This window comes from Danio aesculapii, chromosome 22 (genome assembly GCF_903798145.1).
Source record: "Danio aesculapii chromosome 22, fDanAes4.1, whole genome shotgun sequence".
NCBI lineage: Eukaryota > Metazoa > Chordata > Actinopteri > Cypriniformes > Danionidae > Danio > Danio aesculapii.
Genome location: NC_079456.1, coordinates 13,347,140 through 13,399,781, shown reverse-complemented (window position 1 = coordinate 13,399,781; position 52,642 = coordinate 13,347,140). Strand labels below are relative to the sequence as shown.

The 52,642-nt window shown below is 35.1% G+C and overlaps 1 protein-coding gene across 2 annotated transcripts; it reads left to right on the top strand.

Moving 5' to 3' along the window:
* Positions 1-15,052: 15,052 nt before the first annotated feature.
* Positions 15,053-50,860, top strand: adarb1a (adenosine deaminase RNA specific B1a). 2 transcript variants are annotated; one of them, XM_056447227.1, is made up of 11 exons: positions 15,053-15,155; positions 27,667-27,676; positions 34,786-34,847; positions 39,709-40,646; positions 42,609-42,723; positions 42,808-42,976; positions 44,493-44,644; positions 44,766-44,934; positions 47,069-47,250; positions 49,370-49,548; positions 49,655-50,860. In XM_056447227.1, exons 1-11 carry the CDS (start codon positions 15,056-15,058, stop codon positions 49,829-49,831), a joined length of 2,253 nt encoding a protein of 750 aa, XP_056303202.1. In that variant the 5' UTR covers positions 15,053-15,055; the 3' UTR covers positions 49,832-50,860. The 2 variants fall into 2 exon arrangements, with proteins under 2 accessions (XP_056303202.1, XP_056303201.1); XM_056447226.1 differs by lacking the exons at positions 15,053-15,155; positions 27,667-27,676 and adding an exon at positions 26,671-26,696 and having other exon boundaries at positions 34,776-34,847.
* The last annotated feature ends 1,782 nt before the right edge of the window (positions 50,861-52,642 follow it).

The window sequence follows — 52,642 nt, the reverse complement described above, 5'->3', positions numbered from 1 at the left end:
TATCATTTATTATTCTTATTTTAAATGTCTTTTACACATTACTTCAGATATTAAAATATCTTTTAAAATCAATCCGCAATTTCCATCACATTTATTTCTTTTTTATTCGTGCCATACTAAGCAGATAGTGCAAGTACTTAAATAAAAATTAATAAATGAAGATGTGATGTTATGTATAACAGCAAAAACTATTTTATATAACAGTACAAAATGCTCACATTATTTAAAGAACAGCCTTTATGGGCTTTTAAATATTATTTTAGCAAAGTTTCTGCCTCTCTTCTGTAGTGATGCTCAAAATGCTCTGTTTGTTTTGGATTCCACTCATGGTTTGTTTTAAGAAAGACCATGTAAAACACTTGCCTGGGCGAGTATGAATTCTGCTAAATAAATGAACCGCGCAAAGACACGAGCAAAAGAGTATGGTTTGATTAAAATTGAATAAAAATATTTAGATGTGTTTAAAAAATGATCAGAATGCAGAATCAAATTATATACATTTGTGGTTCCGATTTGCTAATACTCATAGTTTTTTAATATATATTTATGCATGTTTAAATATTTTAAAGATATTTTTTTTATCTAGAATCACCGTGTCTGACAGACTGGCGCTGAAGCTGTTTGGACATTTTAGGCATTTTACCAAAGTCTCTTGCACAGAAATTGTATATTCGAAAGCTTTGTTTCAGTGATCTCACTCAATCTGTGAACTGCAGCACATTTTACACTAAACTGTGTAGAATTAGAAAGGGAAACTTATTTTTATTATTATGATATCAGAAATTGTACTTAAGGTGCCTAAATATTGACAGATTCTGCAATAGTTTGTATGACTTTTTAAAACATAATGAAACATAAAAAATACTTATTTTATTATCACAATTTTGTTGTGGTTTTTGTTCAGATATTTAAAAGAAAAAATATAGATTTTTCAATGATTTAATGCATCTATGATGAAAATAATGGACATATATTCAGAGTTATTTTTCAAAAGCATTTCAAAATACAGTAAACATTTTTCTTCATTACATTGTTAGAATTTTGAATTATTTAGCTTTTTTAAATTTAAATAATCCTAGGAATATTTTTATTGTGTCGTACTGAATGCAGCCAGTCAAGATAATTGACAGATCATTACAGAGATATTTTATAACAGTATATTTTTTAAATGCAGTAAATATTATGACGTTAGTAAGTAACTTTATATGTCCCCGTAGGGAAATTTCATTTGCAGAGACATCTGACATTTCACATTCGGCATTTATATAAATAAATCGTTTAAAATCCGAAAGTACCATGGTACCCCAACTCTAAATAAATATCCAGTATACTGGCCATCAACTGTTACTGAGAGAGGAGGAATTTACAAACTTAATTGCTTAAGGAATAAATAATAATTGTGTCAATATTGTTTTATAAATAATAACACAATATCGACGACCTGATGGTAACAATTTGAAGGTGTATGATAAAGGATGTCTCTCATCATTGATAATCACGATAGCCTTATTTAATATTGTTTCTTTGTATATGTTACACAAAGAAATTGTATGATATCTTAATTTCATACAAAAAATGTATATGTTTTCTTAATGAAAAAGTTAATTAATTAAAATTAAGTAATTAAAAATATAATAAAACTATCCGATATTTATAGATTGTTTTAATTTTTAAAAATTCTACAATTTCAATATTTTTTTCTCATTTTAAAAGGATTTAATTTATTATTATTTTTTATTTACAAAAATAAATAATTCACTATTAATTTCTATAGCTCCTCCATGGTCAAGATAATTCATTTTATAAATTTTACTAATGACCAAGTAATTGATATTTACCGGAAGCCAAAATATCCTGCTCAAAAGTCTATATTCATCTCATATTTGACTTGGTCGAGTGCCTGGTTTGTCCTAAAGTGAACCGGTCACTGCTCTTGACTGAACTCCTTTAAGTGCTGTGAGCTCTGGTTTCCCAACATGCTTTGCACATGTGTGCTCTTCTGCACAGATTTTCTGTGTGCTGTCCACACAGACAAACAGATTAATTCTATTAATATTTTTAATGAATGTTTTATCTTGTAGAATCCTCCTAAATTAAGTTTAGCATTGAGCTATTATTTATGCAAATTATATGTACATATTATGCAAATTGTCCTTGAAGATCACTTTGGATGTTCTGACTATATCTTAGAATAAAACATGTCCGTCTTGAGTTCTGTTTCCAGCTTGGCCAATGTGATTTCATTTCTCTTTTGTGCTGTTTTTGATCATAAATAATCCATACTCCTTGCTAACTATGCTAAGTGCACTGGTTTTTCGAAACAAAGCCTTGACGCATAGCAAATTGTTTGTTCTAAAACAACAATTCGCAGTTTATCAAAAAAACTGAAACCTTTTCGTGAAGCATTTGGTTTAATTAAAGGTTTAGAAAAATACAGGGAATGTTTACCCAACAACAGTGTCCTTCAAACCAGAAATATTTTTATACGGAAAACAATGTTGTCAAATCGATCCCTGTTCATAGAGATTTGTGAAAACAGCTAAAAATGCACATTTTATTTACGTTTACTTACATTTTTAGACACAGTGTTGTCTGTTGTTTTCTGTTTTGCAGCAGATTTGTCCATCATTAGAATCGAGATTCAATGCGAAAACAACTAAAAGTGCACATTTTACTTAGATTTTGACACAATATTGTCTGCTTTTTCTGTTTTGCCTATAATACCTAACAAAGCTTGAGAAGATTTGTGCATCTTCAGAATCACGTTTCAATGATTTAATGATCCATTTATGAAGACAGTCGACAGTTTTATTAAAAGCAAACAGACAAACCAAAAAAAAAACTGGACCATTTGGACTTAATTTTATGAATTAATGATTCAGTGAATCAATTATTAATATACACTTTCATAGTTTTTATATAGTGTTTTAGTTAATTTTTTATATGAATGACTTTTTAAATTAATTATCATTGAGTGATTTAATGACTTATTAATAAAACAGTCACTTGCTTTGTTTCTTTGTTAATGAATCATTCATTTTGAATAAATTGATTGAATGATTCAGTGAATCACTCATTAAGACAATGAGTTGCTGCCGCCTACTGGTGTTTTACTAGTCAGTATTTATTTATTTTTTCTTTCTTTCTATTTTTGTCAACAAAAATAGTTTCAAACAAAGCCCAAGCAAAACTTTTATATGTCTTGGAGAAGCACTGCAATGTTTCCAGTGATGTAAAGTAACAAATTACAAATACTCAGATAACTGTAATTGAGTAGTTTTTCTCTGAAATTGTAATTTACTTCTCTGAAATTGTAAAGTACTAAGTAAAAATATATACTTTTACTTTCCCTTGAATTCATTTTTAGTGCTGTATCGGGACTTTTACTCCACTACTTTCCTTCAACCTGCAGTCACTACTTCATTACAAAAATCAAATCGCACATAGAAGGTAAATCACATCATAATGAACAACCTCAAGACATGGGCGATTTATAATTGCAGAAAACTGTTTGGCAGCATTAAAAGTGTCCCGCTGACCCAGAGACTGTTTAGATGCATGCCACTCATGAGAAGATGACAGATGTTTACTGTCTGATGACCAAAATGGCCTTAAACACCCAGCAGGCACAAGACGTCAACATGATGTCAGATTGACGTTGTGCCCCAATGTCGTGGGGGCGTAGCATTTTATTTGGAAATGAAAATCAGTAAACATCAAAAGCTAATATCAGGCTGACATTAATGTCCAACCTCCAACCTAAAACCAACCAAATATCAACATCTAATGATGTTACAGCTTGACGCCTATCAGATGTTGGATTTTGTTTGCCAAAACATGAATAAATGTCAGTATTTGATGTGACTATGACGTTGATTTAAGACAGGAGTGGGCAAACTCGGTCCTGGAGGGCCGGTGTCCTGCACAGTTTAGCTCCAGCTCTAATCAAACACACCTGCTTATAGATTTCTAGTGATCTTGAAGACACTGATTAGCATGTTCAGGTGTGTTTGATTAGTGTTGGAGCTAAACTGTGCAGGACACTGGCCCTCCAGGACCGAGTTTGCCCACCCCTGATTTAAGATGTTGGCTCAACATTGGATTTTGGTCACTTTCTAACACAACCTAAAATCAAATATCAATGTAATTAGACGTCGTTATTGGACATCAAAATAACATTGTTATTAGACGCTGGCTTGACATTGAATTTTAGTCACCTGACGTCACAACCTAAATGTTAATGTCTTATGATGTTGTGTGCCTGCTGGGCACTACAGAATGTTACGTTTACACACATCCACAAATTAGATGTAAATGCATCCGCTTTTTACAGCGTAACACTCATTACTACACTACTTTTGAAAGAGCTACTTTTCACTCATACTTCAAGTAATATTCACAACAGATACTTTTACTCTACATGCTCTACATTTTTAGGCAAGTAATAGTACTTTATGTATGATTTTTCAGTACTCTTTCCACCACTGAATGTTTCATTCCTGAATTAATCTGTATTTGAATTAATTGAGTGAGATGATTCATTAAATAAATCAGCTGTTTTAGGTGAATCTTTTGAACAAATGAATCACTCCTTAAAGGCTTACTGGTAGTTTTAATTTCATATATATTTATCCACAACATGCAGACCTGCTTAGATAATTGGGAAAAAACAGCAATGTTTTATTAATTAACATTAACAACAAAAATCCCCCAAAATATCACAATTTTTGCTCAATTTCAAACACCACAATCTGCATGCACATTTAACTTTTAAAAATAAGGGGGTTGCTAAAATTAATGTGGTTCCAGCATCTAATTAATTAGGCAATGTGATTTCAAACCACAACCTCTTGATTAATAAACTAATGCTAATTAATCAACCAGCTGCAGGCGACATAAACAATAACAACATAAAACACACATTCAGCAGCGTTTTAAAAGATGAAGTGGCTCTTCTCTTCATGATTGTTGTTTGTTTCTTTTTTTTTGGTCACGAGCCAGCTGTTGGCATCTCTATCTGAATCATCAGGTCACGAAGCATGAATCATCTTTCTTTCTTTTTTTTTTTTTTAGCTCAGTGCTCTTTATTTTAACCTGTAGTATTTTTAATGTAATGTTAATCTGGCTTTCAAGCACCAAATACGTCAAAATTTGGTGTATATTTCAAATATTTGGCAACTGATGCAAAGATTAATGACGATGCTAATGCTAACGTATGACTTTTCTTTGTTTTGTTGTTAATGTTCTCTATCTGCGAGTCGAGCTGTGTGAAACAGTCATCAGTGGTTTGATTGTTCAAGCATGACAAACTGTTTCCAATTGATCTCTCTATTGAGTGCATTACATGAATTTAATCCATGCTTTAATGATCTTCTGTCAGCCGCTTCCATCTGCGCACAATGTTATTGCCAGCAAATGAATGAGGTTTAAGATCTGAGCTGAGTAAAGACGGATTACTGAAGATTTGACTGTCTGGTGTGATCTACGATGTGGGAGTTTTAAGGAGGAAAAGAAATTATAAATGCGTCTTCTAGGTGTAGGTCTATGAACGCAAGCGCTGCTAGCACTGCTATTTTCAGCTACCGCTATTTTAAGCAACGGTTAATATAGTTTAGCTTGGGATAAAATTAGCTAAACAATAATAGCTTTAAACGGGTCATTTTAAATAGTACTTCAGTAAAGCAGCAGTCTAAAGATTATTATAGTTGTGGAGGCAACAGTTAATCAAGAATAGCTTACAAAATTAGCCAAAGCAATAATTTATGCTCATTAGGTTAGCTATAAAGAGTAATCCCTTTAAATAACTAACAGGCATATTATATAGCTAACAGTAATAGCCACAAATAGCTTATTTCTACTATTGCCGGGGTAAAGTTATGTGATAACAATGTTGTCAATAATGTCTAATTTAAACAATATAGCAAAGCAATAAGTTAAAGATAACTTAATGTTAGCAGAGTATAGGTAGCAACAGTATTAGCCACAAACGCTAACTGCTGTAGTAAACAACCATATTTTTGATATTTTTGCTGCAGAGTTTTGTTAGCAAAGTTGGCCACTGTATTGCTAATACTATAGCTAGGAAGCTAACTTCAACTATTGCCATAGTAAAGCAACAGTTTAATGACAATTTAAGGATTAAGTTGAAGTACAGCTAATAGTAATAGCCAACATTAGCCAGTTTCAACTAGTGTCAGAGTACAGCTACTGTTATAACAATGTTGCCAATATTATCTCATTTCAACATAGCAGAACAAAATAAATGAAAGATAATTTAAGTTAGCGAATTATAGCTAACAACAGTATTCACCGAAAACATGGCTAACTGCTGTAGTAAGTACCCTTTTAAAGATATTTTAGCTGCACAAGTTAGTTAGCAAATTAGCCACTGTATTGCTAATACTATAGCCAGAATGCTAACTTTAACTACTTCATGTAAAGCAACAGATTAATGATAATTAAAGGATTATGTTTAAGTACAGCTAATAGTAATAGCCAAAATTAGACAATTTCAACTACTGTAAGAGTATAGCAACTGTGATAACAATGTTGCCAATAAGATCTCATTTCAACCTAGAACAATAAAAGTAAGCAGAGTACAGCTAGCAACAGTATTAGCCAAAAAAGATAACTGCTGTATAGCAACTGTTTAAAGGTAATTTTTGCACAAGATAGTTAGCAAATTAGCCACTTTATTGCTAATGCTATAGCCAGAAGTTTAACTATTGTATAGTTAAGCAGGTTTAATGATAATTTTATGATTGAGTTGAAATACAGCTAATACTAATAGCCAAAATTAGATAATTTCAACTACTGAGTAGAGCAAATTTAATAACAGTGCAAACATATCTTGAAGTTATCTGTATTTTAAACATAGCATATAAACATAATTAAAGTTAACAGAATATAGCTAAGGAAGTAGTTAGCAAAGTAGGTACTGTATCGCTAATACCAGGGGTGTCCAAACTTGGTCCTGAATACTGATGTGCTGGTGTCCTGCAGATTTTAGCTCCAATTTGCCTCAATACACCTGCAAGGATGTTTCTAGAAAGCCTGGTAAAGCTGCGGTCACACTGGAATTTTCTCCCCAAAGACTTTCATTCAAACGCACGCGAATGCGAATGCACCTGGAAACACGAGCTCGTCGTCAAGTTTCACAGTTACACTGCACTGCAAAGTTCAAGCTTGGTGTACTCTGACCTGCGAAATCGCATTACTTGACTGCGTGAGACCAATCAAGGATCAAAACATGACCTCTCTGCACAGAAATTTAAAACATGGACCAATCGCCCGCTTTTTAAATGTCTAATCATCTTGTTTAATCCCGCCCCTTTTCGCAGCGCCGTACGACAGAATTTCTCAAGCTCAAACTCTAGTGTGACTGTGGCATAAGAGCTTGATTAGCAAGCCCAGGTGTGTGGCTGAATGGGGTTGGAACTAAAAGGTGCAGGACACCAGCACTCCTGAACCGAGTTTGGGCACCCCTGGCTAATACCGTCGAAAGCTATAATTTCATCTGCTGCTGTAGTTAAGCAACAACTAAACTTAAAAAACTAAAATTATATCTGTATTTTCAACATAGCAAAAATAAATTAAAGATAACTTAAAGTTAGCAGAATATATCTAACTGTTATACCAGGGGCGGATTTAACCAATAAGTGAGGGAAGCGGCAGATAAGGGGCCTAGGAAATCTGGGGGTCCCCAATAAATTTCTAGAAGTATAAATTATACCTATAAATTATATATAACATAATTTTCTATCATTATTTAATATACTAAAATATAATATTTTATAATAATGTAATGTTATGTAATAATAATATTATAAAATAAAGTATTCACCACCCCAATTATGGAGCAAAAAAAAAGTATATTTATATATATATACACATGCTATTTTTTTTTTATTGTAAATTCATTTTAAGAAACTAATCATTCAAAATGTAAAGACTGTGTTGAGATAAAATATAAATAAAAAATAAATAAAAGTAGAAAGGGCATCAGGACTTGGGCCCCATAGCTGGAGTTGCCCAGGGCCCCCAATTCGCTAAATCTACCCCTGTATAGTACAGAACTGTTTAAAGATGTTAGTAAGAGTTAGTTAGCAAAGTAGCTACTCTATTACTAATACTATTGCCACTATTATTATTATTATTACAACTATTTCCAAAGTAAAGCAATAGTTTAAACTATTTGAAGTTTGTAGTTAGCACAGTATAGCTAACAGTAATATCCAAGTAATACAAAGCAACAGTTTTAAAATTATTTTTGATGAGGATAGCCATAAATAGCTAATTTTCGCTATACCGCTGAACTACTGCGAAGCTATACACAGTTTAAAGTCAATTTTGCTGTGGAAGTTAAAGTTAGCAAAGTATAGCTTACAGTAATAAACCCAAAACAAAAATAGCTACAATAATTTCAACATCTTGTTTACAAAACTTAAGTGAGCCAGCTAACAATATGTCACTATACTACAAAGTTACAATTAAAATATAATTTTTCTAACAAAGGTCAATAAGTTAAGCTACAGTATAGTCATGAGTTTGCTCATTTTAACTATACTGCCATAATGAAACAATGGTTTAAACAGAATCTTGTTGAATTTGCACATCAGTCACACAGATGTCATAAGATGTTAATATTAGGTTATATCAAAGTCCCTTTAAGGCAAGTCATTTCACTCGGTGGCCATCTTTGAAACACCTCTCAGACAGTATGCTCAGGCATTCTGTCTGAATGGGGAAACATCAAATTTTCCAAAACTAGTTGCCAAGCTTACCACTGAATTTCATATAAGGAATCACTAATAATATTAAACAACAACAGTGTCTTTAGTTTCATTTCTAAACGTCTGGCCTGAGCCCCTCCCCCAGAGAATCGTCAGTCTATAGCGATTGATGAGTGGCTCCTGTACTAGTTAGGCTGGGCTTTATTCACCATATTGACCGTTACACTTTTCCCCATTCAAAAACATACGAGTGACATGTCTTGTGTATTCTATAGTCTTTGCTTATATTTAGGTTGTGATGTCGGGTGAAAAGAAATTCAGTGTCTAGCCAGCCGTCTGTCCGACATTGGACACTGACGTCAGTCTGACTTTGGGTTCTGATGTCAACCCGATTTTTATTTCCACCCAAAATGCATGTCCCATGACATTGGGGTATAATCTGTCATCATGTTGACATGCTGTGCCTGCTGAGAGTTAACTTTAGCCAACTGTAGCTAATAGAACCAAATATATAATTTCAACTACCACCTATACTTGACTAGTGAGGTTTGTTAGTGCGAAAGTAAGAAAACAAAGGCACTTTTTAACAACAGAGACGTGTTTGTGGTACAATAAGAAGTTAGATTAAACACTTTTATTGCAATAGAGTGGCAAATAAAATGTAATTATTGCTTCTTTGTTTGTAATTTATCCTTTGCAGGCTGAAATAAGAACATACTTTTTCCCCTTGCAGATACAAGCGACTCTGTAAACTTATTCATCTGGAACAGTTTAATTTGATGTTCTCAGAGCAGGTCAAACCATTCATTTCCAAGCATATTTTCAAGTTATTTGCATATAAGGATGTGCAAAAACTAATTATTTGAGTTCTTTGAGTGTTTTTTATCACCTCTGATTATTTAACACCCAGTCCTCTAATTATTCCTTAAATAATTTCTGAATATAGGTATAATAAAACAAACTTATATATATATATATATATATATATATATATATATATATATATATATATATATATATATATATATATATATATATATATATATATAAACAGTATATATATATATATATATATATATATATATATATATATATATATATATATATATATATATATATATATATAAACAGTATATATATATATATATATATATATATATATATATATAAACAGTATATATATATATATATATATATATATATATATATATATATATAAACAGTATATATAAACAGTTTATAATACATACTTTGTGTTTAAAATCTGTCCTCTGATTTCATGTGATTTGCATCTTGATGTAAAACTTTAATTTGTAAACAAAACACTTTTTTAATTGTTTTTCACTTCATATGTGGCTTTTGGCAGCTTGTTTTTATCTCGTAAAGGAGGCTTGTGTGTTTTGGTGCAGTGAAACTGTGAACTACGGTACACTTCTGTTTATTTTTAGCTTTAATTGTGAATGTTAAACTACAGGAGATCAGACGGGGAGCTGTTAAAAGTATTGCTGTGCGAGCCCGAAGACTCGTTTTTAGTGTTTTGTTTACTCCTTGTAGATGATTGAATATATTTCAGTAGAATTTCAGTTGTTGTGTTATTATTAATATTTGATATACAGAGCCAGTGTAAGTATTTGAGTTCCTGCAGGGTTGGATACGAGCGTCTAACAACGTTTAAATGCTAAATCTATAGGACTGAAGGTCTGGTCTTATGAGAGCAAATGGTAGATGAATGAACAAATTGAGGGTGACGTTAGGAATAAATGCTGAGGGTTTGCTGTGATGCTCTTTAATATTTCATAAAGGGCCCTGCAGTAGGACTGTCTGTGTGTATGTGTATGTGTGTGTGTGTGTGTGAGATAGAGATAGAGAAAGAGAGATAGCTTAAAGTAATTTCATTCATTCATTTTCTTTTCTGCTTAGTCCCTTTATTAATCTGGGGTCGCTACAGCAGAATGAACCGCAAATTTACCCAGCACATGTTTTACACAGCAGATGCCCTTCCAGCTGCAACCCATAACTGGGGAACACACATACACTACGGAAAATTTAGCTTACCCAATTCACCTATACAACATGTCTTGGACTTGTGCCATGTGACTTTGGAATTGTGCTACCCACTGCGCCACCATGCTGCCCATGTAATTTCATATAGGTAATATTTTGTGACCTTTTTTTGTTAATTTCTGAGAGATTTATTACCTAAATTTGATCCAAAAATTGGTTATATCTTTATTAATTCTATTAAATAATTAAATTTATTATTATTATTATTATAAATTCTATAATTTGGGGTGATTTTGATTATTTTGATTTTCAACCATTTTATTTATTCATTTATTAGTTTAATGAAATTGTATCATATAAACAAAGAATAAGGTGTATTTGTTAGCACTTTCTGCATGTTGTTGCAGTCTGGTGTTCTCTAATAAACAGCATGTGTTAGCTATGACAGACACATTGTCTTATCAATAGTTTTTTCCATGTCATATTGATTTCAATGTCTGGTCCACATAGCCTACAGACGCTGCACTGACTGAATGACTGAACAAAAGAGACTCTTTAGGACTTTCAGTTCCAGTTCAGGACAAGGCACAAAAATACACACGCGCGCACGCACGCACGCACGCACGCACGCACACACACACACACACACACAAAACTACCTGTTTTTATTTTAGTTCTAATGCAAAGTCTCCCTGGATCTTAATTAAAACTATATTTCATGTTTTACTTGGTTTCTTTTTTTGTAGTTATGAACTGATGGTGTACTCTGATCCATCTCAAGTTACAAAGAATCTAAAATGAGCGATTCCATGCAAATGTCAACCTTGCCATGAAAAAGTTTTCACCAAATAGCAAAACCCTCTCTATGTTTTTGTGTAAGCTTGTATTTTACAGCACTGTAAAATACTTAAAAGTCCTGTCAATGTTTTCAAACTATTATATTGGATTTATTTTCACATCCATAATGGAAAGGTGTCACATCTTTAACAAAAGTTTTTCCCCATAAAATCAAAAGCATCAAATAAAATTAAATAAATATTTTTGTTCTATCGTGAGCCAACTTATATCCTTTTGATTAGCATTATTTCTTTTGCGTTGTGCAGTTTAGTTCACTGAATTTCTACAAAGGTTGACTTTTTTGTCACATTATAACGCATGAGTATTTTCCTCATTTAAAATCTAAAAAAATTATTACAGATTGTTCTTTTTCTGATCCCATAAATCTGTGGTTAGTTATTTTGGAAAATATAAACAGATGTTTTGATACAATGTTAACATAAACTTTATGTTTAGAGATTTTTCTGCAAATTTCACATCCACAACACTGGAATTCAAATAGCAAAGTACAATTATTAGGTATATTATCAGTATTTTTCAAACCTACTTGACTAATATAACACATTTAAAAGAACAGGTCAATAAAAACTGTGTTAATTACCATTATTTTAAGAAAAATACCGCGTGACGCATTTTAAGAAATTTAATTGGGCGGAGCTTCACCGATGACTATTCAAATATAGAGTTCGGTTGATTGTGTAAGATTTTTCCTTACAGATGGCGAAGAGAACCCTATTGGTGATTATAGTTGGCTTTCTTTGCGTGTTTATCTGGTTATTGGAGTTCGTGTCCTTTGAAAGTCAGAATTGCTGCTCTGTTGACATGAGTTTGAGAATATTCAGTTTACATTACAGTTAGGTTACAGCGCCGTCCTCTGGCCGCATTTAGCTACTGCGTATAAACAAAGTATTCTGTAGTCTTTGTTATGAAGAACAGATGTTTATTTCACTGTTTATCATCAGTCTCCAAAACTACATATTAATAAATATATAATTTTAAAACTTAAATACAAAAGACGATGCTTTAATGGATTTGTTTGAATTAAAAATGTTTAATTCACTTTGAAAAAAGATTATGTGAAAATTTAAATGAACTGTGTTTAATTCATTTAATTTTAGTTCAATAAAAAAAGAATCTAAAATGCAAGCCCATTTAGCTAAAAGAGTAATATGTATATGTATTTGAATGTATATTTTTATTTGTATTTAGTTTTTTTTACTTTTTTTGTTTTTACAAATGTTACGAAGTAGGCTAAAGGCATAAATCAAATACCTACAAAAGAAAAAAGAACTATTATTTTTATGCATTATTAATATCCATATTATCACTGTATTATTTACTTTAGAATTTTTATTATTAAACTCGTTTTTCCCATACTTTATTCATTAAATTTAAAATGCAAACAATGGAAATAAACTAAAATACAAATAAAATGTATTTTAAATGTTGTGTTTTACTTTAGAATTTGTTGTAATTTTCTTGTAAATACATTATTTTTTACCTTTTTAATTTGTTAGTTGCAGGTTTGGTACTTTGTAGCATCTGCATTTTAAAATGAAGATGTTTTCATTTCTAATCTAATCTGTAAATGCTGAAGTCTCTGTTGTTTTGTTACAGGTTATATAAAACTCACTGTATAAGGCTTGAAAAGAAGAAGAAGAAGAAGAAGAAGAAGGAGAAGAGGAGCTCAAATATACAGGTAGGTTCATTTCTAGCATTCTGTTTTTGTGATAACCACATTTCACATTTGTGTGTGAGCTGGTACATGATGGTGACGATTGTGATGAAGAAGAACTGTGGTGTTGTTATATTGAGTGTCCAGCAGAGGGAGGCAGGGGGTTGAAAATCAAATTGAGGAGTAAATATGTCGCTCTTAAATGCTCTTTGTTTGCATATACAACACTGGAAAGAGAATATTGTATTGCAAGTACCTTCAGCATTTGCTCAGAGTAAGAAATCTTGCTTTTTGGTCAGAAAAATCGAAATAATCTGGAATAAACCTTAAAACATTCCATTTGAAAGGAAAATTAAATGTCTTTGATATAGAATTAATTGAAATATAAATGTATTAGAAATATTATCCTATTAATAATTGTTTATTGTTCAATTAGATATACAAATAATAATTTAGTTTATTCTTAATTTAATAGAAATTTTATTTCAGTAAAATATATATTATATAATATATAAACACACTCATAGTTGAAGTCAGAATTATTAGCCCCCCATTTATTTTTTCCCCAAGTTTTGTTTACAGAGAGAAGATTTTTTTTCCCAACACATTTCTAATCATAATAGTTTTAATAATTCATAAGAAATTTTCCTTTTATTTTATTTTAATTAAATATTCTTTAAAAACTATTAATATTAAGAACAAGTCCTTTTAACAAGTTCTGCCACACAACATGTAGTATTTACATGTTAATTGAGTTTATTCCTAATGTAATTACAAAAATCTGTAAAATAATGGAAAAGGTGGCTAAAATAAAGAAGAACCGTCAAGCAACAGGTACTAGTTTTTATTTAAATGCAATTTAAGTTTATTTAATTGAAGTTTGTTTAATTAAATTGACATTTTAATTGAATCTATACATTTTATTAAATTAAACAAATGTCACTCTTCACAATTATGTATAGTAAAATATTTATTTATTTATGAAATGACTAAACATACTACTTTACTGAAATATTAAAATATTTGTATTTTTGTTAGAGGAACTGCAATAATTAATGCATTTGTATTTATTTATTATTATTATTATTATTTACTCCTGTAAAATCTGTAAAATAATGCAAAAGGTGGCTAATATAAAGAAGAACCGTCATGCAACAGGTAGCAGTATTTATTTAAATGTAATTCAAACTGTATTAATTGAAGTTTATTTAATTAAATTGACATTTTAATTTAATGTATACATCTTATTAAATTAAACAAATGTCACTCTTCACATTTATGTATAGTAAAATACAAACAAATTTTGATTTATTTATAAAATTACTAAACGTACTACTTTATGGAAATATTAAAATATTTGTATTTTTGTTAGAGGAACTGCCATAATTAATGCATTTGTATTTATTTATTTATTTATTATTTACTTCAATTATTTATTTTACAATATCTAAAAACCAATTTTACGTAACCTCAACATATTGCAATCTTTTATTCAATTTCATTCATTCTAATTATGATTTCATTTAAAAAAATCTTTAATCCCATATTATAAACCTCAAAAGTGACAGAGCAACCTTCAAAACTAAAGAATAAAGCAAAAGCAAATCTCATAAAGTGTGTGTATCCTGGTGTGTAACGACAGTGACGTGTGTGTGTGTGTGTTAAGAGCAGGTCCGTCTTATAACAGAGCCGTCAGTTTTCTCTCTCTCTCCACTTCACATCTGCTCTCCTCCTCCTGCTCTCCATCTCTCTCTTCTGTGTGTTAGCGTTAGTGTTAGCGTCAGTGTCAGTGTTAGCGTGCGCCGCTATGGCTCAGTGTCAGAGCTGCTCTCAAAGCATGGGCTCCTTTTACTGCCTCGTTCGCAGGAGATTCAAGAGGAGACGCAAAAAACGCTCCGAACGCAAAGGTAAAACTGCTTGACTTTAAATCAGAGTTTAGATCTTAAATGTACACATCTAAGGTTCAATTTTTGGACTACTTATTTTTTTCCTGCTTTTGATAAGTATAGATTTTAGGTACTGTTTGTGCAAATTGTGCATCCATTTTAGTATTGTTTGTGAATCTTTTTTATTTGTATGTATGTATATATATATATATATAATATTAAATATGTCATAAAAACAGATTTTGTTTTGCCATTTTAAAATGATGGCTTTTTAAGGATAGAGAATTAATAACTTAAATAACGCTAAAATAGTTTTTCACTTTTAAAAAAACAATTTTGGTCCAAAAAATTATAATAAAGGGTTGTCGATCTATATAAAAGCTAAATTGCATGAAAAAAGGGGAGGAAAAAAATCTAATCATTGATGTTTAGTTTAAACATTTGTCATAAAATGTATAATCATAAGCATTTATGTTTGGAAATATTTGCTATGAAATATTTAATTACAATTGTTTACTGTAAACTTGGCCATTAGATGTTTATCCAAAAATATTTACTGTAAATCTTTGCCGTAAAATGTTTAATTGTAATAGTTTACTGTAAACTTTTGCCATAAAATGTTTAATTGTAATAGTTTACTGTAAACTTTTGCCATAAAATGTTTAATTGTAATAGTTTACAGTTATTTTTTTGCCATAAAATGTTTAATTTTAATAGTTTAGTTATTTTTTGCCATAAAATGTTTAATTTTAATAGTTTACAGTTATTTTTTGCCATAAAATATTTAATTGTAATAGTTTACTGTAAACTTTTGCCATAAAATGTTTCATTTTAATCGTTTACGGTTATTTTTTTTGCCATCAAATGTTTCATTTTAATAGTTTACAGTTATTTTTGCCATAAAATGTTTAATTGTAATAGTTTACTGTAAACTTTTGCCATAAAATGTTTCATTTTAATAGTTTACAGTTATTTTTGCCATAAAATGTTTAATTGTAATAGTTTACTGTAAACTTTTGCCATAAAATGTTTCATTTTAATAGTTTACAGTTATTTTTTTGCCATAAAATGTTTAATTTTAATAGTTTACAGTTATTTTTTTGCCATAAAATGTTTCATTTTAATAGTTTACAGTTATTTTTTTGCCATAAAATGTTTAATTTCAATAGTTTACAGTTATTTTTTTGCCATAAAATGTTTCATTTTAATAGTTTACAGTTATTTTTGCCATAAAATGTTTAATTGTAATAGTTTACAGTTATTTTTTGCCATAAAATGTTTAATTTTAATAGTTTACAGTTATTTTTTTGCCATAAAATGTTTCATTTTAATAGTTTACAGTTATTTTTGCCATACAATGTTTAATTGTAGTAGTTTACTGTAAACTTTTGCCATAAACTGTTTAAATTTCATAGTTTACTGTAAAATTTTGCCATAAAATGTTTAATTGTAATAGTTTACTGTAAACTTTTGCCATAAAATGTTTAATTGTAATAGTTTACTGTAAACTTTTGCCATAAACTGTTTAAATTTCATAGTTTACTATAAAATTTTGCCATAAAATGTTTAATTGTAATAGTTTACTGTAAACTTTTGCCATAAAATGTTTAATTGTAATAGTTTACTGTAAACTTTTGCCATAAAATGTTTAATTGTAATAGTTTACTGTAAACTTTTGCCATAAAATGTTTAATTGTAATAGTTTACTGTAAACTTTTGCCATAAAATGTTCAATTTCAATAGTTTACAGTTATTTTTTTGCCATAAAATGTTTAATTTTAATAGTTTACAGTTATTTTTTTGCCATAAAATGTTTAATTTTAATAGTTTACAGTTATTTTTTTGCCATAAAATGTTTCATTTTAATAGTTTACAGTTATTTTTGCCATAAAATGTTTAATTGTAATAGTTTACTGTAAACTTTGCCATTAAATGTTTCATTTTAATACTTTACAGTAAACTTTTTCCATTAAACGTTTAATTGTAATAGTTTACTGTAAACTTTTTCCATAAAACGTTTAATTTGAATAGTTTACTGTAAACTTTTGCCATAAATGTTTATGCGTTCACTTTTGCTAAAAAGTGACATTTATCGTGAACTTTGCCATAAAATGTGTCATAATAAATGTTTGGTGTAATCTTTTCCATCAAATGATTTCCTTTTGCAAAACGTTAACATTTTATGCCACTTTTCTTGGGTATACCGGCAGTTGTCAGTACTTTTCGATTCAAAGCATTATTCAACTTTAAATAAACAATAAAATACTAAATAGCAATCTGAAACTTTTTTACGTTTTTCATTTTAAATTTCAAATGTGATCATTGGGGTGGTGCGATGGCTCAGTGGTTAGCACTGTTGCCTCACAGCAAGAAGGTCGCTGGTTCGAGTCCCAGCTGGATCATTTGCCATTTCTCCCTGTGTTCGCGTGGGTTTCCTTCAGAGTGCTCCGACTTTCCCCACAGTCCAAACACATGCGCTAAAAGTAAATTGGATTAACTAAATTGTCAGTAGTGTATGAGTGTGTGTGAGAATGAGGGTGTATGGGTGTTTCCCAGTACTGGGTTGCAGCTGGAAGGGCATCCGCTGGGTAAAACATGTGCTGGAATAGTTGGTAGTTCATTCTGCTGTGGGGACCTCTGAAATAAAGACTAGGCCGAAGGAAAATGAATGAATGTGATCATTTTCAGTGCAAAAAGGCTCCTGCTGGTGCTCCTAAATTTTTGAAGTTGGGAGCACTAGTGCTACCAACTTAAAAAATGTTAACTTCGAGGCTTGTTCATGTTTGGCATGCCCACTAAGAATACAACCTTCCTTAACCAGATGGTTTTCAACATATTAGAGAATGTTACCTCAGTCATGTTGTGGTAATTATTTTTCAGTTGACTAGTTGCACATAAAAAAATCTAAATTGTGAATTGGTCAAACTTGAGCAAAACAATCTAGATTTTTATTTTTTGCCTTATTGCTCTGTCCTACAAAGAGCACTTACTTACTTTGTTTATATGAAGAAATTACTTTTATTTGTTAAATTTAATTGATTTAGGGTTTGAATAATGGGAGTTATTGGCAGCTGGGGTGATGATGTTAAATTACAGAAATTTACCAGAAGTTTAAATTTGGAAATTTCTGTAATATACTGCCAATTTCTGTAATTTAATGTCCGTTATTTTACAGTAAGTTTCTGTACTTTAATGTCCGTTATTTTACTGTCAATTTCTGTAATTTAACATCTATTATTTTACAGTAAGTTTCTGTAATTTAACATGTTATTTTACAATAAGTTCTATAATGTAATGTTCGTTATTTTACAGTAAGTTTCTGTAGTTTAATGTCTGTGTTTTTACTGAAAATTTCTGTAATTTAACGTCTGTTATTTAACAGTACGTTTCTGTAATTTAGCGGGTTATTTTACAGTAAGTTCTGTAATTTAATGTGCGTTATTTTACAGTAAGTTTCTGTAATTTAATGTCCGCTATTTTACTGTAAATTTCTGTAATTTAGCGTCTATTATTTTACAGTAAGTTTCTGTAATTTAACGTGTTGTTTTACAGTAAGTTCTGTAATTTAATGTTCGTTATTTTACTGTAAGTTTCTGTAATTTAAGTCTGTTATTTTACTGTAAATTTCTGTAATTTAACGTCTGTTATTTTACAGTAAGTTTCTGTAATTTAACGTCTATTATTTTACAGTAAATTTCTGTAATTTGACGTCTGTTATTTTACAGTATGTTTCTGTAATTTAATGTTCGTTATTTTACAGTAAGTTTCTGAAATTGAACATCTGTTATTTTACAGTAAGTTTCTGTAATTTAATGTTCATTATTTTACAGTAAGTTTCTGTAATTTAATGTTCATTATTTTACAGTAAGTTTCTGTAATTTAATGTCCATTATATTACAGTAAAATTCTGTAATTTAACGTCCATTATATTACAGTAAAATACTGTAATTTAACGTCTATTATTTTACAGTAAATTTCTGTAATTTGACGTCTGTTATTTTACAGTATGTTTCTGTAATTTAATGTTCATTATTTTACAGTAAGTTTCTGTAATTTAATGTTCATTATTTTACAGTAAGTTTCTGTAATTTAATGTTCGTTATTTTACAGTAAGTTTCTGTAATTTAATGTCCATTATATTACAGTAAAATTCTGTAATTTAACGTCCATTATATTACAGTAAAATACTGTAATTTAATGTCCATCATTTTACAGTAAATTTCTGTAATTTAATGTTCATTATTTTACAGTAAGTTTCTGTAATTTAATGTCCATTATATTACAGTAAAATTCTGTAATTTAACGTCCATTATATTACAGTAAAATACTGTAATTTAACGTCTATTATTTTACAGTAAATTTCTGTAATTTGACGTCTGTTATTTTACAGTATGTTTCTGTAATTTAATGTTCATTATTTTACAGTAAGTTTCTGTAATTTAATGTTCATTATTTTACAGTAAGTTTCTGTAATTTAATGTTCGTTATTTTACAGTAAGTTTCTGTAATTTAATGTCCATTATATTACAGTAAAATTCTGTAATTTAACGTCCATTATATTACAGTAAAATACTGTAATTTAATGTCCATCATTTTACAGTAAATTTCTGTAATTTAATGTTCATTATTTTACAGTAAGTTTCTGTAATTTAATGCCCGTTATTTTACAGTAAATTTCTGTAATTTAATGTTCATTATTTTACAGTAAGTTTCTGTAATTTAATGTTCATTATTTTACAGTAAGTTTCTGTAATTTAATGTCCATTATTTTACAGTAAATTTCTGTAATTTAATGTTCATTATTTTACAGTAAGTTTCTGTAATTTAATGCCCGTTATTTTACAGTAAAATTCTGTAATTTAATGTTCGTTATTTTACAGTAAATTTCTGTAATTTAATGTTTGTTATTTTACAGTAAATCTCTGTAATTTTAACGGCTGGTATTTATGTAAAATTACAGATTTTTTACAGTGTAGCCTAAAACATAGTAAACACAAGAAAATAGTTGTAGTAAAAAATAAAAAATAATAATAAATCAGAATAAACTATAGAATTAAATCTATCTCTCTTAATCGACTTAATACACAAATACACTTCATTACACATAGACATCACCTATATGATATAAAACAGCAGGTTTTATATGATAAAATTGCATGTTTATTTATAATAACTTATATTTGATTGTAACTTTAATTTAAATTGATTGTAATGTAATAAAGTCCACCTTTTATAAAGCTGCTTTTGAAACAATAATTTTTGTGTTATACAAATAAACGTGAATTGAATCTCTCTGTGTCTCTATCACTCTCTCTCTCTTTCTCTCTCTCTCTCTCTCTCTCTTTCTCTCTCTCTCTCTCTCTCTCTCTCTCTCTCTGTGTGTGTGGACTGCTGAAGGCAGCAGATAGCAGGTTCAATCCAGACAGCTCCTCAACTGTGAAGTTTAATCCGTCTCATTAGGACGGCCACTTCACGCCGCTAATCTCTCACTGTTCCAATGCCAGTCCAGTCCAGAACAGCGATCCAGCCGGAAATCAGAGAAAAGATTTGATCAAGCGCTTGTTTTCTGAACGGGATGACCTTTTAATCCCCTGACACCTTTGCAGATACGCGTTAAGGCCTTGATGGACGGAGGTTTTCCATGCTAATTTATAGCTCGTGCTTTGATGGAGATGCTGATAAGCCATTGTTGTGGTTCAACACAAAGCCTTTCCTCTTCATAGGAGCTTGTCTTTGTTTCTGTAATCCTCTTTACAACCGCCGACCTCTTGGTTAAGTGATTCGCAGTTTGGTGTATGCTGAAGGAAGGAATGGAAACCATTAACGCAATCTCACGGCAATTCGTAACTTTATTATTTAGTGGTAATTTATTTTAATTTGCATGATCTCATTGCTACATTCTAGTTTTGTTGCTAAATGGAGAACATGGATTTTATTGCGAGCTTAGCTGTGCTTTAGGAAGACTGAAAAACAGCGTTGATTCGTTCGGCGCCATGTCTGAGAGCACTACATCCTTTCTGAAGTGCACCCAGCTCTGTGAGTTCATCAACTCCTTCAGAAACTATACCTGGATGATGGAGGCTTTCAGCAGTGCTTCCGACTGAACTGAGCCCAGTTTGATGAGCTGTTGTCAGGTGTCAGCAGGATGATTTCCCCTCGGGACACGCACTACAGGCGCTATGTCATAATCACGCCCTTACGAGAGCAAGCTCATGATTAGTTAAAGACTGAATGACAATGAAGAAAAGAAAAGTTTGACGTCATCCATCCGTGACACTTTCACTATCCCACGTTTTGAAATGATTCCTTACAGCAAACATAAACAATCTGTAGCGGCGTGTCTTAATAATAAAACCAGGAAGAAAAAACTGCGAATCATGAATTGCGTCATTAAATTCGGAGCTCCTATTGGTTCTTGGATTGACGCTCATCGCAGCTGTTGTCACACTGCAGGAAAGTGTCTGAAATCTTCTGACACTGCCAGAACTTCATCAGAGGAAAAATCTGATCGCAACGGGCACTAAGCGGCTGTCTGTGAACATGTCAAACCAACGATCAAAGATCACAGATTTCAGCCTAGGATTTCAGGAATCTTTTAGGATTTCCCAAATTTGTCTTTTGATGACAAAATCGTGGCTGAAATCTCACAGTGTGTCTCACAGCTTTAATCGATTTGCGCAACTTGCGTGTTGAGCATGTCAAATGCACAAAATGTTCAGTTCGCGCCGCTTCATTCGTGCAAATCGCGTCATTAGTGCCAATTGTGCTACAGGATGTCTATTCACATCTTTGCATTGACTTGACATGTAAATCACTCGTGTTTAATGATTCATCTTCATATGGTGTGAACGCACCATTAGAAACGCATCCAAATTAAAATCTTTAACTCTCTCTCTATATATATTTGTATATGTATGTGTGTGTGTGTTTAATTATATATGTTTTTAATATTAAGATTTTTTTCTACATTAATACTGAACATGAAATATGAATGAATGCTGAAATATTTAGAATTAAAATTACCTATTATTTTAATATTCCATTTCATTTTCACACACTCAAAAAATATCTTGTTTACTCGTTCAAACTGCTTAATTAAAATGAGCTGAAACAACACAATTCTTGTGATTTTATTGAGACAACTTAATTTTTTATGTTCACATAAATATGTTAAAAGTGTTAAGTCAACTTAATGAATGAATTGTGTGGAACCCTGCATTTTTTACAGTGCATATACTTTTTTTAAGCAAGTAGTTTGCAAATTTAAGATAAATTACTTTGCTGCTTTCTAAGAATAACTCTGTAATTGTAAATAACTCTTAAGCAGCCATTGCAAACATTTTGGAATCTGCCATACAAAAAAATACACACCGAAAAAACACCCTGCAAGTTCCTTTTGGATGTCTCTTTGAAAAAAAAAATATTGAATTTTCACCAGAAATGGGCCAGAGCAAATTAGATAAACATGGTCACTTAAGCGTTTCTACACTCAGCACCGTCGTCTCACCCGCTCAAACATGGGAGATAAAAAAAACCCATTTCCTGCAGACCAACTGTAGTGGAGTGAAGTCCTGAGGGACGCAGTGCGAGTTTAATCTACCGGAGGGGGGAATAAATTCAGCATTAGCTCAAGCGCTTCAGGTTTGACCAGCCGAAAAACGGAGCGTGTCCAGCCCACCTGTCCTCTTCCTCTCACTTTCACACGTTTCTTTCTGATGGGCTCACCGATAGATCCGTCTCCGTGGCATGTGGTCTGGTCTGGGGCTTTGCAGATAAAGTGTGTTATCTGTCCCACCTGCTCTCACCCGAAACATCAGTGGCACCTGTGTTTGCTTCTTTAGACGCTCCTTCATGCGCCACGGATAATGGAGGCCTTTTCACTTTCTTAGAAGTTCTCGAGGTCTGAAAATAAATTGTGTAGTTGTTTACTTTTGTCGCCCTCATGTTGTTCCAAACCTGTCGGACTTGCTTTCGACTGCTGATGTTTTTGAACAATCGTGTGATTGCTATTGGCAATGGAATAACATCAATTTGCACCCCATTGACTTTCATTGTATGTAGGTTTTTAAAAATGTGTATATATTACAGATGTACAAATCAGTTTTTTTTGCCCTCGAGTTCAAGTCATTTGATTTTGAGTATTTTGAGTCAAAACTATAGCAGCCCAGGTGTGAGAGACATTAAAATCTATTGCCTTCCTGAGCACTGGCTGAGCCAAAGTGATGCAAATGCTAAAGGCAAGGTCCCAACAATTGTGCCTTTTTCTTTGGGTGATACTTTCAAGTTGGTTAGGGCAGGTGACCTCAGGATCTATTCAAGACCCTAAAACAAGATCTTCAACTAAAACTAGTCATGCCCATTTCCTATGTCCCCACCTACAAACTCTGCCCCCTCCTAAAACACAAAATACACAGGAAAATTCTGTCTCAAGTCAGACTTGTTACAGACTTGTAAGAGACTCCTGTAGGCTCTTGCAGACTTGTGGACTTCTTGACTGGAATCAATGTTTTCCAACACATATTAATTCACCCTAATATACATATACCTATAGATATTTTCAACAATGGCATGACAGCTTTGGGCCATATAATGGAAGTTAGTTAGCTTCAAAAAAAAACACACACAAATTTGGACTTCCACAATGAGACAAAAAGAGAGGTGTTTTTCTAAATAGTTTCACTAAAAATAAAAGTCATGCTGATTTGAATGACATAAGAGTGCATAAACTAATTTTGGGCACATTTTAGAACAAGTTTAAGCAGATATTTGCAGGTATTCAGCTTGGAAAATTTACAGCACTCACAGTGCATTTTTCTAGCTCTCTTTATCTAATATTGGTGTGTGTGTGTGTGTGTCAGGTTTACTCACCCTCATGTTTTTCTAAACGTGCATGACTTGATTTCTTCTCCATATACCCTGATCAATGGCATGACTGTTTTGTCCATATAATAGAAGTCAATTACACTAAAAAGTGAAAGTCCTGCTGGTTTGTAATGACATGAGGGTGAATAAATTATCTTTCAGGAAATTTAAGAGTGAGATTTACCAGATCTGAAAACCTCACTGCACTCGTTCTCCATGTATCTAGCATTATTTATTTATTTATTCTCTCTCTGTTTATCATGTTTATTCACCCTAATGTTTTTCCAAACCTGTATTATTTGCTTCAACAGATATTTTGAACAATGGCACAACAGCTTTTGGCCATATAATGGAAATCAGTTAGGTTCAATGAAACCCACAAATTTGGACTTCCAAAATAGAGACAAAAGGAGAGGTGCATTTCCCAAATGACGTAACTCGCGGCTGAACTATTAAAGTACGTATGTTTTTTAAAAATTATTATTATAATAATTATTATTATAATTATTTTTATTTATTTATCTATTGCTTTCACAAGCTTTAGAGATGTAACATAAATTCGGCTTATAAATAATAGGTCACCTATAGTTTTCGTTATGAGCCATGGCTGTGTTCAAAATGGCATCAATGTTTTCAAAGTGCACTACGAAGGGAACGCACATTGTCAACATTAAGATCACTAAAACTGAACTTTAAAAATACTTTGAAAGCAAATTACACCTAAGAGTGATGACTTTAATGTTTTTTTTTTTTTTTAAATCATTCCAAGTTTAAATGTTAAAACGTTCAAAAGGAATAGGGCTTAGGGGGGATAATGGTGAAAAGAACACAACCAGGAGCTATTCTTCTAACTACAGCTCCAGAGGTGTAGTTGCAAGCGTACAAGTTTGCAATGCAGTTTGCGAATGTTCGTTGAAGCGATGGATTTGGGAAACGTCAGATCAACAAACTATGTTTGTAACAATGGAATTTGCGACCTTAGTTGGCTAATGATGGTTTTCTCAAACGCACCCCTGGTTTGAAATGGCGCGAGAGTGAAAAAAGCAGATATTTGCAGGTATTCAGCTTGGAAAATTTACAGCACTCAGAGTTCATTTTTCTAGCTCTCTTTGTCTAATATTGGTGTGTGTGTGTGTGTGTGTATGTGTCAGGTTTACTCGCCCTCATGTTTTTCCAAACGTGCATGACTTGATTTCTTCTCCATAAACCCTGAACAATGGCATGACTGGTAATGGAAGTTAATGGGGTCCAAATTTGTGTCCATTGACCTCCATTGTACAGACAAAAATAAGGGTTGTTTTTCAAAATATATAATATTGTTTACACTAAAAAGTGAAAGTCCTGCTGGTTTGGAATGACATGAGGGTGAATAAATAATCTTTCAGGAAATTTAAGAGCGAGATTTACCAGATCTGAAAACCTCACTGCACACGTTCTACATGTATCTAGCATTATTTATTTATTCTCTCTCTGTCTCATGTATATTCACCCTAATGTTTTTCCAAACCTGCATGAATTGATATCACTCCATATACCTTGAACAATGGCACTACTATTTTCGTCCTTATAATGGAAGTCAATGGGGTCCAAAAATAAGGGTTGTTTTTCAAAATATATAATATTGTTTTCCAATAAAAAATGAAAGTCCTGCTGCTTTGGAGTGACATGAAGATGAATAACTATTTTATTAAGGCGATTTTTACCAAATGTTATAAATCGCAAGCTTGAAAAACTCAATTTTTTCAATCTTTCTTTATCTGTTATTTATGTGTGTGTTTGTGTGTGTCAGTGAATGTGTGTTAAATGATGAAATCGCTTGATTGGCTTTACGAATTGACACACAGCCCTGCCACTGCCCATCGAGTCCCAATGGAGTCGGCACAAAATGAATGCTGTCATAAAGATTTTACAGGTCCTGTGGTGAAGACATGGCAATTCTGGCAGACGCTAATTGTCTGGAAGAGTGCAAGCTTTATTTGATACTCGAATACCAAATCCTGTGACCTACTGGTACCTTTGTGAACTTGTAGAGTTCCTAGATGCCATGACTCAAGTCTGGTTTGTGCCTACAATAAACAAAAAAGCAATCAAAAAAATACATAAATGCTTATTTTTGTAGGTTTTTGTATTTTTTAGGGTTACATATGGTTAATATATTTTAAATGAATACAGTTGTCTTTGTAATTGCATTTTGTCTGAATGTTTGTGTTTTAAAATGTAAATTATATTCAGTTAATAGTTTAGCACTGAGCTATGATAGTTTCCTATTGATGGGTTGCAGCTGGAAGGGCATCCGCTGCCTTAAACAAATGCTGGATAAGTTGGCAGTCCATTCCGCTGTGGCGACCCCAGATTTATAAAGGGACTAAGTCGAAAAGAAAATGAATGAATGAATGAATGAATGAATGAATGAACTATGATATTTAACGTGTTTTACCATATCAAATATTTTTTTAAAAACTATTTTTTGGTATATAAACTAGCATTAATCTCAGTTTATATCTCATTCTAAGTATAAACATGTTTCCAAAAATAAAACAAAAATAAATTCAACAGGACACATTTGAATAAGGGAAAACATAAAGCTGTATTATACATATTGTTTGATGCTTGACAAATCCTTATCCGTTTTTGACTTGTATATTGATCTGTTGTCCTTTTTTGTGTCCACAGGAATCATCAGCAAGACAATGAATGAAGGTAAGCTGAACGTCTTGAGTGTCTAGTAAAATTGTGTTCAGTTAGCTGCATTTTCATTCATTTTTAAAATAAGAATATATTAAATGATTTTTTTAAAGAAGCTCTGGTCATAAGACCATACCTGTCAACATTGGGATCTAAAAATTGGGGAAGTCCTGATCAGGTTTTTTTTGCCCCCGCCTCCGAGTCATTTGATTTTAAGTATCTACCGATACCGAAAGTCGATCCGATACTTCTATAATACATAAAAAAAAATGAAGAAGAGTGAAGAAACAGATCCAGGACGTTGCTTATTTTTTTATTTAATTCACCTTATTTTAACATTCAACAATTTTGTTAACAAACAGAGCACTTCTGTGAGGTAGCTTGAACAGTCAAGTAATAAGTAACATCAATTCTTCACTTTTTGACTTTAGTGCAACAGTAAATATAAAAAATCCAATATAAAAACAAACAGCACCTCAACTTAAAATACCCGGCAGGCAATCCCAAGTTTACATATCTCACAGTTTGCTATGACCATGTTGTCATCATCAACTTTATAATATCTCCAGACCGCAGACATACTCGCGCTTTCTGCTTCAAGCTGCTTCAGTGTTCTACTGTGTCTCTGCAACAAAGTGATGTCATGCCGCGCGTGTTGCTGTTTCTGTGTAGTCAAGACAGAGGTATAACTCTCTGCCACCGCATAACTATAAATGTGTTATAAAATAATGAGAATATGTACAGTTGAAGTCAGAATTATTAGCCCCCATGTTTATTTTTTTCCCCAGTTTTTGTTAAATGGAGAGAAGATTTTTTTCAGCACATTTCTAATCATAATAGTTTTAATAACTCATTTCTAATAACTGATTTATTTTATCTTTGCCATGATGACAGTAAATAATATTTGACTAGATATTTCTCAAGGCACTTCTATACAGCTTCAAGTGACATTTAAAGGCTTAACTAGGTTAATTAGGTTAACTAGGCAGGTTAGGGTAATTAGGCAAGTTATTGTATAATGATGGTTTGTTCTGTAGACTATCGAAAAAATATAGCTTAAAGGGGCTAATCATTTTTAGCTTAAAATGGTTCATAAAATATTTCAAACTGCTTTTATTCTGGCCAAAGTAAAACAAATCAGACTTTCTCCAGAAGAAAAAATATTATCAGACATACTGTAAAAATTTCCTTGCGCTGTTAAACATCATTTTGGAAATATTTAAAAAAGAAAAAAAATTCAAGGGGGGCTTATAATTCTGATTTCAACTGTATATTATATATATTCGAGTCCTGAATGGGAGGTAACGTCTGATTCCGATCGAGTCTGAAACTGTGATCAAACCCAATCTCCGATAATGTGATCGGATCTGGACATCCCTACTAAAAATACAGGATCCGCCTGAATCTCTCATTTTCATCCACTGTTTTGTTTGATAACAGGAGTCCCTTATCTATAATGAAAGTATTCAATTACTTTCGTAACATTTTTATGCTCATTGAAGACAAAATTATTTTTGATATTATTTTGATAAAAAACACGCCAGGACGGACATGTTAACATATTATTAAGTATATTTGTCTGTTTAAAAGTGTCCACTTTCGCTCCTCTTTAAATCACGTGTACAGAAGCTGATCTGGGAACAGTGTCTTCATGCTGTGTGTGTCCGTCAGTCAGCACTGTTACATGAATAGACAGATTCAGAAGTTGCATAGGAAGGGCGACGGCCGACACAAATCTTTAATGGAAATAAAGTGATTAAGGTCATTTTTATATTAATTTCAACATGCTTTCAAACCAAAATAAAGCAAAAGCATTATTCTCTTGAACAGCATTTGTAAATATTTTACATTTGAGATCGGCTCTTTGATGCTACTTTCACTTTTCATGGAAAGATAAAAAATACGGGAGAAATACAGGAAAATACTTAAACAGGATGATACAATGGGGAAAACAGGAGGGTTGACAGGTATGCACAAGACCGCTATTTAAAATGTTCTGAATACAATTACTGATCATTACAGCTATTGTTGTAAAATGAGTAGAACTGCATATTAATTGTCCTGACAAAATACATTTGTTTATGGAATTAATAATATTAATTATTGTTTTTATTTCATTTTTGACTTAACGAACCAGAAGTTGCTGCAGACTTTTATTTCAGTATGACTATGTATTTCCAACTGAAGTGGAATATTGAGTAGGGGGTGAAGCTTTAAGCTTGATCTCCTCCTCTTATCATTCACGCTCAGCAAACTAACAGTTGAAAGGGGCGTGGCTAAGCATATTTCATCCAGGCTGTCAAATTGACATCATCAGAGAGGGACTGCTGTTTATATTGTGTTCACCTTAAGACTAACAATGTGCGCTCGCAAAATAAACCTTGTCAATTCTGATTTCAAGCACAATCTATTTAAGTCCATGGTCCAGATTACAGTTTGCATCAGTGCAAACACTCTTTTGTCATGAAAGTAGGCACGCATTTAAACATTAGTGATTAAAAAGCTCCTGTACAATTTTTCTTAATTGCATGATTATTCATTCATTCATTTTGTTTTCAGCTTAATCTGTTTATTAATCTGGAGTCATCACAGTGGAATTAACCACCAACTTGTCCAGCTTATGTTGTACGCAGCGGATGCCCTTGCAGCTGCAACCCATCACTTGGAAACATCCATACACTCTCATTCAAACACATACACTACGGACAATTTACCTCACCCAATTCACCTGTACCGCATGTCTTTGGACTTTGGAAAAACTGGTTTAGAAAACCTGTTTTCAAAACAGTCATAGTTTTTTTTTACTGGGTGATACTAGTTAAGCAGAATTATTCAACCTCATAACAAGAGTTTTTGATCTTTTTTTCTCACTGTTTTCAGATTATTTTAGGAATATATAACTGTAATTCCAAAAAAACGTCAGAATTTACAAAAATAAATGTGCAATTTTGACTTTTCTACTAATAAATTGAGAGATAAAGTCTTAAGCCTTGCGAGTCAAAAAGTCTGATTCTGAGTGGGCTATAAAGACAAAATTCTAACAACTGCAAGTTTATATTTCATAACTTTGGCTAAATAACAAACTGTTGCAAGTTTATACAATGCAATTCTGAATAACAGATACAAAATTGCTAATTAATTAGGCAATTTCAAGTTTAAAGAAAGTCAGAACTGCAATAGCTAAACACAATTTCAAAAATCTGAATTTTGATTAAAATCATTAATTAAAATTATTAATTATTATTTAGGACAAAAAATATAGAATTATATATATTTAAAAAAATGATTAACATTTTATTTATCGTTTTTTCAGTGGTGGAAACAAGCTTTCATACTAAGGTCTATGTTCCTTGACCATGACCTTTCCTCATTTCCAGGTCACACTGTGTGAAATGCTTGTGAACTTGCTTGTGGCTCTTTGGCTTGAATTTCATCGTTGTTAAAGTTTTAAAAAAGGCAACACTTTGCTTTCTTAATGGTGCATTTAGGATACCAGCTATTAGCTAAGGGCATTTTTTGGAGTTGAAACGGCATTACAGGCACTTTTAGCATGTTGTAACGGCTTTAAAACAGCACGGGACAGTGCATTAAACGCCTCTCCTGTTCAGCACCACGGAGAGCTCCGAGCTCAGAAAGATGAATTCAGGACCACGGAGAGCGGCCGGCTTAGAATGCGCAGTAGGTCTCTCTGAGTGAAGGCTAGATGTACGATCACAAGATGCAGCCTCAACGAGAGCAATAGCTCAGCTCTACAACCCTCTAGCTCTTCAGGACACACTACCAGAGTCAGGAAACCAAACATTAGAGCTCAATAAATGCAAAGAGTGAAAACTGGACAGAGAAAATGTGTTTCGGTGTGCAAACAGACTCTCTCTTTCTTTTCTTGTGTAAATGGTTTTGCCCTGATTCTCTCCAAGTGTCCGCAAAAGTGAAGAAACAAACTGTCGATGTCAGCCTGGAAGGTGTTAAGAGTCCACCAGTAATAACAGTCGAAAATATAAACTGAGATTTCTTGTGCTAAACACAGAAATTAGCTAACTCTCGCAAGTTTGGTTGTGACAAACTAGCAACGTGATTGGGTATTTTTCAAATCCAAGATATTAAACAAATATTAGCAAACAGCATTGCAAAGTTCTCGGGAACTATAGCTTGTGACTTGTGATTAGACTGGACTGACACAGCTTCAATTTACTAAAACTTCTATGTTAAGCTGCTTTGACACAATCTACATTGGAGTCCAACTTCAAAACTACTTTGGACAAAACTTCACCAACTGATAAAAGTGAAGGGGAAAACCTTGAGAGAAACCAGGCTTATCTTACAAAGCACAGATACACCAGATCAGACAAAATTCTGTACCAGGCAGAAACGAAAATCCTAAAAATAAATAATTGAGGGTGAGGAGTTTCAGGAATGTACCAACGCTGTAAAAAATGCTGGGTTCCACGCAAGTCCTTCATGTTGTCCCAACACAAACTAATTGAGTTAACTTAATTGTTTTTACAAATTTAAGTGGATTGAACATAAAACAGTTTAGTTGTCCCCAAAAAACTGAAGAATTGTGTTGATTCAGATCATTTCAATAAGTAGTTTGTACAAGCACCAAAAGGTTAGTTGGTATTTTCTCCCATTTAATACACACTGAAGCATTTACAAGCGCAGAGCTTCTTTGTCTAAACATAAATTTTTAGATTCACAACAAGTTTAAACTGACTTCATACAGCTGACTGCAACTTTCCTGAAACTGTGGTCAAGTATAAGACGACATTGATAAGATGAAAACATCCCCTTTGAGGCTGATATACGTTCATGCTCTCGTTTATAAAAACAGACGGTGAATGGTGAGTGATGGCTGCTAATTCATTGACAGCGCACGCTAATGTGCCAGGCGTCACACTGTGAGAAATGCCTCCTATTATGCCACAGGCTTTCATTTTGAGAAGGTTCGCCACAGCTAACCCTTCTTTTATGGCGTTTTACCGCCGTCAACATCAATCGGTAATCGACATCAATGAGCAGGTGCACTTATCTCTGAGTGAAATGTGGACAGATTTCGCATTCACAATATATGTGATTTTATCCAACTTCCATCATCGTCTTTTCCAGTTTTCACATGCATAATGGTTCCCAAGAGGAAGGTGTTTTGATTTTGTGTTTGTTCACCTAAAAGATTTTCCCAGCTCAGCATCAAATGGGACATTTTTTTTTTGGAAAGATTGAAAATTTGAGATGACAGGGAATAAAATGGTGTTTATGTCTCAAGTGTCGGTATATCGCTTTTAAAAAGCTTCTGTTGAAGTGCCTGTGCACGTCACTCGCTTTAATAGCTTTGGTGATTTATCGAGCTTCTCAGGCTTGTTTATCGGAAAGTCTCTTATCGACTGTATACTCGTCACTCAGCCCCTTCAAAGCCTCATCCTGACGGCCCAATCCTCATTCAAGCCCATCCGTACAAACGCTCCCATATCTCTCTGCCTTTGGATTCAGCTATTCTGTTTTGGCCAATATTTGTTTCAAAAGACTTTGTTAATACTGCTATGGAGTAGGGATGGAACGGTATGTAAATGTCATATTATAATTATAGTAGACAAAAAATACATATCATTTTCGTTAACATAAGCTGAAATAATAAAATAAAAAGTCACACACACTTCCAAGTGTTGCATCTGAAAAGGAATAAACAATACATAAATATTGTAGTTTTATGCAGTTTTCTAAAAAACAACACAGGATTTCAGATTTATTTACTTAAACTCAAAAAAAATGTTGCTGCTTGTTTTAACTAATAAAATGAACACTATTTATTGAGATTTCCTTTGAGAAAATTTAAAACCTTTTACAGTGTATGTTTGTTATTTTTTGTTTGTACCAAAATTGTGATTTTTCTTACTGATATATTGTGATTTTTGTTTATTTTTATAATCGATATATATATAATTATTTATTATTTTTTTTCTTTATTTTTTTTTTATTGTCTACATAGGATTTTTTCTTGCAGCTTTTCTTGATTAGCTAATCAACAACAAACACTGGTCCCTGCATTTCAGATTGTTTACTTACACTCAACAAAATATTTTTGCTGCTTATTTAAACTACTTAATTTAAATGAGCACTATTTATTGAGATTTCTTTTGAGGAAAATTATTTTTTTTGTTCAATGGACTTAAAAATTTGTTAAGTTAACTTAATTGATTTGTGTTGGGACAACATGAATGAATTGTGTGGAAACCAGCATTATTTTACAGTGTGTGTTTGTTTTTTTGTTTGTATCCAAATTCTATTTGTATTGAAATTGCATAAAGCTGCTTTATAAAAGCCAAAAAAGCGTAATTGTGATTTTTCTTACTGATGTATTGCAATTTTTGTTTATTTTTTAATTTTTTTTAAATCAAACCTTTTTTTAATTAAATTTTTTTAAATTCATCTCAGTATTCTCAATAGTTTGCAATAGGTCACACTCTTTAAAATATAGTAGTACAACATACTTTAACAGGTAGTTCTCGGTAGTATATATATACATATATATAAATATATGTGTATATTTTTTAACTGTATACATAAGTGAAGTTTTACTGCACTAATTTTGAGAGCAGCACGTGATATGATTGATTGCGGCTGGTCTCCCATCTTTAATCATTAGTAAGCCAATCAGCCAATCGGATTAATCCAAACTCACTATAAATATCATCTTGTATAAAGCTACGGTTACATCGGGCTTTGTGTGTGCGAAATTCTGCCGTGTGGCGCTGCGAAAATGGGCGGGATTAAACAAGATGATTAGACATTAAAAAAAGCAAGCGATTGCTCCATGTTTTAAATTCTAGAGAGGTCCTGTTTTGATCCTCGATTGGTCTCACGTAGTCAAGTGATGCGATTTCGCAGGTCAGTGTTCACCAAGCTTGAACTTTGCATCGCAGCAACATGCGAAACTTGACGCATGACCCTGCGTTTCCGGTCAGACGCATTCGCGTGCGTATGAATGGAAGTCTATGGGAAGAAAAGTCAAGTGTGACCGCAGCTTTACTCGCTTATCTTGGTTTTTTAAAGAATCCCCCATCCACACCATCTCCCCCTTTACCAAGGGGGCCTCTTGAGAACTACCTGATCTTGCACCCCCTTACATGCTCATTGACCAGGCAGGAGCCCTGGGCTCAATTATCTCTGAGCTCAGGGTTCTCTCCTGAGACAGCATGCCAAACCTGCAAATATTATCAAGCAATATCTGAGTGTGCATTCCTGAAATTGATTTTTCATTGCAGCCTTTCTTGATTAGCTAATCACAATGTTACAGGATTAAGCTGCAGTCACACTGGACTTTTCTCCCCATAGACTTCCATTCATACACACGCAAATGCGTCAGACCGGAAACACAAGCTTGTGCGACAAGTTTTTGCAGTTCGCTGCGTTGAAGAGTTCAAGCTTGTGAACTCTCACCTGCAAAAATTGCATCCCATGATCGCGTGAGACCAATCGAAGATCAAAACATGACCTCTCTGGACAGGACTTTTTAAATGTCTAATCATCTTGTTTAATCCCGCCTTTTTTGCAGCACCGTACAACAGAATTTCACATGCACAAACTCTAGTGTGACCGCAGCATCAAACAGAGTTTTCAAAATGCCAATAGTCCATCACTATATAATAATAAATGATAATGAACATTTGAAACGGTAATAGTAACAAACCAGTAATCACGACCAAACAACAACAGAAGGGTGGTGAATCTTAAGAAACTACAAAATAATTGTCTTATTTGTTGTCTTTCCTAATGGTCGTGACCTCCATTTTTTATGCCGATAAACACAAAACTGTTCTTTCCAAAAGACATCCAATTTTCTGAACTTCTGAGTGCTAAAAGTGACTGTTTCCTCAAAGCGTGCTCTGTCTGTCTCTTTTCCTGATTCATTAGGGGAATGTTAGCATTTAATTGGCCAATAATTGCACCTGCACATTAGTTGTCTCCCGTCATTAAAGCTGGTTAATTAGCCTCATTAAGGGAGCAGGCGGAGGGTGTAAGTGGGAACAGATGACTTCAGTAAGCAGAAATCATGATCAGAGATGAATATTAAATGTCCTTGCTCTCGTTCCTCTGCAGTTGGAGCCAGCGGGCGGCCCAGAGGGCAGCAGAAGTTCTGCAGTCTGGATGTGGATGAGGACAAACACTTGAGTGAGTGTTTTGTTGTTTTGCTATATCAACCTCCATATATTCAGATATTCTTATGTGGTTGACAAAACATGTTTCAGCTTTTATTAAAATGATTGAAGAATGAATGAATGTTTGCATGCGGAAGACTGATAGGATGATCTTCAGGACGTCTTCCTCTCTGTCCTCTCTAATCCTAAATTTAGAGAAGATAAAAAGATTTTCCCTACCTTTGAGCCTTTGCCTTTCTTAGTAAATTATTAGTACACTTACAATATAAAGCAATTTTTACAAACATTGCCTACTGTTATTTTGCACAAAACTGGAATATAGCGTAAAATTCTTGCGAATAAAATACCCTTTCCATCCAATGAGTCAAAGAAAACAAAATCAGAATTAGCTGTGGTAGAAGAAACCCTGTGGGCCTTTGTTCTTATACAAAAATGTACTTGCGGAGACAAAACGCAATGAACGTGCAGGGATTTTTGATAGTGTGGGATGCTCTTTGGGATCGCAAATGCTGATGTGATCATAATGTGAAAACAACAATGGGCACGATGGGACGACATTAATGGACAAACCACATTGGAAACCATCTGAAAGGTTGTTTTGGTCAAAAAAAATTCCTCAGCCAAAGTCTGTCGTCAAAGTAGTTTTGTATTATTACCTCCAGAACTGTTTTAAGCATCTGCGATCTCAAAGAGTGTCCCACACCTTCAAAAATCACTGCACGTTCATTGTGCTTTCTCTCCGCAGGTATATTTTTTTACAAGAACAAAGGCCCACAGTGTTTTCTCCTACCAAAGCAAATTCTGTTTTTGTTTTTTTTTTTGACTCATTGTATGGAAATGGTACTTTATTTGCAAAAAATGTGCGCGATATTTATATCTTTGGAATAAAAACATAGCTAGTGTCCTTATTTTGTCAGGTAAAGGCACTATATGTAGAATTCAAATATCTTTGTTAATAACTAGTAGACATTAAAGGACCATGAACCCCCATCCCCCCTGTCTCAGCAGGGTGTTTTCACACCTCTAGTTTGAACAAAGTCAGAAAAGTTGGTGAGTCCAGCTTTGTTTAGGAGTGTCGAGTGGTGAAAGAGGAAAGGGACTGCATGAAAAGGGGAGTTTTAGTACGTGAACTACAGCTGATTTTCACGGCAACACAAACTCAGATGCAGAGGAGATAGACAGTGATTACGTTTACATGGACATCAGTAATCCAATTATTTGCCTTAATCTGAATAAGACAATAATATGATTAAGGTGTTTACATGAGTTGCTTTTTGAATGTTCCTTTCATGATCCCGGTTTACATGTAATAGCACATGATTCGATTAGCGTCATTGCGCTATTCACATTTCCTCTAGAGTTTCATGTAATTTCGGGAGTTTCATTCTTATTTTGTCGACTTTAACTGCAGTTTGGCACTTTCACTTTTATTCAGGAACATTTCATGCATGCCCCCCGTTACAAACGAGATATTGGATCCAGGGAACTGCTGTAAGAGTGTAGTTTTAATGGAATTTTTTATACCGCAAGCCATATTGGAGAAAAAAAAACTCTGCATTTCTCGGTAGATGCAAAGACTCTGTAGGTGCAGAGAATAGCGTCAAACAGCCGTGTGTGTATAGACTATCCTGTCACAAAATGTGGTAAAAATCCTACATTAAGCCAAGCTCTTGGGTAAAAAAATGTTCCTTACAAACATATTTTTGGCGCATGTTAGCAGACCACTGTAATCCACACATGTCCACTCGATATTGGTGGTCTTTTCCCTGAAAAAAATTTAAACACAACTTTTGTTGTGGCACATATATAAATGCAACACTGATGACCCATTTCTCCGAACAATTCTTCTTCTTCCACTTGTGTGAATTACAGTTGGCAACACAACGTGGCGTCTCTCTGAACACTGTAAAAGGCAAAAACAGCCTTCGAAGCTATATCATGCATAATAATGAAGTTGCACCTCATTCACAATAGGCACCCTACTGTGAATGTGGTGCAACTTCATTGATATGGATGATATAGCTTCGAAGACCGTTGATTGGTTCGAACCAAGTATTTCTCATGAATCAATGCTAAAAACTCAAATACGTCACATTGTACCCACCGTTACAGACATCCAGTCTACGCGCTGGAATTTACACTATGATCTCATGGCCATGATGTTGCTTCAAATTTTCTTTTTAAATCGGAAGAACAAATTTGCTCGAAGTAACTGAAAAACCAAAAACCAAAAGAATTTTCACTTTTTAGTGAAATATATGTGTCCTAATAGTGTTTTTAGCAACGTGGGACACAATTATGACTGTCAACATCTCAAAAAATATGTTTTGGTGACCCTGAACTGCAGCTTTTACTCGTATCCAAAATCTCCTTTTTAGATCTTTGGCTAGAAGTTAGATGTTGGATATACTTTTGTGGTGAACCTTGAAGAACATTCAGACGCCGTAGACAACAACGGACATCAGACCTTTTTGTTTAAAGCTTCTTTACAAGCTGTTCACTCACTGGCAGTAAAAAGCGACTTAAAAGTATGAAGATTCTTACATATAGCTCCTTTATCTGGTACAGATTGTTAAAAGACAGAACTTAAAAGCTTGGAAGGAATGAAAAAATATGCAACCTACACAAATAGTGACAGCCCTTGAATTCTGCACTCTTGCACAGTTTTTTTTTCACTCTATCAATGAGATCCTGTTACATGTTTTCCTCTTGATCGTTGCCTTTGAGGGTACTGTGGACTGTGCACTACTTCAGAATCTGTAGGGGGCATGGTTAGAAAGTTAAAACCATGCCCAGGAGGACAATCTGGAGACAGGCAGCACAGTGGAAAAGTGAAGGCTGTTGACAACTCTGAAATTGGAGTGTGATGATTCAGTCCAGTGAGGATTAGAAACTCTCCAACAAAAAAACTTGTGTGAAAGCATTATTTTGGGGATTCATTTATATCCATGAGGAAGACTCTTTCTTCACTTCCCGTACTGAATGTTTCCATATTTCTTAAGTGAAAGGTGTTTGCTAGAAAAATTCAGTTTGATCTCCATGTGTCGTTTAACTTGTCCTTGTTTATCAAGGTTTTTTGTTTGTTGTTAAAAACAGGATGATAAAATTGACCCTTGATTACTATATCTTTTAACTTCCAACCCTTCTACTAGATATGGTCCAGTATCTTTTCACTGTAGTTCCTGAACTAAAAGACAAAATTTAGGTTAATTTAGCATGAACGAATACCACGACCTGTTCAGATTTGTAAAGAAAGCCCTTGGGACACTAAATAGACTGGGAACAGCTTCAAGAGCAGGGGTCACCAATCTCGGTTCTTGAGGGCTGGTGTCTCTGCAGAGTTCAGCTCCAAATTGTCTCACCACACCTGGCTGTAAGTTTCAAGTAAACCAAGTAAAAACTTGATTAGCTTCTTTAGGTGTATTTGATTATGATTGGAGCTAAACTCTGCAGGACCCCAGCGCTTCAGGAACACGTTTGTTGACACCCGCTCTAGAGAAAGGCAACCAGGGCTATGATTGTTCCATAATAGCCATATTTTCGTTGTTGGGCCAAGGCTAACAACAAGCCATTCAGAGCCAACATCCTTGAACATGGAACAGTGAAGCCAACAGTGGAACAGTACATTTCACCCTTAACCAACCTTCACAGAACAGCACCACACAAACCTGTTTTATTTTTGGCATACAGTATTTGTTGAGGACTCCAGCAATAATATCTGACCAAGAATTTGTCTGTGCTAAAGATTTCAGCTACTCACTGGTTCTGAGCTGAAAAGTTTTAAATGTTGATGTTACTAGCAGCCTAATACGGCAAATAAGTAATGCTAAAAATGGCCTGACTCACTATGGTTCCTGATCACTCCTAAAGCTCCATTTGGCCTGCTTTGGTCTGACTCTAAAGTATTTGGTGAGCAACCCTAATCATTAAACCTGATGAAGCCCAATCAAACCCCATAAATGTTTTTTTTTTAATAATTAATTTTTTCGGGGTTTTCACCTTTATTGGATAGGAAAGTAGAGAGAACTGACAGGAAAGCATGAGGAGCAGAGAGAGGGGAAGGATCGGCATTGGACCGCGAGGCAGAATCGAACTGGCGCCATTAGCACCAGAGTGCATGCGTTGACACAATAACCACTACACCACTGGCGCCGACAAACCCCATAAATGTTTCATACAATGCCTGTAGTGTGAATTGTGGGCTCCTATGGAAATATCGTTCAATTTTTTGCCATTAGAAACTAATGGACCTCCAACAAAGAAGGCAGTAGACAAATGCTGATAAAATTCTTTGCTCTATTTAGTGTTTCAGCTGCAAAAATTACATGAGTGTCCAAAATGAAATTCTGTTTGGCCTATCCAGACATTTGAGATTGACCTTATGATAACATTGTGTATTTCAGTGATTTCTGTTAGTCTGTTTTTTCTGTCTTTCGAATGATTTTTCCCGAGCACCAAATGGAGTAACTTGACAAGCTTTTACTGCAGGATGTTATAAATGTGAATTTACACTCATTTCCATCAACTTTCGCAACTGGTTGAAGTGATGTTCTTTGTTTTGGTACATGGTAGTAATTCTTTGTTTAGGCTGAACAATGACACATTCCCAGAATCAATCTGTAGATATTTAGAACCAGTTTTCAATTTGGAATGTGTTAATATCTTAAATATTTCTTGTTTTAACAATGTATATTGCTCTTAATCTGTGTCATAGCTAAAATGCTGTCTAAAATTGAGTTAATGTTAATTTTTTAGACATTTAAGATGTTATCATTTCAATCCAGTTGCAAAGAGAGATGATAGAATCTCAAAATTTTGCATTTACAAGGTCCTGCATCGAAGGCATTGTAAGTTACTCTCTCTGGACATCACAGGTTCGTGCAGTATGGATGTTAAAGAAAACCGCAACCTGGACAACCTCTCATTTAAGGAAGTGCTGGGGGAGGGGCCTCACTTAGCCAATGGGAGTGCTCGGGGATTGAGCAGGAAACGTCCTCTTGAAGAGGGCAACAAAGGCCATGGACACTCCAAATTCCGGCCCAAAAAGCGCAGGAAACCACAAGGGCCAATCTTGCCAAAAAATGCACTCATGCAACTGAATGAAATCAAACCAGGACTGCAGTACAAACTACTGTCGCAGACGGGGCCGGTACACGCACCCGTGTTTGTTATGACTGTTGAGGTTAACGGGCAGCTTTTTGAGGGCTCAGGCCCAACCAAGAAGAAAGCCAAACTGAATGCTGCAGAAAAAGCGCTACGCTCTTTTGTTCAGTTCCCCAATGCATCTGAAGCTCACCTTGCAATGGGGCGTACGCTCACAGTTAACGCTGACTTTACATCTGATCAAGCAGATTTCCCAGATATGCTGTTTAATGGATTTGAGACACCTGTACCACCTGATGACCCCTTCTACCTGAGTCTTGGCAACAATGGGTCTCTCTGCTCCCTAAACGAATACCGCCTGCCTGTGACACTGAAATATAAAAACAGGTCACATCCTCCTCTTCCAGTACCCCCTGCACTCACAGCTCCCCCTACAGGCAGTGGCAAAAATGCTGTAATGATCCTAAATGAGCTTCGGCCAGGACTGAAGTATGAGTTTGTGGCCGAGAGCGGCGAAAGTCATGCCAAGAACTTCATAATGTCAGTGACAGTGGATACGCAGAAGTTCCAAGGTTCCGGCCGAAATAAAAAGTTGGCCAAGGCAAGAGCAGCCCAAGCAGCACTGTCAGGACTCTTTAACATGCAACTGGACCAAACACCCTCTCGACAGCCAATCCCCAGGGAGGGACTTCAGCTGCACTTGCCTCAGGTGAGAACTGGCTGTGTACCCCATCTTCTTGGAGGACACTTTCCCCTTTGAATATATCTTTACATGTCATCGTTTGACCTCATATGGTATGGCTGAGTTTAGACTAAAGCTGTTACGTGCATTTGGAATATTGCATGAAAAAATGCTTAATGGAAACGCCAAGATACTCATAACCTACTGCACACAGCTGAGTAGGACAAACTTTTTATCCGATAATAAAAATGTGCATAAACTATGATGGAAACACATTTACCAAATAGTGCATCAAAAAGTAATGTGGTTTTGTTTAACATATCATGTGAAATGCATGATGGGATACAGCCATACAGCCCTGTCACCCTGCAGCCCAAGACCGCTTACTCACTGAAGCTATGCAGGGCTGAGCCTGGTCAGTACCTGGATGGGAGACCACATGGGAAAACTAGGTTGCTGTTGTAAGTGGTGTTAGTGAGGCCAGCAGGGGGCGCTCAAACTGCGGTCTGTGTGGGTCCTAACGCCCCAGTTTAGTGAAGGGGACACTATACTGTCAGTGATCGCGGTCTTTCGGATGAGACATTAAACCGAGGTCCTGACTCTCAGTGGTCATTAAAAATCCCATGGCACTTCTCATAAATAGTAGGGGTGTTACCCTGGTGTCCTGGCCAAATTTCCTCCATTGGAGCTTAACTATCATGGCCTGGTGTGTGGTGAGCGCACTGGTGCCGTTGTCCTGTGGCTGCCGTCGCATCATCCAAGTGGATGCTGCACACTGTTGGTGGAGTGGAGAGACCCCCCTCATGAATGTGAAGCGCTTTGAGCGTATGGCCACACACGATAAATGCGCCATATAAATACACATTACATTACATGGCATTAATGGACAAACCACAGAGTGACCACAATGTAAAACATCAGAAATGTTGTTTTGGTCCTTCTAAAATCCTTCAGCCAAACTTCGTCACCAAAGTGGTCCAGTGTTATTACCTCCAGAGTGAATGCACTCCCAAAGAGAGTCTCCAAAAGCCACCATAAGTGAAACAATTCTTTGTGTTTCATATTCATCTCCAAGGGTGTACGTAATTTATTACATAATAAAAAAGCCCACGGTGGCATCTCTTAATGCAGCAATTTCCATTTTTTTTCTGATATTTGGTTGATATTCAGTTTATAAGAAGTGGAGATTTTGTTCTCTTTGACCCATTGGATGGAAACGGTTCTTTATTCATAGGTATTTTTATGCAATATTCCAGTTTTGCGCATAAATCAAATTTGCATATTTGGACAGAAACATAGCTTCTGATACACATAACTGACTACAGCATAAATTAATTTAGCTCAGTTCTTTATGACCACATACACCGGACCCCTGTCTCTCGTTTTATCAGGCTTGATATTGAAAAAGCAATTTTAATGCGATTAAATGCTATGCTTCGGTAGCTTCGCTTAACCATCATTTGTCCTTTATAAATCTCCTGCCAGTCTTCATTTAACGAATTTTAATTAAATCAGAATCTACACACAAATGTTTCCGTTGGATTTTAAATGAAGTCAGGCATTAAACCTTTAATCGGTGCGCCAGTGTACATGGCATTATTTACACATTAGCTAATCCTGTTCATAATCCCTCCCATTCCCCCTTGATAACAACCAAGGAGAATAAACAGAATCTTAATTAAAATCAGATACGGGAGCACTCCTCAAACAGGAAAACACATCACTTTCACCTTTCTGTCTAAAGAGATCTTTCAGTAAAACAAATCTGTCAGTCAATCCTGACATTTCTGAATTAGCATTACAGTCAACAATTTTTGACTTTGATGCTATTTTGCAGTACTTCATCAACAATTTTCAAATGGATACATGTGCTCTCTTTGAGTGACATTTACTGTATCCATGAAATGTATTGTTGCTGTTTAGCTAGGTGACATATTAGCACTATTATTATTAGCAATATTTGCACATTTCTGATTGTGGGTTCCTCAGGTCCTCGCGGACGCCGTCTCTCGTTTAGTCGTGGATAAGTTCAGCGAGCTGACAGACAACTTCACGTCTCCACATGCACGGCGGAAAGTCCTGGCGGGAGTTGTCATGACAACCGGTAAGCACACTGCATACTTCTAAAATCCGATCCATATTAAACCTATTCTCCTATTAAGGTAAATAACATAATCTATTTTATTAGGTAAGGATGTGATGGATGCTCAGGTGATTTGTGTGACGACTGGAACCAAGTGTATAAATGGAGAGTACATGAGCGATCGAGGACTGGCCCTTAACGACTGCCATGCTGAGATCATCGCACGCCGCTCACTCATTAGATACCTGTACAATCAGCTGGAATACTTCCTCAGGTATAATTTACTATGGTTACATTATAGAATATGTTATAATACAGTACTACACTCTCTGGTCATTTTATTAGGTACACCTGTCCAACTGCTCGTTAATGCAAATTTCTAATCAGCCAGTCACATGGCAGCAACTCAAGGCATTTAGGCATGTAGACACGGTCAAGACGATCTGCTGAAGTTCAAACCGAGCATCAGAATGGGTAAGAAAGGTGATTTAGGTGACTTTGACTGGCATAGTTGTTGGTGCCAGACCGGCTGGTCTGAGTATTTCAGAAACTGCTGATCTACTGGGATTTTAAAGCACAACCATCTCTAGGGTTTACAGAGAATGGTGCGAAAAGAAAATATCCAGGGAGTGGCAGTTCTGTGGGCGCAAATACCTTTTTGATGCCAGAGGAGAATGGCCAGACTGGTTCCAGCTGATAGAAAGGCAACAGTAACTCAAATAACCACTTGTTACAACCGAGGTATGCAGAAGAGCATCTCTGAGCGCACAACACATCCAACCTTGAGGCGGATGGGCTACAGCAGCAGAAGACCACACCGGGTGGCACTTCTGTCAGCTAAGAACAGAAAACTGAGGCTATAATTCACACAAGCTTACCAAAATGGGGCAATAGAAGATTGGAAAAACGTTGCCTGGTCTGATGAGTCTTGATTTCTGCTGTGACATTCGAACGGTAGGGGCAGAATTTGGCATCAACAACAAGAAAGCATGGATCCATCCTGCCTTGTATCAGTGGTTCAGACTGGTCGTGTAATGGTGTGGGGGATACTTTCTTGGTACACTTTAGAACCAATTGAGCATTGTGTCAACGTTACAGCCTACCTGAGTATTGTTGCTGACCATGTCCATCCCTTTCTTTTGATGGCTACTTCCAGCAGGATAACGTGCCATGTCATAAAGTGTGAATCCTCTCAGACTGGTTTCTTAAACATGACAATGGTTTCACTTTACTCAAATGGCAACCACAGTCACAAGATCTCAATCCAATAGAGCACCTTTGGGATGTGATGGAATGGGAGATTCACATCATGCATATGCAGCCGACAAATCTACAGCAACTGCGTGATGCTATCATGTCAATATGGACCAAAATGGAGGAATATTTCCAGTACCTTGTTAAATCTATGCCACAAAGGATTAAGGCCGTTGAGAAGGCAAAAGGGGGTCCAACCCAGTACTAGTAAGGTGTACCTAATGAAGTGGTGGTGAGTGTATGTAATAGTCATCTGTTTTATAGCCATCAGGAATTGACATGCTAGCTAGTGGATCTGGAAAGCTATTTTTGGATACATTCTCACTGGCTGACTAGCATGGATTGATATGGACATAGCTGTGTGTGTGTAATTGATTAGACATGACCTTTTTATTCACTGTGAAATAATAAATGACAGATTTGATGAAATGGGTGTCAGGCTAAGGACCTATTTTCAATTATAGACATTTCAAGTCGCTCTTTAATGGTCTCTGTTGACATCGTAGATCAAGTGTGTGTGTGTATTTCCTCTATAGCGACAGCGCTGAAGAACATGAGAAATCCATATTCAGATGGTGCAGTGAACATGGCTACCGGCTAAAAGATGATATTCAATTCCATCTGTATATCAGCACATCGCCCTGTGGAGACGCCCGGATCTTCTCCCCTCATGAGGCTGGTGCCGAGGGTATGTAAATTTTGTATGATGGATGGATGTGGATTTGCTCGTTTTGTTGTTGTATGAAACAACAAAATAAAAACGAATAAAAGTTACTGTAGCAAACTAGACTTTTGCTCTTTCTTTGTAGACCAGGGAGACCGGCATCCAAACCGCAAGGCCCGCGGACAGCTGCGAACCAAGATTGAGTCTGGAGAAGGAACGATACCTGTTCGTACGAGTAACACCATTCAAACTTGGGATGGAGTCCTGCAGGGAGAGCGACTGCTAACCATGTCATGTAGCGACAAAATTGCCAGGTATGATGCCATCAATAAAGGACTGAAGTGGAAACACACATTAACACAGTGCTTCAATAAAGTACTAGTACTGAAATTTCTCTCTGCAAATGTTTAAGATTCAAAGTGGATATTAAAGTTACATTTGCAATCCATTTTTCAACAATGAAATGGAGCAGGGCTTGATTTGTCCACCAGGTATGCACAGTTTATGTTTTCTATGTGCTGTAGCTTTGATTGATATAAACTGAAATCAAACACAAAGAGTCTAAAACCCTTTTGTATAAGGAACTACTCTCTTTCACCATTCATTCACATCTGCAGCTGACGTCAAAACAGCAGAAACTGTTACTAATTCACCAACGTCACTTTAGAGCTAGTATTTGAATGATTCTCTATAGCGTAATGTCTAAAGTGAAGACAAAGCAGGTGATTTTGCTGACATTTTAGGATTATAAGGCTGAACGTGACATGAAATGCCATCCGTCTACAGAGATATCTCCTTACATTATTACAGTCTACAGTATTTCTCTGTTGCAATCTGCATATCACAATAATTAACCCTGAAAAAAGCAGTGCAATCACTACCAGACTGCTGTTGTATTTGCGATAAGGAAAAAAGCTAAACACATGCCGGTATTTCTTCTTTCTTTCCGCCAACACAACACACATTCCTATTATGCAAGTCCAATCTCACACTCAATACACTACAATTATATGGTATAAATACAGCACTACAAGATATAATCATTTATATTAATTTGATCAGCTCTAGTTAGAAATTACTCTGTTTTAATCTTCTTAGGGCTTATTATGCTGTTCTGTCGCCATTTTGTGGACAGACAACGTCAACCGTCTTTGCTCAATGATAGACTAATGGCTGCCGACACGCTGTCTCTCAGAAATTACAAATATTTTAAAATAGGCACTATCCTTATAAATAAACTGCATAGTTGCAATCTAAACACATACTTTCTCGACTAAAAAAGCCTCACATTATGTACATTATGTTGCCCAACAGCTGCAATATTTGTCAAACTGTAGAGTGTCCTCAGCTTGTTGCTGTATGTGGGCAGAGTAATACACAAGGGTGAAGAGGTGGGTCGAGTGCTGTTACTGGCAGAATACCGCATGGCTATCAGCCAATCAGATTCAAGAACCCCTGAAGTTCTAAATAAAGTGAGAAATCTGATCGCATTAAATTGAGTAGATTTCTGAAAATATATACTTTAAAATGTATAAAATAAACAGTCCTTTACATGTGGTTAATATATATAAACTATAAATTACACAAATGATGTATGTATATGTCTTGTGAAATACATCATTATCAAATATGAGATGATTTGAATCGTTATATGAGATTTTTGTCATATCACCCAGCTCTATACTGGAAAAAACTCCCGTCATCAGTCGAGCCACTTTCATAGCAACACTATCTTTGATCTGCTTAATGTTGAATAATTTCTGTGACTGTCTCTTTTTTTATTGCGTCCCCACCAATTTTAACGAATCCCTCTCATTACCATTCCATCATCTACATCCAGTGGCACTCAGAAAGCAGCTGATTGGCTGTCTTCTTGGCTCTAAAACCCCAATCACTTCAGATCTCTCCAGAGCAGGGGGCTCCCTGGAGCCGGGCATGGGGCCCCTGATTAGGCCTCTGATTATGACCTCCAAAAAACAGCCATCCCGCTGAGGGAAGCCTGCTGCCGCAAACACATCCGCATGCCTCATGTTGGATGCCAAGAAACCCTCTCCAGTTAAACGCGGTGGTTATCATCCAGCTGTGAGCCGTGTTTTTTCAAGAGCTCAGCTCTCATGCGTCACCTTTGGAAAAAAATGGTTCTGAAGGCCTCTGAGAAATTGCAGTGATTGATATTATAGGCCCCAGGTGTTATTTTTCAGATAATTTCAATAGTTCCTGTAAATACGACTCTGTGCGGGTGTGCTCTCTTGACATCAGGATGTTGTTTCATTCCTTCGTGCAACGGTACGGCTTTTTCACTGACATAAGAATCATGCTGTAAGTCCACGGGGGGGTGATTCCACTTTGTGCTGCTTGCAGCTAGCGATTTAAAAGCTTCCTTCCTTCAACGGTGAACAAGTTTCACCTGTACTTTTCAGTTACTCAGTTCTCTTTCTCCCTTTGCAGATGGAACGTGATCGGAGTACAGGGATCTCTTCTGAGTTACTTCACTGAACCCATCTATTTCTCCAGTTTAATTCTGGGAAGTCTGTATCATGCTGACCATCTTTCCAGAGCCATGTACCAGCGCATTGCAGACATGGATGATATTCCCCCGCCATTCACTATCAACAGACCACTTCTTAGTGGTAAAGCATCTTGAATAAATGAATTTGTCATTGTATCAGTTTTCTAAACCCATATAGAAATCTAATACAATAATACATGTAAATTACATATAAGATATAGAAGTGCATATATGACTGTAACATAAAAATTGAATATATGCAAAAATAACCACTTTATATAACAACTATTGGAATTACAAATATGTACATGTATGTTCAAATATATTAGCTTTCATTTAAAATATGTGTTCATATGTGGCTGTATATATACATATTTTTGTGCAATATTTTGTGACGTATATTTCTATGTGTGTGTGTCTGTGTTTGAAATCCAAATATGAACGTGTATGTCATATGTGTAATTTGCATATTCAGTGCATCCGGAAAGTATTCATAGCGCTTCACTTTTTCCACAATTTTATATGTTACAGCCTAATTCCAAAAAAGAATAAATTCATTTATTTCCTCAAAATTCTACACACAATACCTCATAATGACAATGTGAAAAAAAGAGTTTTTTAAATGTATTAAAAATAAAAAAGCTGAAAAATCACATGTACATAAGTATTCACCTTTGCTCAATACTTTGTTGATGCACTTTTGGAAGCAATTAGAGCCTCAAGTCTTTTTGAATATCATGCCATAAGCTTGGCACACCTGTCTTTGGCAATTTTTGCCTTTGCCGTGAAGCTCTAAATTGAGCTCAGATACATTCTGTTTCCACTGATCATTCTTGAGATGTTTCAGCAGCTTCATTGGAGTTCACCTGTGGTAAATTCAGTTGATTAGACATGATTTGAAAAGGCATACAGCTGTCTATTTAAGGTCCCAGGGTTGACAGTGCTTGTCAAAGCACAAACCAAGCATGAAGACAAAAGAATTATCTGTAGATATCCGAGACAGGATTGTCTTGAGGCACAAGACTGGAGAAGGTTACAGAAAAATGTCTGCTGCTCTGAAAGTTCCAATGAGCACAGTGGCCTCCATCATCAGTAATTGGAAGATGCTTGGAACCACCAGGACTCTTCCTAGAGCTGGCCGGCCATCTAAGCTGAGTGATCAGGGGTGAAGAGCCTTAGTCAGGGAGGTGATCAATAACCCAATGGTCACTCTGTCTGAGCTCCAGCGTTCCTCTGTGGAGAGAGGAGAATCTTACAGAAGGACAACTATCTGTGCAGCAATCCACCAATCAGGCCTGTATGGTAGAGTGGCCAGACGGAAGCCACTCCTTAGTATTGGAATTTGCCAAAATTGAAGGACTCTCAAAACATAGGAAACTAAATTCTCTGGTCTGATGAGACTAAAATTGAACTCTTTGGAGTAAATGCCAGGCGTTGCGTTTAGAGAAAACCAGGCACCGCTCATCACCAGGCTAATAATATCCCTACAGTGAAGCATGGTGGTAGCATCATGCTGTGGGGATGTTTTTCAGCAGCAGGAATTGGAAGACTAGTCAGGATAGAGGGAAAGATGAATGCAGCAATGTACAGAGACATTCTGAATGAAAACCTACTTCAGAGTGCCCTTGACCTAAGACTGGGGTGACGGTTCATCTTCCAGCAGGACAATGACCCAAAGCACACCGCCAAAATATCAATGGAGTGGCTTCACAACAACTCAGTGAATGTCCCTGAGTGTCCCAGCCAGAGCCCAGACCTAAATCCTATTGAACATCTCTGGAGAGATCTGAAAATGGCTGTACTGTCGCTTCTCATTCAACCTGATAGAGCTTGAGAGGTACAGCAAAGAGGAATGGGCCAAACTTGCCAAAGAAAGGTGTGCCAAGCTTGTGGCATCATATTCAAAAAGACTTGAGGCTGTAATTGCTTCCAAAGGTGCATCAACAAAGTATTGAGCTAAGGCTGTGAATACTGATGTACATGTGATCTTTCAGGTTTTTATTTTTAATAAATTTGCAACAATTTCAAAAACATTTTTTTTCACATTGTCATTATAGTGTATTGTGTGTAGAATTATGAGGAAACAAATTCATTTAATCCATTTTGAAATAAGGCTGTAACATTAAAAAATGTGGAAAAGGTGAAGCGCTATGAATACTTTCCGGATCCACTGTATATCCATATATCAGATTTTTATATAGGAACTCTTTGCTTAAACATTTTTGTTCTTTCCTCTGCAGGTATCAGTAACACAGAAGCAAGGCAACCTGGGAAAGCTCCCAATTTCAGCGTCAACTGGACAGTAGGAGACCAGGGGTTGGAGATCATTAACGCCACCACAGGAAAAGATGACCTCGGAAGACAGTCGCAACTTTGCAAACACGCCCTTTACAGTCGCTGGGTCTGTTTACATGCAAAGGTAAAACATTTGTTAAGGTGGATGTTAATGGATAAATGACATCTAAGGTTTCATTCTTAATTACTTGCTGTATTCAATTTAAAATATATTGATTTACCTCTCTCAGCTCAGTGAGACTCTGCGGATACGAGGATCTCGGCCTGGCTCCTACCACGAGGCAAAACAAGGGGCGGTCGAGTATCATGAGGCGAAACAGACTCTTTTCAAAGCTTTCTACAAAGCGGGACTGGGAGCATGGGTGGAAAAACCCATCGAACAAGATCAGTTTTCCCTTACCCCTTAAGATAAACTGAGAGAAAGGGAACAACAGATCTTTTGTACATTTACATGGAATGCAAGGTTTTAATCTAACCTCCACACACTTTTTTGTCTGTTATTATTGCAAGTCATTTGGTTTCTTTTATCTGTCAAAGACATGCTTGTGTTCATTCAAAAAATGGCTTGGTTACAAAGAATCTAACTGAAGTGTTGGCGCAGGATAAAACGTGGACAACATGTTGTGATAATTGAACCAACAAAGGTGTTTTACAAAAATAATCCCATTGACTATAATGCTGGCATAAATGTTTACCTCAGATTATAGCAATTATTCATTCATTCATTCATTTTCTTTTCGGCTTAGTCCCTTTATTAATCCGGGGTCGCCACAGCGGAACAAACCGCCAACTTATCCAGCATATGTTTTATGCAACGGATGCCCTTCCAGCTGCAACCCATCTCTGGGAAACATCCATACACACTTATACACTATGGACAATTTAGCCTACCCAATTCACCTGTACCGCATGTCTTTGGACTGTGGGGGAAACCGGAGCACCCGGAGGAAACCCACACAAACGCAGGGAGAACATGCAAACTCCACACAGAAACGCCAACTGACCAAGCCGAGGCTTGAACCAGCGACCTTCTTGCTGTGAGGCGACAGCACTACCTACTGCGCCACTACGTTGCCATTTTAGCAATTATTTTCCATAATTTAAATTCTTATGTGTATATTACTATATATAACTTCAAGCAGCTGTTCCTACTGTAGTGTGATGTCCAGCTGTGTGAGTAAGGTGGCAGGTCACTGTCTTCACTTCCACCATTATCCCTTACCATGTGTAATTTTCTATTTGCGTGAAGTAGATCTTTACCAAAGTCCCTTTAAGGCAAGTCATTTCACTCGGCGGCCATCTTTGAAACCCCTCTCAGGCATGCAAGCTACAGCTCTTATCTTTTTAAATGGGGAAACATCAAATTCTTCAAAACATATATAAATTCATCAAACTTACAATTAAATTTCTTATAAATTTAGTTTCTAAACATTAAAATTATGACAAAGAATTTATTATGCGGAACTGAAGGAAACATTCACGACACTTCATGACTATATCTTGCATTCGTTTCATACAAATTACAAAACCAGTGAACATTTTGATTTCTTTTGTCTGTGAGAAAAGTATTTGCTGAGATTTCAGCGCATTTGCTGACCCTAGAGTATTCATAAAAATGAAGCTGTAGAAACTGATGTGAAAACATGCATCCGAATCGAGCCCCTTCTCCGGAGAATCATTATGGTGCGTTCACACCAGATGCGGATAAAGCACCAATTGCAAGTGATTCCCATGTTAAGATATCCTGCGTTTTGACATCCTGAATTGAGCGTTTTTTGCTTAATGTGCGAATCGCTTTTGTTGGAAAAATCTAAACTTTGGTGGACATTCGCGCTGCATTAACCAATGAGGAGCTTGCTCTAGTATGGGCGTGAATATGACGTAGTGCCTGCAGGCCCTGCTAAACGCTTCTATCATTCAGGTATAGTTTCTGGAGGAGTTGATAAACTCACAGAGTTGGGTGCACTTCTGAAAGGATCTAGTGAACGAATATACGCTGTTTTTCAGCCTTCCTAAAGCACAGCTACTCTCTCAATAAAATTCATGTTAGCCATATAGCAACAGAACTAGAGTCACCGTGCTCACAGAAGCCCTGCCCATGATGCAAATCCGCATCTATTGTGAAGCGAATTTTACACGTGAATGAATTGAGTTAAGTGAAAATGTTCACACATCTATTTACACGCGAATAGTGTGATTTATTTACGCAAGCCGCATCTGGTGTGAACGCTCCATTAGTCTATATATGAATGATTGGCTTCTTTAGAAAGTGGGGCTTCGGCAACGCCAACAGTCTTTTAGTTAGTGTGTCGACACATAACACTGAGGTGCTCACAGCGACCGGAGTTCGATTCCTGGCTGATTCTGATCCATTCCCTCTATCTCTGCTCCCAATTCTTATCTTCTGTCCTTTTAAATAAGTTTGCTGCTTTAGAATAAAAAAAAACTATATAATATCTCCATAAGTTTTTCAGTCTTGCCAACCTTAATCTCACCAAATTCTCAGCAGGATGTTTTCTCCTAGGACAGGAAACAAACCAGTCTATATTACGGTTGTTTTATCCACCCCAGATAGGTTGCACAATTATACGCAAAATTGTGAAAATAACTAGGAATGTGCAATACAAAATGTATGTACTGATACTGATAACTGATTGATGATCAGGGAGTTGTACACCATAAGAGAGTTTTAGTTTTTTTTTGTCGTTTTTGGCCAATTTAAGGATGGGTGTTAATTTGAGATATAGGAATGCCTTATGGGGGCATTAAAGTAGCCTTTGCATCTGAGTAGGGTCTACTGTTAGCCAGCTTATTCATACTGGCAGTTCATACTGGCAGTGCGAATGCAACCAAAAAAAATGGCTCCATGAGATATTTAGTTCCCAGCTGACTGGCCTAGAGGCTAGTTCCTATAACTGAGTTCCTATAACTGGGCAAAGCTCCATATTTTTCGAACACCTTTATATTTATTAAATAACTCAGAATGCGGTTTAATCCGTTTGTTTTCTAGTGCATCTTTTCAACATTTAGCAAACTTAAGGTGTTTTATGAAATCAACTTCAATTATAGAAAAGTGCTATTAATTAACAAGTCAGCGAGGTTTAATTCACTGCATGAGTTGTAGCTGTAGATTTTTCCACTTCTGTTTTGACTGACAGGACATAAATGGCTGTTTGAATAATCAACTGTTGTCTAATACCTATAATCAGATATATCAG

What these genes read in the sequence shown, in the direction of transcription:
- adarb1a (XM_056447227.1), top strand. Translation starts at nt 15,056, where the DNA reads ATGGCTCAGTGTCAGAGCTGCTCTCAAAGCATGGGCTCCTTTTACTGC. An exon ending in TTCAGCTGCACTTGCCTCAG is followed by an intron (nt 40,647 to 42,608) that starts GTGAGAACTGGC and finishes TGGGTTCCTCAG; the next exon opens with GTCCTCGCGGACGCCGTCTC. An exon ending in TCATGAGGCTGGTGCCGAGG is followed by an intron (nt 44,645 to 44,765) that starts GTATGTAAATTT and finishes CTTTCTTTGTAG; the next exon opens with ACCAGGGAGACCGGCATCCA.